Source organism: Schistocerca serialis, chromosome 2, assembly GCF_023864345.2.
Source record: "Schistocerca serialis cubense isolate TAMUIC-IGC-003099 chromosome 2, iqSchSeri2.2, whole genome shotgun sequence".
Lineage (NCBI taxonomy): Eukaryota > Metazoa > Arthropoda > Insecta > Orthoptera > Acrididae > Schistocerca > Schistocerca serialis.
Genome location: NC_064639.1, coordinates 761,724,208 through 761,796,296, shown reverse-complemented (window position 1 = coordinate 761,796,296; position 72,089 = coordinate 761,724,208).

The window sequence follows — 72,089 nt, the reverse complement described above, 5'->3', positions numbered from 1 at the left end:
CAACATCTGTCTTCATTACATTTAGGTCACAGTGAGTAGGGGTTTCCTGAATTACATTCTCAGCTGCTTTTTCCAGTCGGTCTATTAATTTTAAATCGAAACACCGCACGACTTCCTTACATTTAGTTTGCTGAACATGACCCAAATTACTGTAGTCTGAGCGATTCTGCGCCTCCAGACCGGGCATAACATTAGTTACAGCTAAACCACTTTCACCATTATCGTCGGTTTCCTTCTCAAGGGACAACTGGTCACAGCTACTGGGTTCATCGACCCCCAACAGCCTACCCTCTACATTCTCACTTATCTCCTGTCCTAAATCTATTAGTACATTATCAACATCCTGCACAGGCACTTTAGATAAGAGCACATCATCCTCATCGTAAATATAAGCATGAATTTCTTCTGCTTCTTCACCTGACAATTCAATATTTTGTAGCTCACCCCTACTGTTACACTGCTGCGCCTTCTCTTTCTCTTCCCACTTAGAAAGCGTCTCTAACACGGTATCTATCAAATACTGTGAGTGATCTAATATTTCTGTTGTATCCTTAGGTGCTACCGACTCTTCCTCCACATGTTCAGTTTGAGTATTCTGATCTGTCTTACCAACTCCCTTAACTACTGGCTTAGGAAAAATAACCGCCTGGTGAGCGCCAGTGTCCTCATAGACGGGAACTAGTTTTCCTGCCTAGGTCTACTACTGTTTCCTTTATTTTCATTATAGTTAGCTGGCATAGCCTTACTTTCCGTACTGTTGTTTACATGCATATTTCTGTTTGGAACAAAATTATTATCCCTTGGACGCCATTGTTGGTTCTGATAATTATTTCCCCAATTCCTATCTCTCTTAGGATGACGAACACCTACTGTTCTGATGTTTACATTGCCATTTTGCTCGTTCCTAAAATTACTATTATTATTATTGGCATTACGGTTATTACGGGCTTGCTCCTCATTGGCAGCAACACGTTCTACACGTTCCAAATACTCAATGAAACGATCCAGATTGTCCCTAGGGGCTGATATAATTCTAGTTTGCCAGTACCATGGCAGTTTAGCTTCCAGACCTAGTATAATCATTTCTGGTTTTAGCTTTTCCGCCAAATGTGACAAACGTGAAATCCATGACCTAGCAAACTCTTTAATTGATTCCTTGCCTGCATTGAAGCGTTTTCCACTCCAAAATTCTCTCAACACTTCATTTTGCTTATTGCTAGACCAATATTCATTAATAAAAGCTGTTTTAAATTCCGCTAATGTTTTACATTTCAACATAACATCAGCTGACCAACGCATGGCGTCACCTGCTAAATGGCTTCTAATAAACGAGATTTTCTCTCGCTCAGACCAAGTTGGTGGAATCACATCTTCAAAATCGTTCCAGAAATATAGCGGGTGGATATTTTTATCTGGATCGAACCGCAAGAACTGCCGACACCCGATAAAAGCGGCGTTTGCAGCTACAACTTGTTGTACATTACCACTACCAGAAGTTACTGAAGCTACTTTACTCTCAATGTTAGCAATGTTAGTATTGATATTTTCTACTTTCATTTCAACATTATCTATTCTTTGCACAATATGAGTAGTGTCAGTTTTAATTGCATCTACATCTGCTTGACATATGTTTACTTTAATATTAACATCTTTAAATCTATCTGAGCACAGTTCAGATTCCGCCTCGATCTTTTCTGTTAACTTGTGCTCCAGCTTCGCATCTTCCATTCGGAAGTCTTTGCGAACCTCAGCAACTTCGGATTTAACTGTTTTATACATTTCAGAAAACTGTTGAGCAACCTTTTTCTTAATATCTTCATGATTGTAATCAATTTCATAATTCAAACTGTCTAGATCCTCTTTCAACTTATTGCAACCAGCCTTGAAGGTATCGTCCATTACCTCCAATCGTTTATTAAAATTTGTTTGGCTGGCCACAATTTCAGACTTTAATTCAGCATTCATTCTAGCATTACCGGCTGACATTTCAGCATTACTGCTTTTGACCTCAGTTATTTCAGACTTTAATTCAGCATTGCTGGCAGCTATTGCTTGTAATATAACATTTAAATCAACAGCCCCAGCATCTTTGGGTTGCTCACGAGCTGGCTTTTTATCACACTCAGGTGACGAAAAACTAGCTCCAATACCAGAATCATCACAACTACATGAAACTTCTGATTGATTAGTCATATCTAACTGCTCCTTCTTAAACTCTACCATCTCTGATGACTGTTTCCTTTTTAATTCATCAGAGAAACTATCATCCAATAAATTTACCATTTCTACTTTCCGCTTTACTACAGGAGTCTCTATTATTGAATCATTGCCCCTTCCCACACTACTGTCAGGAGACAATACTTCATATTTCACTTTAACATTACTAATTTCATGCATATTTACACTTGAACCGTTGTCTGGATTTACAGTTCCCTCAACAGACATAGGTTCTAATTTAAGTTTAAACTCAGTTTCTTTTGGCGGTTCCATCGCCGACAGTCTTTTAGTGCAGGTTAGTAAAATTTTTAACAGTTTTTCACTTAACTTAGTTCCTTCTGCACGACGTATGGCGTTGCCGGCGCGGCGTACCAGGATTCCTGATGCGACGTGGCACGTTAAACTGCAGACGGCTCTCCGACGGCTGTTGTGTGTTAGCGTGGCCCGCAATTGCAGGCTCTGCGTCGGCTGCTCCAGCGGACGACTGCGGTGCGGCGAGACTGGCTTCTCGCGATGCCGGCAGCACCGCTAGACTCAGTGCCAGCTCCGTCAATCCAGATGCGTTGTTAATCCAATTGCGTCGTCCACATGCACACGTAACACATTCACTGTTCTATACTCAGTTGCGTGTCACATTTCACTCGCGAATCCGAATAGTTAAAAATCACTTTCACTTAGTTGTTTCCCGGCCGATGCACCATATGTGGGGCGGCGGATAAAAGTTTGTAAAAATAATTAATCTAATTGCTGGATAAACGCTTGCGTGTTGAATCAGTTTCTAGCTTTTAGAATGTTGTTAATGCTGTCTTTTGCCGTTCTCAACACTGGCTCTCTATTTACTTCGTGGCCCCCAGAAAGTGATTTAATAAAACTTGGAGCCAGTAAATAGATATCCTAGTGCCCACTTTACCTGAGAATGTTATTATAACTGCAGCTTATAGCTCTGAGGAATTAGGAGATTGTCCGGGATTTCTAATCAAAAACGGTTTTACAAAATAGTTGAGTATATTCTGAAATTCACTGATAAACAACACAAGTATCCCTACAACCTAACTAACAGAACAGTTCAGAGTCTAATGTGCTGATGCAACTATAAATGTCCGAATCAAATGTTAAAAAAGAATGCTCGCCAAAATTTGATGAAAATATTTCATCAAACGCCACGCTAAATATTTGGTAGAATGACTGTCCCGCGACGGCACGTGAAAATACGACAAAACGCAAACTGAAGCTAGATAATGAAAATCATTCCAGAATTAACACTTCACATAAAATGTTTTCATGGTTCCGCATATCTCTAGTAACTTAATACGGCACCCGAGGCTGTTTGTAGCAGATACACTGATGCGACGCGCCTACCGACACAGATGGCGTGTCATTCAGCGTCTGGAGAGAACTGGGGCCTTTCTTCCTCGCGCAGTGTTCTTATATATAAAGCCGCGGTGCGGACGGCTGAGGGAACGCCTGATTAAATCCGCTCTCCCGACTAGCCGCTGGGCTAGTAACGCACCACTTCAAGTTACATAATAATTTATAGCTTCTTTGGCTGATGGCCGAAGAAGCTCTTAATTTAAACGTGCATTCAGCACGCAGGTAAGTATTGATAATAAAATTTTAACGTGGCTAAGTTAAATACTTTGGGCGAGAGAATTAATTAAATTGCCCTGCACGCACTAGATGAGCTCTGAACTGGCCCTGTTGAGATCCGCTATCGCTATAATTTTATAGGTATTAAAAAGAAACTTTACACATTTTCATAATCATAGCGGACCTCCAACCTATTTAAATCTAAACATCCTAGCCTTATTTACTAGCCTACTTAATCTACCTTGCTTCCTTCAGTTTTGAGATGAAAACCAGAAAATCATGAATTTCCACTAAAGTCTTAATTTGTGAAATCCAAAGTACTGTTTTTATTAAATCATTATGAAAGATGAATCTAAATATAAATTTTGAAGTCTCTAGCTCTTTTCTGTTGCGCCAATGATTTTTCCAGAAAAACGTCCAAATCTCGGAAATGGCTGAAGTTATCGAACTGATATTTAACATACATTAATTTAGTATTATTTCTGACATACTAGAAAAGTTTTAGTTCATTTGCTTGATTTTTAAGGTATTGCGCAACATTTATGACGTCAGAGCTAGTTACAGCAGACTGGCTGGCACACGATGGAAACTAATGTGAATTTACTACAGCGTGAGTAGGCTGCTTCCCTACAGTCACTACAGACATTCAGATTTATTTTATGACAAGTTCGATATGCCTACCATCATTGGCGATGATGTGGTGCAGATGAATAGCGAAATTCTGCATGACCCGCTGAAGTATCGATGCTGTCGATGACCTCATGAATGGCTGTTTTCAGCTCTGCAGTGGTTTTGAGGTTATTGCTGTACATCTTGTCTTTAATATAGCCCCACAAAAGGAGTGGCATGTGTTCAGATCCGGAGAATATGGCGACCAGTCGAGGCCCATACCAGTGGCCTTTGGGTTCCCCAGAGCGGTCCCCAAAGTGCTCCTCCAGGACATGAAACACTCTCCTGCTTCGATGAGATCCAGCTCCGTCTTGCATGAACCACATTTTGTCGAAATCAGGGTCACTTTGGATAATGGGGAGGAATGAAACATTTTACTGGAAATTGCACACCACGCAGTCACCCGCCGAGGGTGAAGAGACTTATCGATCGCGAAATAGAGAGTCTCAGTCCTCCAAGCACCAGTTTTTCTTATTGACAAAAACCACCTAAATGCGCATACTAATTCCCATCATGCCACTTAGCCAACCATGCAGTTTGAACGTCCTAAGGCGAACCGTTTAGAAGTTATGACCATTTTATTTCGTATAGTTCAATAATTGTCACCCTGTAACAGTTGAGAGACACGAAATGGAAACTGTAGTTGAGTAGAAATAAAACCTTTAAGTTTTGTCGATGACATTGCAATTCTCTCAGAGACAGCAAAGAACTTGAAATCGCTGTTGATCGGAGTGGATAGCACATTGAGAAAAGATTATAAGGCGAGCATCAGTAAAAAGAAAACAAGGGTATTGGTATGAAATCAAATTAAACGAGGCGTTCATCAAAAGAATTAATTGGGAAATGAGACTAAAAGTAATAGATGAGTTTTACTATTTGGCCAGCAAATTAACTGATGATATAAAATGCAGGCTGACAATAGCAACAAAAGCATCTACGAAAAAGAGGAATTTTTTTAACATTTAATATCGATACAAGTGTAAGCAATTCTTTTCTGAAGATATCCGTCTGGGGCGTAGCGGTGTATGGAAGTGACGCGTGGACAACAAGCAGTTTAGACAAGACAAGAAGCTTTTTAAATGTGGTGTTACAGAAGAATGCTGATCAGATGGGCAGATCCCGTAACTAATAAGGAGTTACTGAATCGAGTTAGGAAAAAAAGAAATTAATGGCAGAACTTAAATAAAAGAAGGGATTGGTCGATAAACATATTCTGAGAAATCAAGGGATCACCAGTCTGGAGTTGGAGGAAAGCGTGGCGGTTGAAAGCTGTAGAGGGAGATCAAGAAATACAGTGAGGAGATTCAAATGGATGCAGCTTGCGGCTGTTAAATAGGGACGAAGAGGCTTGCACGGGATACACTATCAAGGAGAGCTGCGCCAAACTTGTCTACAGACAAAGACGACGACGACAACAACAACAACAATTGACGGAAATCCTAAGGGCGATGATTGAGTCTTTGGTATGTTACAAGCACTCCTTTGTCTTCACTGCACAATAATCGAATGATGTCCTTTCGAGTATACAGCCAATTCCTCGTGTCTTTTTCGTACAGCGCAGTAGAACATCATGCACCAACAGAGCGGGCAAAAAAAGACGAATATTACATTATTAATCATTGCAAAGCAGAGGGCATGTTAAGTGCGATTAGCGACGATAAAATAATGTTGAATGGAACAATTTTCTTTGAATGTTGAGAAGTAGCATCTATGTTTAAGAACTACCACATAATTTGAAGAAACGTCACATAAAGGCAAAGCACTTCAGTGATTTGGGACCTGCCCCTTAGAGGCCTTGCCTAAGTTCGTCTATCGAGTGACTGTATTTTTCAGAAATTTGTATGCGTCGGGCTTTCTGGTAGTGTGTTGCCAAGAGCGCGCATTTAATTTCAGCACCGGGAAACCCCATTTCTGTATGTTGGCACGGGACATGGGCCTGTACTATATTAAGGCTCTTCCAGACCAGCCGGAAGAAACAGTGATCTGGAGACACTACGGAGGCTGAAGGCCGTGCTGCTCCGGAGAAACCAGCGGCAAGTTACCAGCGAGTACCGAGTGCTCCCGTGATTTTAGGTCGGAAAATAAAATACACTTCTGTTCCGTTACAAATAAAATAAATTTCTTTTTTCTAGCGAATTCTGTCTTGTTTGAAGAGTGGCTTAATACATAGTGTACAGAGGAAAGCACGAGGCAAGAAATTTTTATTTCCGCTGTAAATGTTAAAACGAAATTAGGGGAGAACGGGGTTGTTACGATAGGCAGGCAGACTTCTTTGCTTTCAGATGGTTCAAATTGCTCTAAGCACTATGGGACTTTACATCTGAGGTCACCAGTCCAATTCTTTACTTTCTATTTTGTTGATGAGTTCTCTTAACGGTGGTATTCTCATCGCGTTAATTACAGGAACTAATAGAGCGCCTAGTTCCAGCACTGGAGTATAGCTTGCTGTGGGACATCTTGTTTTAACCTCTTTTTCTGTACTTGTTACTTTTTGTTGTGTAATCAGTGTGTACTAGTGGAGTCCTTACTGTGCTTGAGTGTCTCATATTTTCAATTATTTTAAGCTTCTTTATTGTGCTAAACGTACAAAATTTTACAAAATTCAAATTGTTTATCAAAAAACTAGAATATGTCGCTACGTTACCGAGTTATTTATTTATTTCCCGTATGATGACAGAGAAATATAGACAACTATTTACAACAAATACATTACTATACATGTACACACAAACTGAGGTTACCAGCTTGGAAATACAGTCATAAGCTTCTGCAGACAAATTGTGGTCTTCCATTGTCCCTCTGAATGAACAGAGGGAAGATTCAAATGTTATGTAATGTATTGTTTGCTGCTCTTGAGCGCAGTCACATTCAGGGGAGGACTTCGATCCCCATTGGTGCAGCAATGTTTCACACCTGCGCCTGTCAGTTCTGATCCGATTTGGTATGCACCAGTATCATCGAGATAGATGAAAACCTGTTGGTCGCTCCCAGGGAGTTTTGATGTATTGGTGTTGCTTTATGAAAGATTACTCCTGCCGTTGATTGATCCAGGCTTCTTGCATATTGGAGTCAGTGTTCTGCAGGCTGACTGCTATGCACCAAGATGGTTCCCTAGACTTCAGTCGCTGGCGTTCTGATGATAAAATTTCTGAATGAATTGGTTATTCTGGGTCGCTTTTTATGCTTGTCCACACATTCAGCAATGACTGTTATGTTCTTCTGGACGATGGTGAAATATTACCATGTCGCTACAGCCAGTGTGTGTTTGTGGGATGAATACACTCTGTGAGCCGGCCGCAGTGGTCAAGCGGTTCTAGTTGCTTCAGTCTGGAACCGCGCGACCGCTACGGTCGCAGGTTCGAATCCTACCTCGGGCATGGATGTGTGTGATGTCCTTAGGTTAGTTAGGTTTAAGTAGTTCTAAGTTCTAGGGGACTGATGACCTCAGATGTTAAACCCCATAGTGCTCAGAGCCATTTGCACCATTTTTGCCACGTGGAGCAGCAGTATTTGGTGACTTGAGTACGAAAGAGCTAGAATTGACGATCTCATGATTGTTGCAGTGATTTAAACGTACTAAACAATAATAAATGATCTAAAATTTGTAGAAGGCAATTCAATAAGTACAATTAGCAGAATGTTCGAACTACCGGTCAGCAGAAAAACCGAAAACAGACAACCCCCTTAGGCCTAAATGCCACTTTCAGTTGTGAGCAAGAGGCGGTTGTAAGTAAGCTGACAGAATTGTTATGCGACGTATATCACAACATGCACAGGAAGTGTGGAGAGTTACATTTAAATCTGCACAAAGGAAAAACGCTCATCTCAGATGAGAAAAGAAAAAGAAACGCTTGGCAAGTAAAACGTACTTGACATTTCTGAAACGAAAGCCAACACTGAGCCTTGGGTCACCAGAAGCAACAGGCACTAATAGGATTACTGGGCTTAAACGCAAAGATCTTAAACATTTCAACAACCTGGAGGAGATTTTTCTTAATGTGCTTTCACACAAAATAGCATATACAACTCAGATGGAACTGGAATTATAACTGCACAAGGGCCGGGCATAACAGGTGCCACAGAACGAAAGACCCGAGTCCCTTCTGTCACAAGCAACGAAACTTCACCCACATTGCACGTAAAGGTTGCGGCAACAAAGTCTTGCTGATAACATGACTTAAGCACTTCGCTCCTACTTCAAAAGCTGAAAAAGTCATATGCTATTGACTTTAGATAGTGACAACAGACATACCACCTTAAAAAATCATTCGAGTTGTGGAATTTGTATAATGTACATTGCCATTTTCCAAATACACAGTTTCTAAAGAGTTTTTCTTAGTGCAAATGGTGTTTTTTAATAACACTACACATTATACTAATTCTGAATATCTCATCTTACTGTTTCTAGTAAATGGAGAACTGACCTAGCGTCATTACATTGGGTTTGGAAATACCAGTACATCATTGCGTTTGGGGATAACTATCAGTGTAAAATTATGTGGAAAATAAAGAAAAGAGTTGTATGATATTATTGGATGAATGACCACAAGGAAGTTTTTATTCTTAGACACGCAATGGGACCTTTCCTCGCAATGGGTGAAAGTTGTGTCTTAAGTGTATCTGCTGAATATGGTTGGATGTAGTGGGTGTATAGTGTGGTGGCTATCACCTTTGTGTTGTATGCTGATGAGAGAAGGGAGAGGCCGTCTATCAAGAGTGTCACATACCCTCGTTGCATGAGACTCTACGAAAAATCTTAGAATATAACCCAGGACAATGGCGCAGCGCATGACTTGACGCCACCGATTCTCCTCCCCTTGACGGCCAAACACTCGTTATGAGAATTTCTTCTATCAGAAGAACCGTCTACCTCCAAGTGGAGCTCCATCGCACAGGCAGGAATTAGTGACATCTGCTACGGAGTGGTGAACTGCTGTGGCATTAATATGGAACAGAAATTATATTGAGCTGCGGCAGGAAAATTTAGTGGCGTTATTTGCGACGAGTCGTGATACTTTCGAAGATAAGTGTGCTTACCTTATGAACATCACTTATCCTGAAAAAAAGGCACTTCACGAAAGTTTTAACTGCAAATAACTGAAAGCGTAAACATTTAAAAAAAATTCTGTTAATGGGACAATTCTCATATCTCGCTATAGACGAGACCATTCTCTTTTATTGTTCAATCTTAGTAGCACAGTTTTATTTATATGACGTGGTTCGATCACTCTGGATCATCCTCAGATCCAAAACAAAGTAAACCTGAATATGGACCGTCCAATATTTTACAGTAAGTAGAGAAAAGAATTGTACATAAATGTAGAATTTACCTAGTAGTTGCTGCAGCGATCTGTCTTGTCTAGTCCGCAGCTCGTAGTCGTGCGGTAGCGTTCTCGCTTCCCACGCCCGGGTTCCCGGGTTCGATTCCCGGCGGGGTCAGGGATTTTCTCTGCCTCGTGATGACTGGGTGTTGTGTGCTGTCCTTAGGTTAGGTAGGTTTAAGTAGTTCTAAGTTCTAGGAGACTGATGACCATAGATGTTAAGTCCCATAGTGCTCAGAGCCATTTTTGTCTTGTCTATTCAGAGTACTGTGTTTTGCAACTGCGGTCAGTGTCTTCGGTAGGTATCTGTGGGAGGTAGGGTAGAGGGGGGGGGGGGAGGGTAGGGGAAAATGGAGCGAGGTTGATTGGGGGAGGGGAAGGGAAGCAGGGACGGGGTGGTGACGATGTAATGAGTTTAACGAGAGAGGTCTTGCTAAAATTACAGAAAGTATAAATATACAAATAGTGCTGAACAATGAGTCTGTAAAATGTAAACAGCATAAATTAGTAAAATTATAAAATGAAACGAGAGGTCTTTAGACCGGAGAAAGAAGGCAAGAGGAGGGAGGGACGAGTAGTGGCAGGGATGCTATGTGCTTAATAGGAGTCGGTCTTATAACAAAATCGCAGAAAGCCAATTATGTAAAAAGCCTTTTGTTAAAATACTGGAGCGTAAACCAATGGGTACATAAAACTGTAAAAGGGGATAAAATGGTAGATTATAAAAGTGGAAATGAAGTAGCTAAAACTGAATTAGCGTCTAAGATATTAAGAGTGTGAAACTATAAAAAACTATGTAAGTATAAAAAGCTATGGTTTTACTCTGAAAGTATAAAAAATAATCTACTATTTTGTCCCTTTTTAAAGTTTTACACGTCCATTGTCTCTGCTTCTGGTATTTTAACAGAAGGCTTTTTACATAATTGACTTTTTGCAATTTTGATACAAGACAGTCTCTTGTTAAACACGTAGCATCCCTGCCACTACTCGTCCCTCCCTCCTCTCTTGCCCTCTTTCCTCGATCTAAAGACCTCTCATTCCCTTTAATTATCTTACTGTTTTAAGCTGTTTACATTTTACAGACCCATTGTTCAACACTATTAGTAATTTAACTACAGTTTTTACATAACTACACTTTCTTTTAGCAAGTCGTCGCTTGTAAAATCGTGACATCCCCACTATCCTATATGTGCTTCCTTTCCCTCCCAATCCTCTCACGTACTTCCAACAGATACCTATTAAAAACGTTGACTGCAGTTGCAAAACACAGTACTCTGATATGAGGTTCTGAGTAGACAAGACGGGTTGCTGACGCCGGTGCTTAGCTAAATTCTACATTCATTTTTGTACTTATTGTAAACTAGGAGACGGTACATGCTTAGTTTTAATTTTTTTTTAGATCTGAAGATGATCTTGTGTGATCGAAATACGTCATATAATTAAAAATGTGCAACTGAGACTGAACACCAAAATAGAATTATCTTAAAACAATTCCTATATGTATTAAATTTTTGGTACTGACTTTCAAGGACAATAATTACACTGCTGAAAATTTTTCTATGTAGAAAATAAATTATGATCATAAACATTCTGTGCAGTGAGTAGATGGAGTATTGCCGAGGCACTAACAAGGGGAGGCCGCCAGTTGTGAAATTCAGATTCGATTCATACCGCGCATAATAAAAGCTCATGGCCAGAGGTGTAATGTGGCAAAGCACCAAGATGCACTTCTCAGCCGTTGTCGAGAAAATCGACAGTTAAAAGAAACCGTTGCGGTGAAATACTCTCTACGATTAATAATTCTCTACAGCGTCGTGGCGTAGCGGTAAGCGCTCGGGTTCGTAATCCGAAGGTCGCCGGATCGAATCTCGCGCTCTGTAACCTTTTTTTTTAGTATTTGTTTTTTATAATTCAAATATATATATATATATATATAATTCCCGGCAATCAGTTGCAACATTTATGCATATAATAAGTTGTTGAAAGTCGTTTGTCGTGGAAAAACTGGTGACTTCGAACATCATTATGTTTTCCGCAAACAAAGTTGTATTTCACAAATGTTATTAATTGTCTTCATAATGTTAACCACGTATAGTTAACGGAAGACGTAGAAACGATATTCCGAAACGAATACGTATAGCGTAAGTCAAACGATCGAATTAGAATAGAGACCCCACGAACACAAATTTGCCGTGGCAGGTATGAAATATAAACTCCGTTACTCGCTCGTTACACTTGAATGACAGATGTTGAATGGGCCGAAACGAGCTGCCGCATAACAGCGTAGTTGCCTGCTAACTTCGAAAGAAGGTAGATGCGGTCCCTAGCGCAACTTGTAACATTGTCGAAAATCAGTGCGGACGGGAGAGCTTTGGTACACCCTGTTAAAAACAACGGAAAAATGGAGGCGGTACAATTGGAGAGCGATCCGCCTTCACCAAACTTGCATAAGCAATTCATTAATACTTATATATATATATATATATATATATATATATATATATTTGAATTGCAAAAAACTAATAATAAAAAAAAATTGCATGGCGCGAGATTCGAGCCGGCGACCTTAGGATTACGAACCCGAGCGCTTACCGCTGCGCCACGACGCTGTAGCAAATTATTAATCGTCGAGAGTATTTCACCGAACGGTTTCTTTTAACTGTCGATTTTCTCGACAACGGCTGAGAAGTGCATCTTGGTGCTTTGCCACATTACACCTCTGGCCATGAGCTTTTATTATGCGCAGTATGAGTCGAATCTGAATTTCACAATTGGCGGCCTCTCGTTGTAAGATTTTAATTAACGTAGCTAGTTTCTAATTTCGTTGCGGCGTAAGTAACGACGATCATAAACAACCAAAGACGGATACAGTTGCGTAGCAAACATTCTGTTGTTGTAGATGAACGATATGATAGAAAAATTACCATTTTCTGGAAGACTGGAAACTACAGAATAGTTAAAACACATCTGGCTCGGAAAAGTTTATGGCTCTTACGTTAATTTAGCTACCCTGATTACGTATATTTTAAGTTGATGCTCTCTCATTCCGTCGTGCCTGCTCCGCTTTCTAATTGATCACTTTGCTATTTGAGTTGTCACGAAACACAGAAAATACCTTTCGGCAAATTTTATTTAAAATGTTATTAATGTGTTTCTTCGATTCATTTGCGTTACAGAGTGATATACAGGGCTATTACAAATGATTGAAGCGATTTCATAAATTCACTGTAGCTCCATTCATTGACATATGGTCACGACACACTACAGATACGTAGAAAAACTCATAAAGTTTTGTTCGGCTGAAGCCGCACTTCAGGTTTCTGCCTCGAGAGCGCAGTGAGACAAAATGGCGACAGGGGCCGAGAAAGCGTATGTCGTGCTTGAAATGCACTCACATCAGTCAGTCATAACAGTGCAACGACACTTCAGGACGAAGTTCAACAAAGATCCATCAACTGCTAACTCCATTCGGCGATGGTATGCGCAGTTTAAAGCTTCTGGATGCCTCTGTAAGGGGAAATCAACGGGTCGGCCTGCGGTGAGCGAAGAAACGGTTGAACGCATGCTGGCAAGTTTCACGCGTAGCCCGCGGAAGTCGACGAATAAAGCAAGCAGGGAGTTAAACGTACCACAGCCGACGGTTTGAAAAATCTTACGGAAAAGGCTAAAGCAGCAGCCTTACCGTTTACAATTGCTACAAGCCCTGACACCCGATGACAAAGTCAAACGCTTTGAATTTTCGGCGCGGTTGCAACAGCTCATGGAAGAGGATGCGTTCAGTGCGAAACTTGTTTTCAGTGATGAAGCAACATTTTTTCTTAATGGTGAAGTGAACAGACACAATGTGCGAATCTGGGCGGTAGAGAATCCTCACACATTCGTGCAGCAAATTCGCAATTCACCAAAAGTTAACATGTTTTGTGCAATCTCACGGTTTAAAGTTTACGGCCCCTTTTTCTTCTGCGAAAAAAAACGTTACAGGACACGTGTATCTGGACATGCTGGAAAATTGGCTCATGCCACATCTGGAGACCGACAGCGCCGACTTCATCTTTCAATAGGATGGTGCTACACCGCACTTCAATCATGATGTTCGGCATTTCTTAAACAGGAGATTGGAAAACCGATGGATCGGTCGTCGTGGAGATCATGATCAGCAATTCATGTCATGACCTCCACGCTCTCCCGACTTAACCCCTTGCGATTTCTTTCTGTGGGGTTATGTGAAAGATTCAGTGTTTAAACCTCCTCTACCAAGAAACGTGCCAGAAGTGTGAGCTCGCATCAATGATGCTTTCGAACTCATTGATGGGGACATGCTGCGCCGAGTGTGGGAGGAACTTGATTATCGGCTTGATGTCTGCCAAATCACTAAAGGGGCATATATCGAACATTTGTGAATGCCTAAAAAAACTTTTTGAGTTTTTGTATATGTGTGCAAAGCATTGTGAAAATATCTCAAATAATAAAGTTATTGTAGAGCTGTGAAATCGCTTCAATCATTTGTAATAACCACGTACATCTTATCAATTCAAGTCACCATTAATTAAAAACCTAGAAATGTTGAATCAAGGACGCCTCTGAGTCTTCAGTTGCACGCTTCATGCTTGCATATTTGTTCCAAAATTCGCAAGAACGATTTCATTTGCGTTCTTACTATTTCCTCTCTGTCAATTATAGTTTATACTTTTGCAAGATTGCAAGTAGGGAAATATTACGCTGTACACACCTTCATAGATTTAAAACATAGAATTCTTTATGTGAGTTTGTGCCGCACAACTTGCTGCTATAGTCATTGAATCGTAACTAATAAACCATGACAGGATTCCAGCCTTCAGCATGTTAGCTAGTAACAAAATACAGGGTGATTCAAAAAGAATACCACAACTTTAGGAATTTAAAACTCTGCAACGACAAAATGCAGAGCTAAGCACTATCTGTCTGCGAATTAAGGGAGCTATAAAGTTTCATTTAGTTGTACATTTGTTCGCTTGAGGCGCTGTTGACTAGGCGTCAGCGTCAGTTGATGCTAAGATGGCGACCGCTCAACAGAAAGTTTTTGTGTTATTGAGTACGGCAGAAGTGAATCGACGACAGTTGTTCAGCGTGCATTTCGAACGAAGTATGGTGTTAAACCTCCTGATAGGTGGTGTATTAAACGTTGGTATAAACAGTTTACAGAGAATGGGTGTTTGTGCAAAGGGAAAAGTTCTGGACGGCCGAGAACGAGTGATGAAAATGTAGCACGCATCCAGCAAGCATTTGTTCGCAGCCCAGGAAAATCGACTCGCAGAGCTAGCAGAGAGCTGCAAATTCCACAATCAACTGTATGGAGAGTCCTACGAAAAAGATTAGTTATGAAACCTGAACGTCAACTACCCGAGGCGATGGATCGGCCGCCAGGCAGCCCGTGACAGAGCACTTCATCACTGGCCTCCAAGAAGCCCTGATTTTTTCTTATGGGGGTATGTTAAGGATATGGTGTTTCGGCCACCTCTCCCAGCCACCATTGATGATTTGAAACGAGAAATAACAGCAGCTATCCAAACTGTTACGCCTGATATGATACAGAGAGTGTGGAACGAGTTGGAGTATCGGGTTGATATTGCTCTTGTGTCTGGAGGGGGCCATATTGAACATCTATGAACTTGTTTTTGAGTGAAAAAAAACCTTTTTAAATACTCTTTGTAATGATGTATAACAGAAGGTTATATTATGTTTCTTCCATTAAATACACATTTTTAAAGTTGTAGTATTCTTTTTGAATCACCCTGTACTGTAGCGCAGAAAAAGGAGATCGCACAGCCTCTGCTTCATGAGACAGCACAGGACGAGATGGCATAGCAGTAAGTCACTTTAGTTATGTTAGGGAAGACGGTCGTTGGAATCCGGTTTTCCGTGGTTTTACTAAGCTACAAATTGATGATTCCTTTGAAAGCGCACAACCAATTTCCTTACCCGTCCTTCCCCCAAATGAGGCCTGTGTTCCGTCTCTGATGACGGAACATTAGCCCCTAATATTCCTGTGCGAAACCACGGAGACCAACGTTGCAGAGTTGGTATGACAATGATGTAACTGTTTCTAGGAGAACGAGTGAAATTTTAAAACTGCAGTATTTCAGAGAAAATCGATTAAAGTATATCTTTAAACAGACATAGGACGATTCACAGAACTAAAAGAGTCTCTACATTGCAACTAATTGACAAAATTGTGAAGCACTAGCGACCCGCCCCAGGTTCGCATCTACGACCAGAGGACATATCTGACATATCGATGCTGAATTATATACACAAACCCTTCTTGTGAATCAATCTATCTGTTAGTGTAAACAGAATCAAAATCCTGAGATTAGGCTTCTCATACATACAAAAAAATGCGGCAAGGGCCTTTAAATTATATATGTGTGTAGATTATACATGACTGCTTTCTATGCACCCATTTCTCGGATCTGTATTGTATCCCTCGAAAAGAATAGTTATTGTGAAAGAAACTGATTGAAATTCAGTCTTCCGAAAGTTAATAGTTCGGAGTCGGGATACATCACAATCACCCCGACAGGAGTGCAATAAAGAAATATGTGTCATTAAAACTGGATTCATTAACATCAAACCTCCTACTTGGGCAAATCGCCTCTGTTACCTGCCATTATAATTTTTTCTTGGAGTCAGACGACACTGCATCTGACTCCAAGAAAAAATAAAGAAAAGATAAAGCTGAGAATGGGTTCCCAGTAACAGTTACGTATAATGCAGTACACACAAACCAGTAATCGAACTTCGTGACAATAAATTTACATTGCAAGATTCGGCTTACAAAGAATGCAAATATGCATATAATGGCGCACGGCTGGAGTGTAATCGACACGTCAGCAACCCAATCGCTTCTCAACGTTACTAAAATGCTGAAAAATAGGAAATGGATTATTATTACGAATAACATACTTTAGAGGTCGGGCAACAGCAGCCAAACTTGAATGTAGTGAATACAGCACTAGCTGTTGACATACTTTTATAAAAAAGTCAGTGATAAGTTCCTTTATTTTTCTAAACCGTAATGGTGAGGCAAAATAAATGATACGAGCCAATTCCTAACATTCATCATCAAGATTTAAAAAAAAATTGGTATCCGATGATTAAGATGGTTCAAATGGCTCTGAGCACTATGGGACTCAACTGCTGAGGTCATTAGTCCCCTAGAACTTAGAACTAGTTAAACCTAACTAAGGACATCACAAACATCCATGCCCGAGGCAGGATTCGAACCTGCGACCGTAGCGGTCTTGCGGTTCCAGACTGCAGCGCCTTTAACCGATGATTAAGAGGAACGCAACAATAAATATTGGGTTACTAAACTGGAATAATAAATCAGATTACACATTTAACGGAAGAAAACGTTCAAATCACTATGTCATTTCCGATCCAGCGTAACCTTCAAACTCGAGCAGTAGTTCTTGTACGTTAATGACCTAGAACTCTTATGTAAATATCAAATAAATGAGTTGCTACATATCTTCAGCAATGTTAGAAAACCGCTCCAGTGAACCACAAATTCCGTTTTAACACCCCGAGTCAGTTGTCTGATAAAATAGTCATGGCGCGGCAAAGCAAATGCTACGTGCAAATCCTCACCATTCATAGTCAAAATTAGCGTGCTATTGGTTTAATATTGACGATGAACATTGAGAATTGGTTCATAGCCGGCCGGTGTGGCCGTGCGGTTCTAAGCGCTTCAGTTTGGAACCGCGTGACCGCTACGGTCGCAGGTTCGAATCCTGCCTCGGGCATGGATGTATGTGATGTCCTTAGGTTAGTTAGGTTTAAGAAGTTCCAAGTTCTAGGGGACTGATGACCTCAGAAGTTAAGTCCCATAGTGCTCAGAGCCATTTTTGAAGCCAATTGGCTCATAGCATTTACTTTTAACGCTCCATGACTGTTTAAAAAATTCAACTTATCAGCTGAAGATACTTCTCTACTGATGCGAAACTGGTCGTGACATTTTAATAAAAGTATTTTAATAACCAGTGCGGAAGGCTTTACTCACCATGTCTCAGCTTAATTAGTCTTATTACTATTATCATTATTATTATTGTTATTATATTACAGAGAGCAAGAAAAATGACGTGCTTGCATGAAACAAGTCGTTAGAAAAACAGGTGAAGAGCACGTTTCATGCCTCAATTATTTTACAAATTGACATTGACATAACACGTTAAGTACTGCAGCTTCAAATTTACGAGAAATCAATTGATGGCAACGAGCTCATCTTCATCTACTGGATTAATTCATGAGAATTTCCCGAACACCTTTATGTAGATAACTGTTGACGGTAAAAGTCCTCACAGGGCTGGTGAATTATTCATTAAATGTGGATTTCTCATACGCTGAAGCAATTGCCAAACGTAGGTCGCATGGAAGTATCGTAGATAGTGTGATTTACAGAAACTGTACACTTCTCTAGAATTCTGGCAGCAAATCAAAGTATTTCTTCTGGTTGCAAGTGTTCACTCCAGTTTATGTCACTTTTTAGCATTATACAAAGACATCTAGTTGTCCAGTGCTGTAATAGGATACTACTACGTTTCATTGACTTTGTGCACAAGAAATTGTCTTCAATCATACAGTTCAGGCTTTTATCCATGTTTGAAGCGAGGTGTCATTCTCTACGGTATTTATTAACATTGTTTTCTACTTTCTGAATTTCCTTGCAGCTTCCCAGCGATGATAACCGGCAGCACGAACAGCAAATAATCTCACATTCGTGCTCATATATCTTTGGCTAAATGCGTCTCTGACGTCGACATGAGCTGCCGCGAATGCAGACAAATCACTGGTGTGACCGGCAGACGTCGTGATACCCCTACCTCTCACCGATGCTCGTATTTACGGTCCATATTTTCTTTGGCGAAAACTTTGTCGCTGTAGGCGATCGGCCAGGTCCTTCGTCTTCAAGTGCGCTGGCTGCTAGAAACGTGATACGCATCGAAACAGCGGTGCCCGCCAAGAACCTCTCTCGAGTCTCTTCCTGTTTCACTACATGGGGTTAACATCCCTACGACAAAAAAATTTTTCTCTTTCCAAAGGGAGAGAAGGACTGACTTATTGTTGGCAAGGCCCGTCCTTAATGGATGCGAACCCAGCCAGGAGCAGTCCTTGATCTGTCTATGAAACCAACCGGACGTGCACCGATAGTGTACTCGTATTAAGCAGGCACTGGCAACGACAAGCCGAAATAAAAGAGCCAATATTCAAAACTATAGTCTCCCAAATCTCAGATCCTCTTTATCACTGCAGCGTTGTCACACGCGTATTAACTCAGTTTTGTGTGTTGAAAAACTAGATGGGGTTAGAGTCCTTCGAAGTGTGAAATCATAATGTTTGTGAATGGTGCAAGCGACGTGTGTCCCGGAGACGTGGCCCATGCCCGCTTGGGAAAAGTGAGAAATCCTGCTTAAAAATAATCGCGTGTGGGAGCCAGTTTCATCAGACAACTGACTCGGGGTGCTAAAACGGACTTGCGCGTTACTGGAGCGGTTTTCTAACGCTGCTGACGATATGAAGCAACTCATCTATTTGATATTTGCGTAAGAGTTCTAGGTCAGTGGTATCAAGAAATACCGCTCGGGTTTGAAGGTTACACAGGATCGGAAATCTCACAGTGATTTGAACGTTTTGTTCTGTTAAATGTGTAATCTGATTTATAATTCCAGTTTAGTAACATAATATTTATATTATAATAATCGGATCCCAAATTTTTTTTTAATCTTGACGACGAACGTTGGGAATTAGCTCGTAGCATTTATTTTGCAGCGCCATGACTATTTAAAAAAATAAACTTATCACCTGCAGATGCATCTCCACTGATGTGAAACCGGTCGTGACTTTTTAATAAAAGTATTTTAAAATCCAGTGCGGTAGATTTTATTCACCATATACAACTTTGCTGCCGTTGCCCGACCTCTGAAATAAGCATTGCTTCAGCCTCTATCCTTATCGAAGATAAAGTTAGGGATAAGTCTCCAGTCGCGCGTCTCGACGGCTTACTACCAAAAGTTCTCAAGTCTAAATTTTGAAACTTTGGTATGTTTTGGTGACTGAGCTTCACAGAGGCATGTAAAACCTCAAAAGTCGACGTATGAGTGCAAGGACCTCTATCGGACTTAAGTGTAACCTCTATGCCTCTGAACTCTTGTGTTACGAAATCAAAACCTTCTCTGTCTGTGAACATTAAAATATGACATTGTATTCCACTGTTTTTGTTCCTCGTGATCATAGTGATTGTTTATATTACATATGGAAATGGAAAATTTCAGAGTAAATAAGTTAGGGATAAGTGAGTGTGTGTAGTGTATAAAAATTTTACAATGGCTATTATATTTTTATGTTTTTTAATTGAAATAATGACAAAAATAGTTATAGGTTATGTTTTATGCAATGTAATTACTATTAGTTAATACTGTAGCTTTATTTTAATTTCCTTGCTGTAATGAGTTGATTACATTACATGATTTGAGGTACAATATTAGATATGGACTTCCTTTTCCGTAGGCTTATCGTTTCTTTTTCATGTAAACTTCATATCTAGATTTTTTAAAATCCAAAAACAATAATTTAGAGAAGCATGAGAAAATGAATTTTTCGAGTCGCGTTTTGAAGCAGAATAAATCTAAACAAGTTACGTCTGATTTAGGGAAGGAACTTAATGAATCCCTTTATGTTATGTTAAAGGATAATGGAGACTGCAGTTCCCTTAACGACACTACCTTACCAGCTCATATACTAATCGCTGGTGTTATAGAACAGCGTACTGACGAAATTTCACAGCAAAAAGGATGTTGTGCGGTGTCTAATGAAGCTCAAGATCTACATTCCGATTTTTCTGGGAATGAAAGTCGTACAGATGCATCACAAATGAGTGAAGTTGGTAACAAAAGAAATGATATTAATGTACCATGTGTTGCGCCAAATAATTCCTGCGAAGAAGATGAAAACATGAACACTCAGACCTACGAGCCAAATGATGACCCTAGTAACGTAAATTCAGAAGAAAATGATATTTTGGGCGTAGAAAAGAATAAACATCCCATAAGAAACAGTAAACGCAAACCTGACAGAAGCAAATGGACTGGGGAAGAGAAAAGGGCTGCGGTTACAAAGGAATGAGTCGAGAGAAATATGTAAAATGCGTTACAGACGGAGATACGAAAGCTTGTAAGATGATAGGTATCTGTAACTGCAAACAAAATACAAGAGATACAAAAATTAAAGATAGAATATTTACAAAAGAAGACAGACAAAAGATTTATGATAATTTCTGGGGTAATGTGAATTGGTCCTAGAGAAAAGTGTCTGTTGCAAGCCTTCTAGACACCGTTCCTATTGTGGAGGCTATTTATATCAGAACAGGAATGTTATTATCTCCAATGTACTCTTGCATCTGGCAAGTAAGAACATTATCATTACCCAAAAGCACTTAGTGTCAAGGCACACTCAAATGGAGTGTGATAGTATGTGTTCGACAATTGAACGCAAACTAAGGAATGTAGAGATTTATCTCCAGCAGGGTACGTTCCTGCTTACAAGGTGGCAAGAATAAAACCTGACCCATATAAAGTAAAAATATTATGCAACATAATTCTTTAAAGACTTCTCCAAATTGATACACTTTTCTTCGATTCGTCCAAGTTTCCAAACAGATGATCCCACAGCACAATTTCTGTGCTATTCAGTATCAAACTGACAGGACAATTCGTTATAAACTGAGATTTCCAGACGAGTGGAAGTTTCGTGAGAAGAGGTCATGAAGAAGTCAAGAAACTGGCAATATGAAGAAACTATACAAAGAACCCAGGTATATTACAAAAAAGTGATAAAACGTGATTTATGCTTGGTTTCACTTGTTTTATAACACTTTGGCGTACGGAGATAATTAATTTTGGAACATTAGAGGCTCTGTAACCATCTATATCAGCAGAAATGTATGACTGGTTCTGGTTTTCGTTTGTTTAAGACATTTTTGCCCTTAGATGGTGAATGGGTTCATTTTAGCAGAAACTCAAATGTCTTAAATTTCCTTCATTTAACTGTCCAATACCTTATATGCCTTAAAAAAAGTAAATATTTTACATTTTTATAATTGACTATCATTTTGTTTTGACAATTTCAGTTATTACAGCATATCTACATTTTTCATTGTCTCCCAACAAAATGTTTTAGGCCTGTAAAAGCTTGTGTATTAGATTTAGGAGCTTTTGATATTAAGCCAACGACATGCATATTGAAAGTGAGGTCTAGTCGCTCCGATTCGCAATTTCATTCTGAACGACGGTGTCGCCGCTAAGTGTTTTTTGCTGCTTCGATCACAGAAATTTTCAGTCATCACCTAGATGAAATGAGGACCGTTGTCATTACGACCCTGGGAATTGGCTCTTCAGTGGTCATTATTTTAGTCAAAGCTAGGTCGAGGTGCATCGCATATTTGCTGTTGATGGCGGCGCACGAAAACCCCGGCCCAGTACAGATTGCTCGCCAATTACGCACCAATTGTAGGCTGTCAGCTAATGCAAAGATGTATGTTTGCTGGACTGATATTGTCTTCTACATTGCATTAGGTGCTGAAAATGACCTCCTTGTGGTTCAGCGGACTTTGGTGCGCGCTCTAACATGTTAATATACACTTTGCGCAACTCTGCCGCATAATATCTCAGAATTTCATTACGAATATTGTCCTTCAAGTCTTCTAACGTTATGGAGCTATTAGTTTAGAATTACCCAGATAAAAAAGCCAAGGTGGTTAGGTGCGGCGAATGCGGCGGCCGCAGTCCTTTGCCGAAAATCCTTTCTTCTGTGAATCTTTCATGAATTCGTGAGATTGACTCACGTGAAGTGTGACAGGTCGCCCCATCCTGCTGAAAGACAGCATACCTACATTCATGGTGGGTCAAGTGCGCTTAAAATTCCTCAAACATTCTCATATATACGTCAGTGTTTACTATTGTTTCAAAAAATATGGGACCCACAATCCGACTTGCCGACACCGCACACCACACTCAGATTTTTTCACCGTGAAGAAGTTCGTCATTAATCGTATAGGGATTGTTCATTGACCAGAAAGCGGTTTCTGGGAATCCACATGCCCTGTCAGATAGAACCAGGCTTCGTCACTCAGCGGATCCAACATTTCACTCTCAACTGCTTGACTCACAGCTAGCTCACATGTTCTGCCTTACCTTCCTCCTTCAGTTATAGGGCACATGTCGTTTAGTAGGACTTCATCCCTATATGGTGTAAAACACACCGACGAGAGCTTTGCGGAACGTTGACTTGCGACAATTTGCGCGTCGACTTCCTTGGACTCTTGAATCACTCGTGCTCCAGTATCCGGAATCACAGCAGGTGTGCGAACGAACGGTGGAACTCGATTTTTTTGCGTTTGTAACTGACCCTGTAGTAAGCCCATTGTCACTAAATCCTGTATTCTAAGCTTTGCTGACATGGAAACACCAGGAAACTTGTTTGCAAAAGTGCCCCACGTTCCTTGAATGAAATGGTAGACAATTTTCTTGAAGAGGATACATCTCTCTGAGATATATACGTCACATGTCTTAACTAAATCGCAACAGCTTTCGTACTGACAACTCAAAACGTGTTCGCAACACCTTCAAAACAATAGAAAAAGGAAAAGGCAGGAATATTAGCTTTAACGTGCCGTCGACATCGAGGTCATCAGAGGCGGAGCACAAGCTCGGATTGTGTCAGGCATGGGAAGGAAATTGGCCGTGCCCTTTCAAAAGAACCATCCCGGTATTTGCCAGGAACGATGTAGGGAAATCACCGAAAACCTAAATCTGTTTGGCCGGACGCGGGTTTGAACCGTCGTTCTCCAGAATGCGAGTCCAGTATTCGAAACAGTAGACGACAACTGGCGGCCGACAGTGAGCAATCTAATAATCGGGACCGGTTTTTCGTGCGCCACCCTTTATCTTAAAACGAGTTTGTAAGATGAACATCAGAAACAAAAGAAAACTAATGGGGTGTTGTAGAATTAAATCAGACAGTTCTGAATGAATTAAACAAAGCTGTTTTCAACCCGAAGATTGGCTCGAATGCAACTGTGCTGGCTAGGCACGATTCTAAAGGTGGTGGTACGCCTGTGCCTTCAACGACCTTTCACCTGACTTACCCAACCAGCTACACAATTACCTACTTTTTAACGTGGACTCACTGCCATGGTGTAATTTGGCATTTTTCGGGTTAAAAAAGTTTGCCAGAAGTGAAAGAAGCGATAACTTATGGAAAACAGTCTTAGGACCAAATGGGGAATGAGACGTTAAAAGTAGTGCGAGTTTTTCTATTTGGCCAGCAAAATAATTAACAATAGTCCAAGGTAATAGGACAAAATATAGCAAGGCAAAAAGAGAAATTTATTAATACAAATCTGATTTAAATTTAAGGGTTAAGAAGTCTTTTGAACGAATTTATTGGTGGGTTAGTCCTACATGCCAGCGAAACTTCGACGATAAACAGACAGTCAAATTGAGAACAGAAGCTGTGGAATCATAGCGTTACAGAAGGATGTTGAGGATTAGATGAATGGAGGGGATAACTAATGAAGAGAGATGGTGAACTCAAGCAGGGAAGAGGAGTGGGTGATGCGACGCATACTGAGGCACCAATGAATACTAGATTTTGTAATGAAGGGAAGGTTGTGCGAGTTACTACTGTATAGGGATACCAAACACAGACTACCGAAAGCGGGTTCATACGTAAGTAGGATGCAGTAATTACGCAGAGATGAAGACACTTGCACGGGATAGACTAGCGTGAAGTTTTCGGACTGAAGACCAAAACAATGGGCAGTGTTCTGTGTGCGAAACTCCGTCGTGTTTCCACATCTACTCTTACGTTACGTACTACACAGACACATCAGCAGCGCAGAAACGTTTTTCCTATTGGCCGTCATAAGACAAGAACAATTCGTTTCCTGCGTTATCTGGAAGAGAGGCCAGTTCTAGGCAGCGCTGAAGTGCTGCCCGCGTTCGGAGTTGCGCCAGTGTATAAGCTTTGCAGATGACGCTGATGACTTCCAGATCTTCTGCGATCGGCGGGGCAGTACGTTGCGTAAGTAGATGGGGCGTCTGTTACTTCAGCCACTTATTCGTTCTCTCATCTGACGAATGCTGTACGGGGAGACCACGTCTGTCAGATTAAAGAACCATTCGAATGTCTAATGTATGACAAAATGACAAAAATCTTGTGTACCGCGAGCTATTCCGTTACTGTCTGCTGTATTAATAAATGTGAACTTTTTTGGCGGACTGGGCGACTCAAGCACTTGGCTTGAAACTTATGTCTTGACTCCTCGTTTTCATCTCTGTCACACGATATTCTGTGAGCATCATTGTAGGCAACTTAACTGAATTTTCCGTCGGTGCTTGGCAGAACATGTTAATAATATTAAATAGGAAAAACTTCATAATGTTGAGCAGAAATATTTATTTAGTCAGGGACTCACTTTCGGATTCTTAGGCCATCTTCAGGTGACAACTGAATGTCTCAAACACAGCAAAACGACGTATAAAATGTTCTCGGTCTTCTTGTCGCGTCAGTTCAGGGTAAACCCTCAGGAATTCAACTATTACCTTCGTCATATTCGTCAGGAACAAATGGTTCAAATGGCTCTGAGCACTATGGGACTTAACTTCTGAGGTCATCAGTCCCCTATAACTTAGAACTACTTAAACCTAACTAACGTTCCAGACTGTAGCGCCTAGAACCGCTCGGCCACTCTGGCCGACCGAGCGAGGTGGCGCAGTGGTTAGACACTGGACTCGCATTCGGGAGGACGACGGTTCAATCCCGCGTCCGGCCATCCTGATTTAGGTTTTCCGTGATTTCCCTAAATCACTCCAGGCAAATGCCGGGATGGTTCCTCTGAAAGGGCACGGCCGACTTCCTTCCCCATCCTTCCCTAATCCGATGAGACCGATGACCACGCTGTCTGGTCTCCTTCCCCAAAAACAACCAACCAACCACTCTGGCCGGTCGTCAGGAACAATTGACTGCCAAAACTTCTGCTGTGGTGGCCTTACATAGCCCAAAGACGACTTCTGATTGGTCGGCAGATTAACGTCGTGGTGTTGCAGGTGGTGTCAACGTTTGCGCTGGTGGCGCCACCGCTCCAGCTGTACCGTAAACACTGCGACGATTATCTGTGGCTCTTCTCTGCCACGAGAGCTCGCTTTGATGCACCTCTAAGATTATATCCGCCGTCACGGTTGGAGGTTTTTACCCACACTTTCTTATTTCTAGAGCCTATTTAATTATGTAGTCCCGGTATGTGGCTGCCTGAGACAAAACTGCTGTTCCGTCAAACCGTATTGTATGTTTGTGAGGCTGTGCTCAGCAACTGCAGGTTTCTCCAGTTCTCGATTTTTAATATGCTGCTGATGTTCCCCACAGCGGTCGGAAACGGCACAGATGGACTGACTAATGTAATTCCTTCCGCACTCACATGGGGTATTACAAATCCCAGGATTCCTGAGGCTGAGACTGTCCTTCACAGAGCGTAGCATCTGCTTTATCTTCCTAGGACGTCGGAAAATAGGTCTGATACCTCGTCTTCCCTGAGCCCTGTCTATTTTGTTGGTTATAGTGCAGCAGAAGAGAAGGAATTCAAACGGTGGCTCATCACGTGAATGTTCAGCATTTTCACGTTTCCTTTTCTTGGAGAACGCTCACTTGATATCACGTGACCCATAGTCGTTCTTTCGGAACACATACTTCATATGATTTATTTCGGAATCCAAGTGGTTCTCGTCAGAAAAGGTTTTTGCTCTGTGTACTAGTGTATTTAAAGCTTCTGTCCTCCGGACTGGACGATGAACGCTCTGGGCGCTAAGATATAAATCAGTGTGCGTCGGCATGCGGTACACTGAGTGGCCGACACGTCCCTCCGCCTCTCTTTCTACTAGAATGTCTAAAAACAGCAGCCTACCCTCTTTCTCTGTCTCGACGGTGAGCTGGATGCTTGGGTGCACGCTGTTCATATGTTTCTGGAAGTGCTCAAGACCTTCTTACGCCCTGTGACCAGAGTACAAACATGCCGTCAACATAACGATACAATGAAGATGGACGAAGGGGAATCGAATTTAATGCACGTCCTCAAAATGTTCCATAAAAAGTTGGCTATTGCCGGAGACAACGGCGAACCCATTGCCATATCGTCTGTCATTTCATAAAATTTACCGCCGTACAAGAAGTAGATGGCCGTCATAACATGTCAGAATACCGTTATCGTTTCAGGAGGAAAATGCTCTCCCAACAGTTTCAATGTGTCCTCTACAGGAATTTTTCTAAGTAGAGAGACCACATCCAAGCTGACTAAAATATCGTTTCAGTGAACTCTAATTCGTTTAATTTTATCAGTGAACATCTGAAAATTTTTGAAGCGATGGTCATCGTGGCAAACTATTGCAGTCATCAACTTAGTTAAATATTTGGTCAGCCAGTAAGTAGGCACTAACACTTGGTCTCAATGGAATATCTTCCTTGTGGAATTTAGGTAATCCGTACAGCTTAAGAGCTCTAGGATCTCGCTCTCCAAGATACTTGATGACATCCTTTGGTGGAGCAGAATTCTTCAGGAGCTCCACTGTTTTTGTGTTATATGACAGAGCTGGGTCCTTTTTTAGGCACTTGTACCTGATACCTTACAACAACGAGGCCACTTTGCTGTGGCATTCAGTAGTATTAAGAACAACCGTGGCATTTACCTTGTCAGCATGAAGTAACACAATATCTTAGTCTTTCCGCAATGCACGGAGCCCATCTCTCTCTGCTCTGCTGAGATTTCGACTGCTTCGCTGAGGCTAAAAACGACTGGTGGTAAGCCTTACATCGTCGGTGTCGTCTCGTGAGGGATGCCGCGCCGGCAGTTCCACTCCACTAATGAACTCCACGACAGGTACAGTGCGTGGCATAGAAGCGAAATGCAATCTTTTATTAAGGGCCAGAATGGCTGCTTCTTCCAGGTCCTTGTATGACAGGTTGATGAAAGTGCGTACCGTTCCAAGACATGACTCCGATCTTTGCGTGGTTGCAAGCCGCTCACATTTCTTTGTCTGTTTCGTCGTTGTATTGCCATGGTGAGCTCTTTGATGACCTGTCGTCGACATATCGACCCACTCTCAGACGAGAAATGACAGGATCGCATATGCCAAGCGATGGGAATTGTATAAACTGATGTACTTTGTATGTCGTGTCTTTCCTTTGACGATGGACAGGCTGGTCCTCCGTAAAATATTATTCACTCGTGCCGATCTTATGTCATGCTTTACGACGGTAAACTTGGACACGATATCCTTATCCCGACAGCGTCGCAGAAATGCCAAATTACTACGCATGTGCGCGTATTGCGCGCAGCTTCTCCAGTTGACGAACCTGTCGCACCATGTCCTCCCCGTAGAGAAAAGTTATATGAGAAAGAAATCTTTCGCAACGGCACTGTTGTATGAAATATTCTCTGTCTTCTTGCGGCAAGAAACAAATAAACATAAAAGGTGGTTTGGCCAAACGAAAGTTTTGTCGCAGGTTCCCACATACTGGGACTCTATGATTAAAGAGGCTGTAGAAATAAGAACGTGTAGGAAAACCTTCAACCGTGACGGCGGGTATAATCTTAGCGGTACACGGAAGCGAGCTCTCGATGCAGAGAAGAGCCACAGAGAATCGTCGCAATATTTACACTACGGCGGAAGCAGTGGCGCCACCAGCGCAGACGTTGACACCAAATGCGACAGCATGACGTAACTACTGACCAATCAAAAGTCGTCTTTAGGCTATATAAGGCTACCACAGCAGACGATGGTGGAAACCTTGGAAAGTTCGAGGTTTTACTGTGCATTGACGCGCCAAGAAGTCCGAGGATGTTTCATACGACAGTGGCTTCCGAAAGACTTCGTTTTCACCGTAAAATGATGTGCGACTTACACAGAAGATAACAAAAATGATGACATGTGGAGTGTTTGCCTATGAAAGTATTAGTTTTTTCATGCAGAAATATTTACATTAACTAAAAGGGAAACAAAGGTTTTTACATGGAGATGCTTTTAACGACTGATGAAAAAATAAAGTTGAAGTTATAATTTCAATCTAACATTTATAACTGAAACGTACAGTAACAGAGGGAAAAGGGAAAACATTATTTAAATAATTATTCATTATCCTTCTTCCCCTCTGTTAAATTAAATTTTAATTAAAATAATGGATCTGAGCACTATGGGACTTAACTTCTGAGGTCATCAGTCCCCTAGAACTTAGAACTACTTAAACCTAACTAACCTAAGGACATCACACACACACCCATGCCCGAGGCAGGATTCGAATCTGCGACTGTAGCGGTCGCGCGGTTCCAGACTGTAGCGCCTAGAACCGCTCGGCCACTCATGCCGGCAAAATTTTAATTATAAATACTAAATTGAATTTGTAAATTCAACTTTATTTTTTCATCTGTTTTTATACGTATCTCCACATAAAAACCTAGTTTCGTTTTTTAGTTAATTAACTATTTCTGTACGAAAAGATAATACTCTCCTACGTAATCACTACATGTGATCATTTTTGTTCTCTCCACGTACAGAGTGTGAACAAACTTGGTGAGTGCGTGCTGACAAATCAGCAAGACTAAATGGCCAGGGGTTCCAGGCGTTTCCTCCTATCAGAAAACAGTAGAGGATGCGCCTCGTTCCTTCGGCCTAAAACTTTCCATTTGTTCTGTCGAACGTTTCTAAATTTGAAGACGGCGTCCCCATGCAGGAATTCGAAGGGCCCAAATGCGTGACCACACATCTAGAGACGTGCAGCCGAGTGTGGCGACAGTGTGAAGACAGTCTGTCACCTCCATAGATTACGTTCAACTGTCTTCCCCAGGCTGCTACTACAAAGCTAAACCAAGACATTTCCACATGAATTTACTCAGTTGCATGCATTTGTAATTACACCCAAATTCATTCAGTCCGAGGTTTCATCCATCTTCAGGACAGATGGCTATCAGTTGTAATTAAGACGACAATAAACACACTCAGTTTAGCTTCACGGGGTGACATTCTACCCTGGCTTGGAAATTCAAAAGCGGGCAGAGGCAAGATACTCTGCCAAACTTGATTAAACAAAACCTTACAGATGTGCAGAAATTTCTTCCTCAAATTAAGGCCTATGTTTGATACTAGCAGACTCCTCATGGGCGGGAATACTCTTTCTGCAAGTGTTTGTCTGCTTTTGATGTCCTCCTTGCTCCATCCATTATGGCTCATTTTGGTGCGTAGATATCAGAATTCCTTAACTTCATTTACCTCGTGATTACTAATCTGATGTTAAGTTTCTCGCCGTTCTCATTTCTGCTACTTCTCATTACTTTCGATTTACTTGTATTCATTTGGCGTTCATACCGTTCGACAGATCCTGCAATTCTTCTTCACTTTCACTGATGGTAGCAATGTCATCAGCGGATCTCATCATTGATATCCTTTCACCTTGAATTTTAATCTCACTCTTGAACCTTTATTTTATTTCTGTCATTGCTTCTTCGATCTATAGACTGAACAGTAGCGGCGAAAGATTGCATCCCTGTCTTGCACCCTTTTTAATCCGAGTGCTTCTTTCTTGGTCTCCCACTCTTGTTCCCTCTTGGTTCTTCTCTTTACTTTCATCTTACTCCTATTTATCTCAGAATTTTCTTGCACCACTGTACACTGTCGACAGCTTTTTCCAGTTCGACTAATCTTATGAACATGTCTTGAATTTTCTTTAGTCTTGCTTCCATTATCAACCGCAACGTTACAGCTGCCTTTCTGGTGGTTCTACCTTTCCCAAAGCCAAACTGATCGTCATGTAACAGATCTTCAATTTTCTTTTCCATTCTTCTGTATATTATTCTTATAGGGAAATTGGATGCATGAGCTGTTAAGATGACTGTGTGTTAATGGTCACATTTGTCGGCTCTTGCAATTTTCGGAAATGCGTGAATGATGGTAATCGCCAGTCTCAGACATTCTATGTACCAATGTGAACATTCGTTTTGTTGCCACTTTCCATAATGATTTTAGGAATTCTGATGGAATGTTATCTCTCCCTTCTGCCTTATCTGATTTTAAGTCTTCCAAAACTCTTTTCAATTCTGACGCTAATACTGGATCCCCTACCTCTTCCCTATCGACTTCTGTTTCCACTTCTATCTCATCAGACAATTCCTCCTACTCATAGAAGGCTTCAAAGTACTCTTTCCAGTTATCCGCTCTCTCCTCTGCATTTAACAGTGGAATCCTAATTGCACTCTTTATGTTACCGATCTTTGTTTTAGTTTCACCGAAGCTGTTTTGACTTTCCTATACGCTGAGTCAGTCCTTCTACAATCAATTCTCTTTCCAAAAATTATAAAGAATGTAGCAACCAGTCGCAGAAACATAATTTATTTATCTTGTTGCAAATCAGTCATCATCGGTGGTAAAATAAAATACAAGAGACAGGGCATAAAGAACAACTGCTTTAACAAACGAAAAAAATTGACAACAAAACATAGTTACATCAATTACAACATATAGAGATGTCTGAAATTAAAATTCCAAGTCATAACATGCCATTTTTCTAACCGATACATGCTATAACTAGAAGTACTGTCCTTGGCAGATTCCTATCATGAAGTGACACATCATAGGTCAACACTACAACAAGACAACATGAGGTGGCGCCACGTTGCAATAAGCACCCTCTTCGGAAAATAGAGAAGTAATGTAAAATACAAGCAATAAGCAATATATCACATTACAATACATTATACAGTGATGGTAACTGATAATATCAATTTAAATAATTACAACAAGTGACAATGTCTGAACATTGTTTGTCAAATGATAATAATAAATTGAATATATACGTCAAAACTGCGATCGTGAAAATTGTAAGAAGAGATAAACTCGCTAAAAATATGATTCCATTCACACAAATTTAGGAAATGAAAATTATTTGTCATAATGACGAAACCGAATAGTGGTATCAATGGCCATCTGCCGTTCTACATACGAACTACAAGTGCATCAAAAGGCACATTTGTTACTTCCAATAGACGACGACATGTTTCTGAATGCGCAAATCCAAAGTTGACAGAGTTCAGGTAAAAGTTACAGTACTAGATAAACAATCGTATTACTTAAATAATGCGATTAACAAAGTGTTGCGCATCTAAAGAACCATATATGTGGATAACTACTTTAGATCTACTGTGCGAACTATAGCGTCATGAACAAATGTACCATGCACCCTTATATTTCTCATGAGTATGGTGGTAACCGATACAAGGATTGCCATATCACTGCCAACCACCGGCGATAAAATAGGTGCTCAAAAGTAAATCACAAAAAAACAAGAGCAGCACGCTCAAAATATGTAAAACCAAATCTAAACACCGAAAACCAATTACAACCACTTTTTGAATAAGAATGGCTCAGTTTAGGTACGAAAATTGGCAATTGCATCAGATTTCACAAAATACATATTTTCTTTAAGAGCGAATACATATAAGGAGATACAAAACCATTTATAAAACCAAAAGTTAAAATTGTAGAATAAATAGACGTCACTCGATGTAAGGTGACATAAATAATCATCAGGAAGAGAACACAACATACTGTGTTACATAATTCTAATGTGAACAAGTATGAACAATCTTGTGATCACAGATCATCTGCTCTAATGGTCTAAAATATTCGTTGAAACAACGATTAGCTATGTAAGTTTGCCCAAAAAATGTAAAGGCCGCCATATCTCCAGTAAAGTGTTGCTGATAACGACATGACAACCATTAGAAAATGGAAAAACAGTAACGACATAACCTGTTAATCTACTCCTTCAGCGAACTAGATCGAACCACTGAGGCCATCTACAGGGAAAAAGCATAGTTACTGATGAGCACACATAGTTGGGTCATTAATTTTCTTGATTTATGCATAAGGAATATCGAATGAAGACATCGCCTCAGCATATTTCTAAAAAAGACATATACTAACTGCATTATTAATTATAAATTGGGCCACCATAATCAGCATAAAGCAGCATTTTTAGGTTTGATTTTAATCGTGTATTTAGTGTCCCGCTTTCGGAAAGAGACCGTAAAACCGAATTGGAAATTATTTACTTCATAGCTGAAACCAATGATTATCCTTTGTCTTATATTCAAACCATCCAGGCAGCCATGCGCTGTTGCCACTTTTCGGGATGCACTCAGCCTCGTGATGCCAATTGCAGAGCTACTCGACCGAATAGTATCGGCTTCGGTCAAGAATACCATCATAACGACCGGGAGAGCGGTGTGCTGACCCCACGCCCCTCCTATCCGCATCCTCCACGGAGGATGACACGGCGGTCGGATGGTCCCGGTAGGCCACTCGAGGCCTGAAGACGGAGTGCTTTTTTTTTCTTATATTCAAAAAATTTATGAGAAAATTGCCAATAAACATACAGATATGGGGTGAACGAACCGAGAGCAGAGTATAACAAAAATAAGACAATTAAATACATTTCCTTACCATGCTATGGGACAGTTAGCCCTAATGTGGCGGGATTGTAGAGACTATGTGACCGGTCCTTACTTCAGCGAAGAAATCTTTCCAGGTAAAAGGTATGCACAATTACTTCCCGAAGTGCTACGGCTCTCCTAGAGCAAGACACCTTGAAATACCTAGAAGCATGTGATGGCAGCACAGTGAGTACTGATCTCTCTACTAGCCTGGGGCTAGGAAAGCACTACCTGTTTCCAGGTGGTTGGATACGTCAACGTGTAGTCAGCTGCCCAGCACGCTCGCCTGATTAGATGCCATTTGACTTTTTTTCTCTCGGGTAAACCCAAAGACGAATGCTATGCGCAAGTTCCGACGACTCAAGAGGATTTAAAACATCGCATTGTCGCAGCATGTACAACGATATCGAAGGAATCTCTTCAGCCTATGAAGAAGTTCCTGCACCGGCGATTGCAAAAGCGTATTGCAGCAGATGCTGGGCGTCTTGAACACTTCATGGGATAACTGGAAATGTCTACGATCACGTCATTTTGTGAATTCCTGTTTGTTGTTGTTGGTCAGGTAATTCTGCAATTTTGTTCTGTGTCTTGACGAACTCATGACGTGAAATTATTATTGAACAAGTGTTATGTTTCAGTTCCCAGCTTTACAGACCCATTCAATTTTTGAGGTGCATGTTTGTTTCAGAGCTCTAACAGAAACAAGAGCAAGACTGTTACCATTGTCAACTGGTGAATCAACATAAGATGCCTCCTCCTTTGCTTTGCGCTTAGTGTGCCTGCCCAGCCATATGTAATCGAGTGAGATTAGCGTTGGTTTTAAATTAAACTTGTCTCCACTCTTCCGTTTTTGCAAGTAGACTCTCTAGATACGTCAGAGTGGAATGCCACATCAGCCTGACGCTACAGTTCCATATAAGAACATGAAATTCGTCTGTTTTAGAACTGCAGTACTCAGAGCAGAAATTAGGCCTACTATAGTTCCAGAGAAGTTGATAGCGCTCTGTAATTAATACAGTCATGAAAAGAGACAATGCCGCCCGGGTTAGCTGAGCGGTCTTAGGCGCTGCAGTCATGAACTGTGCGGCTGGTCCCGGCGGAGGTTCGAGTCCTCCCTCAGGCATGGGTGTGTGTGTGTGTGTCCTTAGGATAATTTAGGTTAAGTAATGTGTAAGCTTAGGGACTGATGACCTTAGCAGTTAAGTCCCATAAGATTTCACACACATTTAAAAAAAAAGAGATAATACGTCATTTTCTGAGGACTTTATCACAGTTCATTTGGGCGAAAATAGAATTACGATGTCTTAAACGGTTCAGGAAATATCTGAGGTGAACAGCATAGCTGCATCAGCCTATATTTATTGCCACAAAATTTACGGACACTGTGTGTGAATGTCATACAGAGAACAGAAGCAGCTGACGAGGAGCTGTTGTAAGTTGGTCACTGCACGCGCAGTGATACGTACGCACGAGATATGGGAGCAGCTGCAATGTGAGGACATTTACTTCACTCACTCTGTTCTATGAGAGGAGTCAAAAAAGGTTAGAAGCGGAGTAGAGCACGCTAAGATACTTCAGATATTATAAAATAAAGCCCATAGAAACTGCAAGATACACGAAACAGTGTTGGCGTGAACCTTTGAGATTACATTATTTTAAAGGGCTGTAAAATTTATCCAACCAAGAGGAAAATGCCAAGTTTCCAAGAATTTATCGTTGCTAAGTCTGGCACAGTGTTACTAGTTTTCCCAACAAGATTTTTGTAGTTCTCACACAGGCCTGTGGAAAATATTTGCGACTTACTTTCGTTTACACATTTGAGAAATATGTGAAATGGTGAGCGTTTCTCTACCCGCGAATAACTTGGGTATCATTGCTTTGTTACTTTAATTCGTACATAATAAATATGGCAGGGGCTCTGAGCACTATGCGACTTAACTTCTGAGATCATCAGTCGCCTAGAACTTAGAACTAATTAAACCTAACTAACCTAAAGACATCACACACATCCCTGCCCGAGGCAGGATTCGAACCTGCGGCCGTAGCGGTCGCTCGGTTCCAGACTGCAGCGCATAGAACCACACGGCCACTCCGACCGACTAATAAATATGTTTTTGTAATGATCCATAATAAGCTTTTTAAGTTGTAGACCATTGCGCTCGTTCTAACCTGCATGGAATGGTGAGAATTAGACATAAAAATGCAGTCACTGCCATGAAACATTCCGACGAAGAAAGATCCAGTTGACATATATAATGATTAGAATGCGATAAATTACTCTTATGCTTCATTTTTGCTAGATGATATGAAGAAGAAACAAGGGAAGCGTGCGAGGACCATTGGATGAGCGTTTAGTGGCTATACCATTATGAACTGAGTAGTCTGTATTAATAGCCCATAAACAATTCTTGGTTGTGTAAGAATGCGCTGGTATGATGAAAGACATTTTTATTTGTATGTACGGGATCGTGCTAAAAGTCATGCCTCCGAATTTGTTATGTGAAAACTGCTAAAAATTTTCAAATAAAACGTTATTAGCAGTCAACAACTTTATTCTTCAAGTCTACATATTTATTTTTCCACATAGTAGCATTGCTCCCAATGAGAGACTAGTTTGGCGGTACCATCACTGTGGAATGTTTGACTTTGTTGTGGAACTGCAACCCCACCTCTGCTTTCCCCACTTCATCGCCATCAAAGTGAAGTCCTCGAAGGTTTGCTTCAAGTTTTAGAAACAGAAGAAAGTCGAAAATGGTTCAAATGGCTCTAAGCACTATGGGACTTAACATCTGAGGTCATCAGTCCCCTAGACATAGAACTACTTAAACCTAACTAACCTAAGGACATACACACATCCATGCCCGAGGCAGGATTCGAACCTGCGACCGTAGCAGCATCGCGGCTCGGGACTGATGCACCTAGAACCGCTCGGCCACAACGGCCGACAGAAGAAAGTAAGATGGTGCCAAGTCGGGGCTGTATGGAGGATGATCGACGACAGTGAACTCAAGACATTGGATTGTTGCAGATGTCGCAGCGCAGGTGTATGGTCTGACATTGTCATGCTGAAGCAGAGGGTGTTCCATGTGTAGACTAACTCTTCGATTACGGAACTCTGTTAGAGCAACACTGTTTTTCACCCACCGACGTAGTAACAGAATACACCGCCGTGTAAGGTGTCAGGCAAATCCAACACCTTCCATGAAAACCCTGACATGATAACAAATCCAGTAGTATGTCACATAGCTCCAAATAAATCGTGACATTAAATTAACCAAGGTAATACGAGTAACGAGTGAGCAAATGGAATACCACAGACTAACACAAGAATGCCTAAATGCATGTCATACCTTCCCGCTGTGAGACAGACGCAGTTCCGAGAGCAGAAACGAGAACAGAAGCTGAGAGCAGAACCGTGTTAAGCTAGAAGGCCCTACGATAAGGGGCGGACACCCACGTAGCCAGCTAACCGCTAGGACCACCCCCCCCCCCCCCCCCCCCGCCCATGTTAAAAGCTAGAGCCCTCCAGAAGAACAGTATAGATCTTACGATAACACTAAAAGAACCACCCCAGCCGCAAGTTTTAGCGTGAGACTTTTTCGCGTCTCTGTTACGTCAGGACCAACCCCCAGCCCATGTTGAAAGGTAGAGCCCTCCAGAAGAACAGTATAGATCTTACGATAACACTAAAAGAACCACCCCAGCTGCAAGTTTTAGCGTGAGACTTTTTCGCGTCTCTGTTACGTTGCAAACTTTAAAAACATTGCCCCACCACGAAAAGTATAACGTTTTTCATTCGATAGACAGAATTTTTGTAGGCGGAGCTTAAGGTTAACAATGAGACCCTGATTGGTCAGATGAAAACACAGCCAAATTGTTTTTTTAAATCAACTTCGGTAAATTGTAGTAAGGAGAAGTTAGGGAGGAGTTGCTTCCGAGACGGCGAGGTGAGCAGAGCTGTGCTGCCCGCCGCCCCCTGACGAACACCGACAAGGTAATGAACGCACGCGATGCCGCATAACAGCGCATAAAGGTTCACTCAGAACTGCAGAAGTCTCATCTGTTACACCCCCTTTTTGCGTAATACTAGTGTCGATCGTCAATTAAAGCTCATGGTGTTCACATTTGCCACTTGAAGTAAAAATCTGAAACGCGATGATTTTTCTGTTATATAGTTATTGAGAAGCCACATCAGCCACTGTAATTGACGACAAGTTAGATAAGTAATTAAAGATAACTGAGGATCACTGTAGACCATTTTGGTAGTTGTCTCTCTTGCGAAACTTAATTTAAACCTAGATTATAGATGTGATATGGCATAGGTCATCCTTCGATCCGTTGTAGAACTTGGAAACCTATTCAGGGAATATTCGTTCACATTTTTGTTGAACGCAGTTGGTTTTTACCATCCTGAATAAAAACATTTCCTTTTATCAATAGTGCAATTTATAAACGATGTTTTGTGAGTAGAATAAAATTTCCAATGGTAAACTTAACTGCTTTTTCGACGTTATTTTACCAGCTAACTAAAAATAGGAAAGCCTTGAACCCCTTCCACTAAATTTAGTTAGTATTACGATTCTTTTACAGGGAGTGCAGTGGAGCTGATGCTGAAATCATTATGTATTTGGTTATATCATGGCTAGTCTCACAGAACTCTTCTGAACTCTACATGTCATGTGTGGTCTGACGTCTCCTTACCAGCAACAGGTCCCAGGTTCAAACTAGTCAATTCCCTAAAAAACATGCTCAGAATGTCATTGCGCGAAAGTGGTAGGGAGACACGATATAGAACAACAGACGCTATGCAGAATGTTAGAAAATGGCGACCCTGCCAGGATGGTAAAATACCATGATTGAAGGTCGACCACATGCCTAAGTAGGTCAGAAAAATATCGTGTTAAAAAATTTTCGTAATAAAAAAAAATTTTTTTGAAAGGCATAAATAGTTGAAAACAGTAGCTGCAGCGATAGATAGTGAGACATTCTAGCAGTGACAATAGCATAATTAAGTTATGAATTTTAAGAATTGTTAGAATTAAGTTTTCTCCTCAATGCAAGCGCACAGGTGGCGAATACATCGTTGACAAGTTGGTTCTGACCCAACAAGTAAGTAAATGGATTGTCAGTCTTGGGTATAATAAGTGTCACGTCGTGTGAACAGAAAGTTTATGAAACGCGTGAGATCGTATGAGCGCATGTTGACTCGAAGTAGGGCGCGTGAATTGCTTTTAAAACAGAAAATAAGGGATTCTGAAAGATTAGCAATGGCAGATCGAGACCTTGACCGAATTGAGGTAGAGACCCAGCATGAAAATGGACAGAGAATAGAGGACAGTACAACAGACGATGCAGTATCGCGAGGAATAGGACATATAACGCACCATAACGAAGATAAGGTACGTCAAGGCATAGAAAACGTAAGTCAGCTTACGACAGAGGAGCAGGAAAGTAGAGAGACAGTCGATGAGGATTCTAAGTTGTGTCTTGAATACGTAGAACCCATAGTACAAGTAATCAGAGCTCCCTCGTCACAGAGTACAAGGAATGCGAGTAGAATCGTGTCACAGCACAGTTCAATGCAATCGGTTGCGAAACTACACTTGAGCGTAGGACGTCGGAAGAAAACGCAATAGGACCCACCAATCTCACAGAATTATTACAACAATTTACGGAAACCATGACAAGGCAAAATAAAGACATAGCGAACCAAATTCAAATTCAGAATGCAGAAACCACGAGACAAATGCGTGCGATTAAAGAACAAAACTAAAAAAAATTCAGTTACACCTAAGTCATATTGAAGACGAGGCAAAAGAATCTCGAGAAGTGATAGGAAACTTAATAACAGGTCACAATCAATTGAGAACAGACATTGACAAGGTACAAGCGGAGGTACAAACATTGCGTAATGACATTCAAGACGAGATCAAAACATTACGTAACAACACCCTGGGAGAAGTCAAGAAACTAGAGAAACAAATAAACGTAATTACTAGACAAGCAGCAGGTACAGCGTGTGAAATTGTTGAAAACAGTGTGTTACACAAACGTATCACAAAAGCAGCGCTGAAAAGATATGATAACCGCATAGTCAAAATAGAAGCGCAAACGAAGCGACAATTTCAAAAATTGCGAGCAGAGTTGTTGCAAACCATTGAAGAGCGTAGTGAACAGGATCGAACAAACACAGAGTCTGCAACCACATCCGTATCTGTAACAGCACCGGAAAAACAAGCAATTAACGAAGATATTACGCATTTGCGATTTCAATCACAGGCGGAAAGTAACATACGTGAAATCAGACAGCCTGCACAGCAACAAACACGTTTCGAAATTCTTGATGAACAAACGTCATCACAAACACATGCGGAACCACAAATGAATGTTTCAAGACAGTTTGGATCGTGCAATGAAGCAGCAAAGTTAGCCAGACAAGATACCGAACCAATCCCTGACAATGGAAAGCCAGGTCGCGAAGAGTACAGTGCAATGCATTCAGCTACACGTTCACAACCGATGGAAGAAAATTATTGCGTACCACTCCAACGACACTACGCAAGGGTAGGCGAAAGTTACAGTGGACAATATCCAATGGATCTACCACAACCGGAAAGAACGACGGGAGAAATGATCAGAAACAAAAGTGGCGAAGAATCGCGAATTTCATATGGAACTATGACGAAGTACGACAACGATCATTTCCTCACAGTCAGAAAATTTCAACACTTTCGAGAAGGAAACTCATTACATCCACGAGCTTTTATTGATCAATTCCGAGTAGGATTACCAGAACACTGGACGCTAGCACACAAATTAGACTTTATATGTGCACACATGTCAGGAACAGTCGCAGAAACCATGCAGAATGTTGCAGCGACATGCCGATCGTACAAAGATTTCAGAGAAAAGTTTCTCTCACGATATTGGTCCAGCGAAGCACAGAACAGAGTGAAGTACGAATTATTACAGAACCCAAATTTTGAAAATTCAGGAGAGAAGAGTCCCGAGAATTTTTTCTGATTAATGGCAAAGAAAAATCAATGCTTAGATGTATCATACAGTGACGGAGAGTTGGTTGTTTAAATTATGCGCGATGAAGCTACCATTGAAGTACCAGCAATCATTAGTAGGTCGCGGAGGCAATGACGTTGAAGCATTTAAAGGTATTCTAAGGGAACTAGAGTTCATATTTTCGGAAGATGACGCAAGAAAAAGACGAAGCGCACGTGAAAACGAAAGCAAAAAGCAGTGGAATCCACAAGAGACAGTACGAAGAAACAATAATTACGAACCATGTGATAACTTCGCACCAAGAAACGACAATAGATTTCAACAAAGAACCGGTTATGGATTTAGAAGAGCATATGGCAATAACTGTAATTCACCCAGGAACGGCAACAACTATTACAGAGGGAGTAACGACAACCGGAACGGGTACTGGAGAACCAATAGACCGACAAATTATCAACAAAGAAACCACTATCAACAAGCTGAACAAGAAAAGAGAATACAGATAGAAGAGGTGGAGGTAAGACCACCAAACCCCAGTAAACGTTCGAATTGACAGCTAAGCGCCCATGCCAAAGAGAATGACGCACCGACCCAGGACAGTTGCAGCACCTTAGACAGAGAAGTAAAATTCTTATCACGAGAAGAGAAGAAGGAAGAAACAAATCCGCAGGGACCAGATGAAAACGAAGACAAGAAAATAACAATATCGTGTTGGGACGAAATTAATTGGGAGAATACTGACGAGGAAGATGAATTACCAGAGGCGTGCACAACGAATGTAGGAAGAAAGGACGAAGTAATGAGTATTGCAGAGCTATTTGAGATGGAAACCAGGGAAAGCGAATTCAATGAGGATAATGCGCAGTCGACAGAAGTCGAAAATAAGTTACGAGTGGGCACACAACCCAACGTATATAATGAAGTAAGTCATGAAGCGATAATTAGAACATTTAGATGCGATTATGTGGAAGTAGCGACGAAGAAGGAGAAGATAGACGAGGATGAGGAAAAAGTAGAGGATGTTGAAGAAAGCGTAAATGGAGGAAGAAATAGAGAAGAGGAAATAAAAGAGAGAGAAGTAGCAGTCAAAGTTTATCCCACAGAAAATTCGAATTCACAAGGGAAATTCCTAAAAAGACTCATGTATGAATCAGTGGAGGATTCGTTGAAGCAAGAAGAGGAAGAACAGAACCAACCCTTTCAAATTTAACCAATTGTGAAGGCCATGGTAAAGCATATCCCAGTCAATATTGTAATTGATAGCGGAAGTGAACTGACTGCGATCTCAGAAAATTTATTCATGCAGTGTAATGCCAATGAGGAATTGGCAGTTCTGAAAACACGTAAGTTTAAAGTAAAAGGTCCTATTAGAAAGAATGCTGCGGAAGTTACGAGACAAACAAGGTTATCTCTTTCGTGTCAAGGTCAAAAGATCGAAGCCAACTTCGTGATTATACCTAAACTAACTGTAGATTTGATTATAGGTGCAGATTTTTTAAATGAGAGATGAGCGATAATAGATATGGGGAAAGGTAGCGTAACATTCGGCAATGTTACACTTCTCTTTGAGCAAAAGCTAAAATTATAAGAAATACCAGTTATAAACAAACAATTAAGAACGACCCGAGATAAAGAGGAAGAAGAATTAGAATGGTATGCACAAAAGGGGGAATCACCTCAACTCATGTTAGAAGTCCATAAAGAAATCGACGAAAAATTGCATGAAGTTCAAGCTATTTCCGAACACAGTAAAAGAGAATTAGAGGGTATTTTACGAGATAAAGCAGAGGTATTTTTGCCTAAGACTGGCAGTATTAAGCACTTTCAGTTCCAGTTTGAAGTAAAACACCACAAACCATTTAGAGTGCCACCCTATACAATCCCATTAAGCTACAGGAATAAAGTATTCCAGGACATATCTAAAATGTTAGATGACGATATTATTGAACCAGCTACCTCCACATATAACAACACGCTCCATATTGTACTAAAACGAGATGGGAGCATCAGGTTAGTGCTTGATTCCAGACAGATCAACACAATCATAATCACTGAGATAGATCGTCCAGAAAAATTAGAGGAATTGATACAAAACTTCCACGGTGCTAAGATATTTTCATCCATTGATTTACGGAGTAGTTTCTGGCAAATAGAATTGGCCCCAGAATGTAGAAAATTTACAGCATTTATCGAATTCGGTAGATGTTACCAGTTTAAACGATTGCCATTTGGTTTAAACATATCATCAGCTTCGTTTATTAAGGGATTTAATACTATACTCAGTCCTGAAATTTTACAAAACATTACTTGTTATGTTGATGATGTGATTATAGCAGAACCCTCTTGGGAACATCACAACGACACATTAAATCAGTTTTTACAGATCATGAAAGAGCATGGGGTCACAGTAAATATAACAAAATCCAAATTTGGACGGCGATAGGTCAAATTTCTAGGACACATAATTTCCGAGAAAGGGGTAATCCCCGACCCAGAAATACTAACGGCAATCAAAGAATTCTGTACTCCATATAATAAGAATACTCTCAGAGGATTTCTAGGTCTCACCGGACTCTATAAAAAATTTATTTGGATCGACTCTCTCGCAACACCACGCCTATGTGCATTGACTGGAAGAAACACGCCATGGGTATGGGATCAACAAGCCAATGAAGAATTTTTAAAAGTGAAATACGCACTAATAACAGCACCGAATTTAGCACATCCTGATCTAACACAAAATTTTTGTATGTCCACTAATAGCGCGAAAACAGGTTTAGGCGTTGTTTTATTCCAAGAATACGAACAGGCAGGGCTAAGATCATATAGAACAATTGCATTTGCCAGTCGGGTACTCACAAAAAGCGAGAAAAACTATTTAGTCACGGAGCTGGAAGCATTGGTCATTGTATGGGGCTTCCAACGTTTTCGATACTTCCTATTCGGAAGAAAAACAAAAGTATACTCTAACCACAAAGCATTAGAATTTCTGTTATCCGCCAAACTAACTCACGGGAGGTTATCCAGATGGATGTTAATACTACAAGAATTTGACTTCACTATTACACACATACCAGGACCAGCGAATGTATTAGCAGATGCTTTATCACGATGTCCACAGGGTGCATCCAATAACATAGGTTTGGAAGCAACAGAAGACCAGTTTACAATGTACTGTATGAAACAAGTACCTTTCGAAAACTACATTACGACAGCATTGAAAAACATAAGCAAAGAACAGGACAAGGATCCCGAAATACTAGGAATCAAGTAGAGAAGTAAGGATTTTCCAGACGTTTGACAGCACTATCTCGTAAAAAAACAATGTTTTATTTTTTAGACGAAATGTTGCAACGAATGAATGGTTAATTTATAACCCAGATGAACTAATTAATAAGTACATATGGTATACACATCTAAGTAATGGCCACTTTGGACCAAAGAAATGTTTTTTAAAAATAAAACAAACAAGCCATTTTGCTAATATGGAAAGACGAATTAGAACAGTATTAGTCAAATGCAAAATATGTATGAGGGCTAAACACGTCACTTTCCAAACCAAACCACCTATGTTACCAATAATCCCTAAAAGATTAAAATAAATAGCTGCAAAAGATTTGATGGGGACCCTCCCACGCACAAAAAATGGATATATTTTCATATTTGTCATTTTGGAACTTACTTCTAAATATGTTACCTTGACACCATTAAAACGGGCAACAGGTGTTACTATAAGTAAAGCATTTAGACAAGATTTTCTCAGACAAGTAGGTCGAGTGGAACAAATAATTTCGGACAATGGCCCACAATACAAATCAGTGCAATGGCAGAACACGTTAAAACAACACAAAATAAAACCCATCTACATATCTAAGTACAAACCTAGCGTAAATCCAGCAGACAATCTGTGAAGGACATAGGCACTTTATGCCGATTATATGCAGGCAAAAGACACAACACTTGGGATATATACCTTAAAGATTTTCAAGAAGTAATAAATGAAATGCCACATAGCACTACACTACTACCTCCAGTTACTGTACTTAAAAATATTGAACCCCCAAACATAACCAGAGAAAATGTTAGATTTCCTATTGTACCAAGTAGACAGCACAAACAAGTCATAGCAACAGCACTCTCCAACATCAGAAAGGCAGCCATTAAAAGAAAAGAAAGAGGAGATAGAACAGCAATTAAAAGAACATTCTCAGTATGCCAGAAAGTATTTGTAAAAACACACCATCTCTCCAGCAAACAGAAACACAAAATACATAAGTTTTACACTGCATACAAAGGACCTGTCATAATTAGCCGAATTGCTCATGATAATGATGTGGAACTAATGAAACCAAAAACAGGCAAAACCTTAGTACTTCACCATGTGAGCCATATCAAAAAGTTTGAAGATTAATTTTATTACTGGTAAATAATCAGCACAATATTTCAAGATTATATTGCAGATAAGATCATCAGGAGAAAGAAGAATGAAGAGAGAGGAAGGTGGGAAAAAGAAAGTAGTTTCAATAAAAACAAAAACAAAAATAACACCAGTAGTCCCATAGATTAAGGTGAAGGGATAAAGCATAGATAGTCTAACAGCATGAAATACTAAAATGCTATACACCACGACACTACACAAAAACAAAAAACGAATTTGAGGATTCTTGTAGACGTTAAGACCCAAAATATCTTAGAATTGTAACATGGAAAGGGCGGCGAAATTTGTAAAGCTTTTAAGAAGGTGTACAACAATGTAGTTACTAGACATATGTTAGATGATTATAAGTAAAACATATTGTAAGAACCATTGTAAAAACTCCGGCAAGGACGAGATGCAACAACCCACAAGTTGCAACACGAGAAGTATCAAGAAAGGAAAGGACGTAATTAGCAAGACACAATTCCTACAAGGCAGAAGCGTCGAGAGAAGGGCAAGGACAGCGAGACCAACAGAAGGCCCTTGTAGCCGAAGTGGGCAGTAAATAAATCTGCTGCCAAGCTGAACCACAGGGTGGCGCAACCCTGCTGGGACAGAACACGGAACCACACAGTGGCGGAACACTACAGAGACACGACAGGACACCGAACGCCAGAAGGGTCTCTGAATGCCCCGACTCAGCGGAGTGTGCAAAAAAACGGCTCGACAAGAAGACTGCTTGGGCAAGCCAACACTGGCAAAAAAATATGTGTAAAAGTCACACTACTGCTATTAAACAGCACGCTGATGCACGAAACTTCCACAAAGTAAGAATGACATGCCCAAACAATTTATCAAACTGTTACTAAGAGGAGAACTTCAAAGCGACTAGTTATTAATAAATACACTCCTGGAAATTGAAATAAGAACACCGTGAATTCATTGTTCCAGGAAGGGGAAACTTTATTGACACATTCCTGGGGTCAGATACATCACATGATCACACTTACAGAACCACAGGCACATAGACACAGGCAACAGAGCATGCACAATGTCGGCACTAGTACAGTGTATATCCACCTTTCGCAGCAATGCAGGCTGCTATTCTCCCATGGAGACGATCGTAGAGATGCTGGATGTAGTCCTGTGGAACGGCTTGCCATGCCATTTCCACCTGGCGCCTCAGTTGGACCAGCGTTCGTGCTGGACGTGCAGACCGCGTGAGACGACGCTTCATCCAGTCCCAAACATGCTCAATGGGGGACAGATCCGGAGATCTTGCTGCCCAGGGTAGTTGACTTACACCTTCTAGAGCACGTTGGGTGGCATGGGATACATGCGGACGTGCATTGTCCTGTTGGAACAGCAAGTTCCCTTGCCGGTCTAGGAATGGTAGAACGATGGGTTCGATGACGGTTTGGATGTACCGTGCACTATTCAGTGTCCCCTCGACGATCACCAGTGGTGTACGGCCAGTGTAGGAGATCGCTCCCCACACCATGATGCCGGGTGTTGGCCCTGTGTGCCTCGGTCGTATGCAGTCCTGATTGTGGCGCTCACCTGCACGGCGCCAAACACGCATACGACCATCATTGGTACCAAGACAGAAGCGACTCTCATCGCTGAAGACGACACGTCTCCATTCGTCCCTCCATTCACGCCTGTCGCGACACCACTGGAGGCTGGCTGCATGATGTTGGGGCGTGAGCGGAAGACGGCCTAACGGTGTGCGGGACCGTAGCCCAGCTTCACGGAGACGGTTGCGAATGGTCCTCGCCGATACCCCAGGAGCAACAGTGTCCCTAATTTGCTGGGAAGTGGCGGTGCGGTCCCCTACGGCACTGCGTAGGATCCTACGGTCTTGGCGTGCATCCGTGCGTCGCTGCGGTCCGGTCCCAGGTCGACGGGCACGTGCACCTTCCGCCGACCACTGGCGACAACATCGATGTACTGTGGAGACCTCACGCCCCACGTGTTGAGCAATTCGGTGGTACGTCCACCCGGCCTCCCGCATGCCCACTATACGCCCTCGCTCAAAGTCCGTCAACAGCACATACGGTTCACGTCCACGCTGTCGCGGCATGCTACCAGTGTTAAAGACTGCGATGGAGCTCCGTATGCCACGGCAAACTGGCTGACACTGACGGCGGCGGTGCACAAATGCTGAGCAGCTAGCGCCATTCGACGGCCAACACCGCGGTTCCTGGTGTGTCCTCTGTGCCGTGCGTGTGATCATTGCTTGTACAGCCCTCTCGCAGTGTCCGGAGCAAGTATGGTGGGTCTGACACACCGGTGTCAATGTGTTCTTTTTTCCATTTCCAGGAGTGTATTTCCATATCCTGCCCAGAGAAGAACCAAGAAGCAAGTAAGAAGCAGAGAAAAAGCGACTAGTTATCAATAAATATTTCCATATCCTGCCCAGAGAAGAACCAAGAAGCAAGTAAGAAGCAGAGAAAAAGCAGGAAGAACAGAGTTGAAGATTCGCAAAACTGAGACCAAGAAAGAAGATGGGTGAAGAATAGACGACATACCTTCCCAAATCCCTATCCTATTGTAAACTAGTCGTCTGTGAAGTATTACAACGAAAAACGACCGCTTTCAGCGACACATAACGATGACTTTCACGCATACAAAGCCAGTAAACCACGAGATTCTGCACTCACAGCTCCATTCCATTATGGGACCTCAACAACAGCAACACACACTTGCAAAGCCAACAAGGAACGGCGAACGAAGCTGTACATCAAATACTTGCCCACATCCATCTTGCTCAAGTCCATCACCTTCGTCCAAAAAACATTCACCAACCTCATGCTTAAACATTCATAGGATTGTGTGAATGTGTGAAATCAAATTATGTGATGTAGGAATTGTGCAAAAGAAACGTGTGAAAAACTAAATAAGTTAAGCACACCAGACAGCTAATAACTACAAAATAACAGTCATTGACTATGGACTTAAGTAAAAAATAGACTATCGATGAAAATAAGTCATTAGTTCTGAAATGGACAGTATATAAAGAACAAAAGTAAGGCATAATAAACACTAAAACTATATGCCACTTATTTTCTCCTCATAAAAATAAACGAAAACTATATTTTACTTATTTTCTCCTTATAAAAACAAAGAATAAAAAATTATCTTGTTGGATGTTTTCCCTTTTTTTAAACATTTGTACCATTTGTTAGGATAATATCTCAATACTTGTGTATGTATATTTCTTTGTCAAAGCAATTCTTGGAAATAATTCTCATTTGTTAGTGTAACAATGGCGTCCTCTTGGGTAAAATATTCCGGAGGGAAAATAGTCCCCCATTCGGATCTCCGGGAGGGGACTACTCAAGAGGACGTCGTTATCAGGAGAAAGAAAACTGGCATTTTATGGATGGGAGCGTGGAATGTCAGATCCCTTAATCGGGCAGGTAGGTTAGAAAATTTAAAAAGGGAAATGGAGAGGTTAAAGTTAGATATAGTGCGAATTAGTGAAGTTCGGTGGCAGGAGGAACAAGACTTTTGGTCAGGTGATTACAGGGTTATAAATACAAAATCAAATATGGGTAATTCAGGAGTAGGTTTAATAATGAATAAAAAAGTAGGAGTGCGGGTTAGCTACTACAAACAGCATACTGAACGCATTATTGTGGCCAAGATAGACACAAAGCCCATGCCTACTACAGTAGTACAAGTTTATATGCCAACTAGCTCTGCAGATGATGAAGAAATTGGTGAAATGTATGACGAGATAAAAGAAATTATTCAGGTAGTGAAGGGAGACGAAAATTTAATAGTCATGGGTGACTGGAATTCGTCAGTAGGAAAAGGGAGAGAAGGAAACATAGTAGGTGAATATGGATTGGGGGGAAGAAATGAAAGAGGAAGCCGCCTTGTAGAATTTTGCACAGAGCATAACTTAATCATAGCTAACACTTGGTTCAAGAATCATGAAAGAAGGTTGTATACCTGCAAGAATCCTGGAGATACTAAAAGGTATCAGATAGATTACATAATGGTAAGACAGAGATTTAGGAACCAGGTTTTAAATTGTAAGACATTTGCAGGGGCAGATGTGGATTCTGACCACAATCTATTGGTTATGAACTGCAGATTGAAACTGAAGAAACTGCAAAAAGGTGGGAATTTAAGGAGATGGGACCTGGATAAACTGAAAGAACCAGAGGTTGTACAGAGTTTCAGGGAGAGCATAAGGGAACAATTGACAGGAATGGGGGAAAGAAATACAGTAGAAGAAGAATGGGTAGCTCTGAGGGATGAAGTAGTGAAGGCAGCAGAGGATCAAGTAGGTAAAAAGACGAGGGCTAATAGAAATCCTTGGGTAACAGAAGAAATATTGAATTTAATTGATGAAAGGAGAAAATATAAAAATGCAGTAAATGAAGCAGGCAAAAAGGAATACAAACGTCTCAAAAATGAGATCGACAGGAAGTGCAAAATGGCTAAGCAGGGATGGCTAGAGGACAAATGTAAGGATGTAGAGGCTTGTCTCACTAGGGGTTAGATAGATACTGCCTACAGGAAAATTAAAGAGACCTTTGGAGAGAAGAGAACCACTTGTATGAATATCAAGAGCTCAGATGGCAACCCAGTTCTAAGCAAAGAAGGGAAGGCAGAAAGATGGAAGGAGTATATAGTGGGTTTATACAAGGGCGATGTACTTGAGGACAATATTATGGAAATGGAAGAGGATGTAGATGAAGATGAAATGGGAGATATGATACTGCGTGAAGAGTTTGACAGAGCACTGAAAGACCTGAGTCGAAACAAGACCCCGGGAGTAGACAACATTCCATTAGAACAACTGATGGTCTTGGGACAGCCAGTCATAACAATACTCTACCATCTGGTGAGCAATATGTACGAGACAGGCAAAATACCCACAGACTTCAAGAAGAATATAATAATTCCAATCCCAAAGAAAGCAGGTGTTGACAGATGTGAAAATTACCGAACTATCAGTTTAATAAGTCACAGCTGCAAAATACTAACACGAATTCTTTACAGACGAATCGAAAAACTGGTAGAAGCGGACCTCGGGGAAGATCAGTTTGGATTCCGTAGAAATGTTGGAACACGTGAGGCAATACTAACCTTACGACTTATCTTAGAAGAAAGATTAAGAAAAGGCAAACCTACGTTTCTAGCGTTTGTAGACTTAGAGAAAGCTTTTGACAACGTTAACTGGAATACTCTCTTTCACTTTCTGAAGGTGGCAGGGGTAAAATACAGAGAGCGAAAGGCTATTTACGATTTGTACAGAAACCAGATGGCAATTATAAGAGTCGAGGGGCATGAAAGGGAAGCAGTGGTTGGGAAAGGAGTGAGACAGGGTTGTAGCCTCTCCCCGATGTTATTCAATCTGTATATTGAGCAAGCAGTAAAGGAAACAAAAGAAAAATTCGGAGTAGGTATTAAAATCCATGGAGAAGAAATAAAAACTTTGAGGTTCGCCGATGACATTGTAATTCTGTCAGAGACAGCAAAGGACTTGGAAGAGCAGTTGAACGGAATGGACAGTGTCTTGAAAGGAGGATATAAGATGAACATCAACAAAAGCAAAACGAGGATAATGGAATGTAGTCAAATTAAATTGGGTGATGCTGAGGGGATTAGATTAGGAAATGGGACACTTACAGTACGGTAGTAAAGAAGTTTTGCTATTTAGGGAGTAAAATAACTGATGATGGTCGAAGTAGAGAGGATATAAAATGTAGACTGGCAAAGGCAAGGAAATCGTTTCTGAAGAAGAGAAATTTGTTAATATCGAGTATAGATTTAAGTGTCAGGAAGTCGTTTCCGAAAGTATTTGTATGGAGTGTAGCCATGTATGGAAGTGAAACATGGACGATAACCAGTTTGGACAAGAAGAGAATAGAAGCTTTCGAAATGTGGTGTTACAGAAGAATGCTGAAGATAAGTTGGGTAGAACTAATGAGGAGGTATTGAATAGGATTGGGGAGAAGAGAAGTTTGTTTCACAACTTGACTAGAAGAAGGGATCGGTTGGTAGGACATGTTTTGAGGCATCAAGGGATCACAAATTTAGCATTTGAGGGCAGCGTGGAGGGTAAAAATCGTAGAGGGAGACCAAGAGATGAATACACTAAGCAGATTCAGAAGGATGTAGGTTGCAGTAGGTACTGGGAGATGAAGAAGCTTGCACAGGATAGAGTAGCATGGAGAGCTGCATCAAACCAGTCTCAGGACTGAAGACCACAACAACAACAACAGTGCAAGAATGTTGAAATGAGTGTCTAGAAACAAAAACATTTTACTTGTACATGACATTTAGAAAATGTGTTAGGAATAAATATTACTTAATTACTACATTTATAAAAACAATATTTCTAAGAAAATCGATGTGAAAGACTCCTCACTTTCGATAACAAACTTCTTAAAAAACAAACTTCACAATTAAATAAAGAAAGAAAATAATTAAAAAAATAATAATTATAATAGAATAAAAATATTCTTCCCTTGTCGATATAAAAATATTTTTCATAATAATGTGGAAGAATACAAAAAAATAAATTAGTAATACAAACTAGCATAGAACAGAATAACGTGGCTGAACAGTAGGCTACAAAATTTAGGTTACGGAATAATTTTTGACTGACTTAGACAACGATTCAATCATTGCCTAACTTCAGTGCCAAAATTAAGCTCGAAGGGTGGTGATATGTAAGGTGTCAGGCAAATCCAACACCTACCATGAAAACCCTGACATGATAAGCAAATCCAGTAGTATGTCACATAGCTCCAAATAAATCGTGACATTAAATTAACCAAAGTAATACGAGTAACGAGTGAGCAAATGGAATACCACAGACTAACAAAAGAATGCCTAAATGCATGTCATACCTTCCCACCGTGAGACAGACACAGTTCCGAGGGGAGAAACGAGAACAGAAGCCGAGAGCAGAACCGTGTTAAGCTAGAAGGCACTACGATAAGGGGCGGATACCCACGTCGCCAGCTAACCGCTAGGACCACCCCTCAGCCCATGTTAAAAGCTAGAGCCCTCCAGAAGAACAGTATAGATCTTACGATAACGCTAAAAGGGCCACCCCAGCCGCAAGTTTTAGCGTGAAATTTTTTTGCGTCTCTGTTAGGTCAGGACCACCCCCTAGCCCATGTTAAAGGCTAGAGCCCTCCAGAAGAACAGTATAGATCTTACGATAACACTAAAAGGACCACACCAGCTGCAAGTTTTAGCGTGAGACTTTTTCTCGTCTCTGTTACGTTGCAAACTTTAAAAACATTGCCCCACCACAAAAAGTATAACGTTTCTCATTGGATAGACAGAACTTTTGTAGATGGATCTTAAGGTTAACATTGAGACCCTGATTGGTCAGATGAAAACACAGCCAGATGGTTTTTTTAAACCAACTTCGGTAAATTGTAGTAAGGAGAAGTTAGGGAGGAGTTGCTTCCGAGACGGCGAGGTGAACGGAGCTGTGCTGCCCGCCGCCCCCTGACGAACACCGACAAGGTAATGAACGCATGCGATGCCGCATAACAGCGCATAAAGCTTCACTCAGAACTGCAGAAGTCTCATCTGTTACACCCCCTTCTTGCGTAATACTAGTGTCGATCGTCAATTAAAGCTCATGGTGTTCACATTTGCCACTTGAAGTAAAAATCTGAAACGCGATGATTTTTCTGTTATATAGTTATTGAGAAGCCACATCAGCCACTGTAATTGACGACAAGTTAGATAAGTAATTAAAGATAATTGAGGATCACTGTAGACCGTTTTGATAGTTTTCTCTCTTGTGAAACTTAATTTAAACCTAGATTATAGATGTGATATGGCATAGGTCATCCTTCGATCCATTGTAGAACTTGGAAACCCATTCAGGGAATATTCGTCACATTTTTGTTGAACGCAGTTACTTTTTACCATCCTGTATTAAAACATTTCCTTTTATCAATAGTGCAATTTATAAACAATGTTTTGTGAGTAGAACAAAATTTGCAATGGTAAACTTAACTGCGTTTTCGACGTTATTTTACCAGCTAACTAAAAATAGGAAAGCCTTGAATCCCTTCCACTAAATTTAGTTAGTATTAAGATTCTTTTACAGGGAGTGCAGTGGAGCTGATGCTGAAATCATTAAGTATTTGGTTATATCATCGCTAGTCTCACCGAACTCTTCTGAACTCTACATGTCATGTGTGGTCTGACGTCTCCTTACCAGCAACAGGTCCCAGGTTTAAACTAGTCAATTCCCTAAAAAACACGCTCAGAGCGTCGTTGCGTCAAAGTGGCAGGGAGACACGATATAGAACAACAGACACCACGCAGAATGTTAGAGCCGTTTTATACGCTATAATTCGAATCCCTCTAGCGGCATGCTCTTTCTCAGTGGTCCTATAGAAGATAAATAAAAATAATACGTAATAAACGCTAAGTAATTAAGAGAGAACAACATGCATTGTTTTACCATATTGAGTACAAATATCAGACAAAATTCGGAACACCCTACTCAAAACAAATCTAAAAATTGTATTCAGATCAGATAACACAGTAAAAATACGAACATACTATATTCTGGAGTAACAAACAAAAATTTCCGGACCTGGAGTTTATAAATATAAATGTAAAGACTGAAAAAATATGCATGCGTGAAACAGGGAGGAATTTTAACACGAGATTCCGAGAACACATGAACAGCAGTGAAAACTATATGTCAGCATTCAGTACACATCTGAGAGAGTAAAATCACGAAACGAAATATCACAGTGCATGTCAGCTCTACACTGCTAATGAGGGCTTATCTTAACGTTCTGAAGGAAATAGAAATTTTTAGGCGCATGAAAAAAGATCCGAGTAGTACTTCTTAAGGAACATACATTTTATTGAATATTTTACAAATGTCTTCGTGCAAAGATGAAGCAACCTTTTAAACGCAACATAAGAGACTTTATACTTTTAATGTTCACACATTTTACTTTTATGTGAATTGTATTTTTATTAATTTATTAGCAATGGGCGAGAGAAACATAGAGGTCCCACACATTATCAAAACCAAAGAAATGCACGAGATGCTGTGTATTTCACATCTTTGCTATCTTTGACAGTGAAATATGCCACAGAATTTCAAAGTACTATTGCTTCGTTTATGACCATTGCGCTAATGTGTTAGAAAGTATATAAAATTAATAGAACATCTGAAAATATTGTATGACTGCTAAAGTAAAATATAAGTAAATTCTGAACAGTTCAACACAAAATACACGTAATTATAAACGCATTCCAATTTCCATAACATATAGCCCATAGCGTTTATTACGGTATGTTTTATTTTATGCACCTTTTGTAGGACCGCTGATCATGAGCATGTGCTCGATACGGTCCGATAAATTAAAAAAAAAAAAAAAATAAGACACAGGCAACCTTGTGTTATTACTAAAGTTTAAAAAAACTTTCGAAGCGACGTAGATGACGCTGAGACAAGTACTTTGATATAGACTCAGGAGGCCGAAAATGTCGTGAAATACCCCGAAAAAGGAATGCAAGTGTTGAACATATTACGTCACCAGATGACGTAGCTCACCGCATGTGCAGCGCTTGAATCTACCTGTATCGCAGCTGATCATCCTAAACCAAACCAAGTATTTCCAGAATGAGATTTTCACTCTGCAGCGGAGTGTGCGCTGATATGAAACTTCCTGGCAGATTAAAACTGTGTGCCCGACCGAGACTCGAACTCGGGACCTTTGGCTCCTGCAGGAGAGCTTCTGTAAAGTTTGGAAGGTAGGAGACGAGATACTGGCAGAAGTAAAGCTGTGAGTACCGGCCGTGAGTCGTGCTTCGGTAGCTCAGATGGTAGAGCACTTGCCCACGAAAGGCAAAGGCCCTGAGTTCGAGTCTCGGTCGGGCACACAGTTTTAATATGCCAGGAAGTTTCAAACCAAGTATTATTCACTTCGGTGACAGCTCCGCGTCTACGCACGCGACTTGATCGCGTGGGTCGAGTCATGAGTCTAGCAGGAAGTATTTTTTTTTCATTGTACAAGATAGTTACGTTTTTACATTGAGGTATTAGTTTATTCACCGATCCCGCGGTCTCCACTGTTTTATGCAAAGTATAGTGCAACGAAAACCTACCGTATTGCGTCACAGTCATTTGAGTAGCCTTTAAGTTTCCAAACTGAGTCATTACCAGTAAATGAACTATGTTTACTTTACCAAACAATGTCTGTAAAGAAAATAAGAGGGAAGAAAAGGAAAGAAACACAAAATAAGAACAGCTTTTCTTAGGTTACATCGAGGACAATAGTTTTGCAGCTTCTACATTTACAGCGGGTCATATTTACGTTAGATGAAAGAAATTTGGGCCGTTCTCTTGAATGCAATTATTGCATAGCACAATCATCCTCTAAATGCGCTATCTGGAAAAAAACCCTCCGTATTTTGGATGTGACGTCACATGATCAACATTTGTCATTCAGTTCTGGGATATTTCCCGAAATTTGCGACCCCATGTATTTTAAATTAATTGTCTCAGCTTCATCAATGTCGCTACGGTTTTTTTTAAAGTTGATAAGAATCACTCTGTACAGAGATAAAAATGCCGTTCATCAACCTCATGACGGCTGCAACTCACCTTGAATGCAAGATGTGCTACGAGTCAACATTGTTATGAGGCACGTACCAGAAAAGTCCACTGGTGGGAGGCACATGAAAATGTTGATTCCTAGCATGCTCTAACGGAGCCTTGGGCTAAGAAATGTTTATGGGCTATTAATAAAGACTTGTCAGTTGAAACTGGTATACCCATTAAACGACTAATATAAACTTTATAGTTAAAAGTAATGTGCCCACTGTGCACTTTGTCAATAACATAGCAAATATCAACAAACTGGACGACTAGCAGTCCATTCATGTGCCCGGGCATAACTTCTGACATTGCACCTTATGATGGAATCAGTATAAGATCATGGTTTTTGTGGACCCAGGGAGTAAGTACACAAAGTGTAATGGAGCAAAAAGCGAATGAGGGTGTAGTCTAACGAGTTTTTGCAGTCAGTAAGGTCAATAAGGCAATCAAGGTCATTAAGTCATTAAGAGTTGAAGAACTAACTCGACTAGACACCGTTGATGGAAGGAATAACTTCTGGTCTTGTTGGAACATACAGATGTTCAGGAGTGAGTTATGGAAACAGCGGCGGACCTACAGAGGGGTAAGCGTACAGATTTGTACGCTTCTGTTCTCGGAGACGAATCATGACCTTAAACATGGAGCCACGTTGGGTACTGAAAATAATGCTTTAACTCCTCAAGAGAAATAATGTGTTCAGCGGATCAATTGTGTAAAGTAACCTCAAAGCTTAGTGACAGTGCTATAAATAGAAAAATTAAAAACCCCAAACTTACGTTAAGAGAAGATATCAGTTTGCATCCATTGCCGTTGAACTTGTATTGTGAAGAGACTATGAAAGAAATCTAATTACAGTGTTCCAACCTTTCGAGAACTGACAGACGGAGTTCCACACTGCGCAACAATATTTCAATATCGTTTAATGCAGCAAAAACAAACAAGTCATTGTTTAGTATTGCTAGCTAAGACAGTGATTGCGAATATACAGAGTTTGTGTCGGGTAACAATATTTCATTAAAGTTTAATAAAGCTAAAAAACAACCCAGATGTTTTTTAGTATTGCTAGTTAAGACAGTGAGTTCATATGTAATTGACGAATAATAACTTCTTCTTTACATTTAAAGACACGACTGAGACACAGGAGAAGTAATTGAAATTTGATTTAAAGAAGGGAGAGAACTAGGAGGAAATAAAAGAGTAACAGCAATCACTATAGGAACGATGTAATGCGAACAAGAGAGGAAGAGTAGGGTTCCACATCCCATCGATGATGAGCTCATTAGAAACAGAACAAACACTCGGATAGGACAAGAGTGTGGAAGACAATCAGCCTAGTCCTTTGCAAAGAGCCTTCCAAGCATTAACCTTAAGAGATTTAGGAAATATCTGGTCTCGATATTGACCCTTGTTCGTCACGGATATGCTTCCAGTGTCTTAACCATTGTGTGACATCGTTTGCTAATGGCGAGATTGCTTGGGAATGGACTGCGCTTGTGTAAGACAAGTTTTCAGTTTCAACGTGGACCTCTAGAAGTTAATAATTTAGTATCGTTTTTTACGTTTCTTGTTAAGATTTTAGGTTCTGTACCCACTCTGACTGACGGGCGCCTCCCCGGGTGGCGGATAGGGGAACGCTCACCAGATATGGTGGGTACCGGGGAAATAAAATACCCAGGGTGGACCAAAACTAGCAAGCCCCTGCCCCTCTAACAAGGGAAGAGGGTTGGCGGCAGGAAGGGCATCCGGCTGTAAAAACATTGCCAAAACAAGAGGAATGATGGATGCTTCTCAAGATAAATGTTCCGGAGTAATAGCCTCCCATTCGGACCTCCGGGGGAGGCGCTTTGCGAAGGATCCAAAGGTGTTCAAGATAAGAGTAGGAACTCTAAACGTGGGAACGATGACGGGAAAGGGAAGAGAGATAATAGACATGATGCAGAGGAGGAGGATAAAGGCTTTGTGTGTGCAAGAGACAAGATGGAAGGGCAATAAGGCAAAGATCTTAGCTGAAGGCTGTAAGCTACTTTATAGTAGTGCAAGCCCGGAATCAAGAAATGGAGTTGGAGTTATTCTGCACAGAGAGCTTCAAGAAGAGGTATGTGAAGTCAGCAGAGTAAATGATAGGATCATGTATGTTAAGGCGATGTTTGGCGGGGAAATGGTAACAGTGCTGACAGCCTATGCACCCCAAGCGGGATGTTCGGAGGATGAGAAGGAAAAATTTTGGAGAGATTTGGATGGAGTAATGGTCTGAATACCAGAGACTGAAAGAGTGATAGTCGGAGGGGATCTAAATGGTTATGTTGGCCGTAGGAAAGGTGGGTAAGAGAGGTGGCATGGAGGATGGGGGTACGGCGAGAGAAATGAGGAAGGAAAAAAATATAGTGGAGTTTGCAGTGGCTTTTGACCTAGTGATTACGAATACCTACTTCCAAAGAAAGAGAGAAAAACTAATAACATACAGGAGTGGTGAAAATAAAAGCCAAATTGATTACATATTATGTAGAAGGAAAAATAGTGGGGAGGTGCGAAATACTAAGGTCATATATGGTGAAGAAATAGCAACACAACATAAGCTGATTGTAGCGGATTGTGAGATGAAAGTATGTAAAAGACAGAGGCACATAAATCAATGTGAAAGGAAAATTAAGTGGTGGAAATTTAAGGATAAAAATTTGAGAGAGTAGTTTAGTGAAAAAGTACTGGGAAAGGTAAAATAGGCAGAGAGTGTGCAGGAGTGGTGGAAAATAAATAGTGCTGTTATAAGGAAGACCGGGGAGGAAGTGTTTGGGTTAACATCTGGGAGAGGGGTGCCAGAGATAAGGAAGCATGATGGTGGAACGAAGAGGTGCAGAAGGTTGTCAAGGAAAAGAAAGACGTTAAGAGGAAGTGGGATATGTCCGGAAGTGCTGAGGACGGGTAAGCATACAAAAGTGCAAAGAAGGAGGCAAAACGAGCCGTGGCTAAAGCTAAAGCTGAATCAGTAAGGGAGGCATACGAACAACTACAGAAAAATCAGGATATGAGACAACTGATACGGATAGGCAAATCAAGAGATAAAGCTTCTAAGGATCTAACAGCAATAAAACAAATGAAAGATGAAACAGGAATAATTCTGCATGACCATGGAAAAATAATCCAAAGGTTGTTGAAATATTTTGAGAAATAGAATGAATGAAGATAATGTAAGAGTGAAAACTGAGGAAGGAGGGGCAAACGAAGGATTGAATATGGATATAAGTAGAGATGAAGTCGAACGGGCAGTTGAAAAGATGAAAAACGAGAAGGCAGATCCCCGTTGAGGTATGGAAGTGTCTCAGTAAAAAGGGAATTGAGCTCCTTTGGGATTTAATGAAGAAGATTTGGTGACAGGAGGAGATGCCAGACGAGTGGAGAACTAGTGTAGTGATCCCAATATTTAAGGGGAAAGGTGATGTGCAGGACTGCAGTAACTATAGAGGTATTAAACTGGTTGCACACAAAATGAAAATTTGGGAAAGAGTTATAGAAGCAAGATTACGCAAGGAGACTGCGGTCTGTGAAGAACAGTTTGGTTTCATGCCTGGAAGAGGAACGACTGATGCAATACATGCTTTAAGGCGGATAGTGGAGAGACATGGGGAGCTACAAGCCGATCTACATATGGCTTTCATTGATTTGGAGAAAGCATAGGACAGGGTCCCAAGGGATGAAATATGGAGAAGCATGAGAGAGCAGTGCGTGCCAGAGAAGTATGTGATGTTAGTGAAGGAAAGGTACAGAGGAGCAATGACACAGGTGAGAAGTAGTGTGGGCATGACAAAGGAGTTTCCACTAAAAGTAGGGATACATCAAGGGTCTGCGCTTAGTCCCTACCTCTTTGACCTGATTATGGATGTGCTGGTGAAAGATGTGAAGAAGGAAGCACCGTGGAATATGATGTTTGCGGATGATGCGGTTCTTTGTGAGCAGAGCGTCGACAGACTTGAGGAAAATCTGAAGGATTGGAGGAAGGCACTAGAAGAAAGAGGGATGAAAATTAGCAGGACAAAGTCAGAATATTTAGCACTGAAGGATGTGCATATGAGGTCTTGCAAGATCTAGGATGATGAGCTGAAATCGGTTTGCAAATTTACATACCTGGGATCGTGCATACAGAGGGATGGAGGACTGGAAAGCGAGATACAACACCGGATAAATTGCGGTTGGAACAACTGGAGGAAAATGAGTGGAGTGTTGTGTGACAAGAAGGATACCATTGGGTTGAAAGGGAAAGTGTACAAGTCGGTGGTAAGGCCAGCTATGATATACGGGGCAGAGACATGGCCAATCACAGTAGCCCAGGAAAGTAAGATGGAAGTGGCGGAAATGAGGATGCTGAGGTGGATGTGTGGGGTAACAAGAAAGGACAAAATTAGAAATGAATTTGTTAGAGGAGCTGTGAAAGTGGGAGCCATGGGGAAAAAGATACAAGAGAGCAGACTTTGGTGGTACGGACACTTACAGAGAAAAGGGGAAGAGTATATCGGAAACAGAGTTGAAGATATAAAGATTGAAGGAGCGAGAAGGAGAGGAAGACCTAAGATGAGGTGGAAGGATAAGATATCCGGGGACCTAAGGGGGAAAGGATGGAAGAAGAAAGAGGCAATGGATAGAGAACTGTGGAGGAGAAGGGCAACGCCGACCCTACGTGACGTGGGAAAGGCGACGATAAAGAAAGAAAGAAAGAACCTACTTTGACTGACATAAAAAGTAACGCACCAGAGGACATGGCGGTGTCTCAATCTATCTTCGTACACGTGTACACCATCTGCAGGTATGTAAATGATTAGGGCTGCAATTCTCTGCGGTAGGTATTTCGGCCACCAGAGTGCACTGGCGCTGTTCGTGTTTAGTGTTGTTACCAATCCTGGTAAGCTATATAAGGGGCGTGAACAGTCGGATGTCGAGTTATCACTATGAATGACTCGGAGATGCCGTGAACTTGTGTTAAACGGCGTTATCTGCACGTGAAAGAATTCGAAAGTGGCCTTATCTTAGGTATCTATTAGGATGGTTGGTCAAATCGCGCAGTATGCGTATTTGTGGGACATTCGGATGTGACATGGCCCGATGTTGGACTGTATAGAACGTGAAGGCAGGCATTTTCGTCTTCAACGTTCCAGTCTAACACGTCTCACCATCACAACTGAGGATCGCTATATTGTGCACTGAACACACCATAAGCCCTTCACGTCTACGTCTGCCATCCGAAAATAAGGAGTTTCCGCAAACATTCTGTGTTGTACTGCACCACTGTTCGGAGACTAGCAGCAGCCGGGCTTGGCAATTACCGTTCCCTGCTTAGGCAGTCGTTAACGTCACAACACAAACGGCTGCATTTGGAGTTTCATGGACTGCGACGAATGGTGTGGCATTGTCTTCAGCGATGAATCGCGGCCCTGCTCTATCCCAGATGATCAACGTCGGCAAGTGTGGCAGCTGCGTGTGGAGAAGTACTATTCTTCCGATGTTTGGACACGCTCAGCTGTGTTACTCCTAGTGTCTTGGTGTGATCAGCCAACGGGTATGACGTAAGATCACAGCTGGTAGTGACTGAAAGAACCCTAATGGCACAATGGTTCATCACGGACCTGCCGTGTCTTCTTGCGTTCCCTCTCATGTGACAATATCGTGGTGCCATTTTTGGAACAGGACGGTGCTCGTCCACGATTGCACGGCGTCTTTGAACAGTCTACATGGCCAGCCAGAGCTCCAGATATGCCCCGATAGAACGTGTCTGTGGGACCAGCTCGGGCGTCAACTCCATCCCATCCCCGGTATCCACGACGCCACAACACTTGTGTGCCTGGGGAAAGAATACAACTGCTTTATTACACGATTTCCAATCGATTAAGTGCATGCATCGAGGGCAGAGAAGGTGCAAAGTCATACTGATAAGAGGTCTCATGCTGCCTAGGTCTTTGTAAATTTGACTATTTAGTAATCACCGAAATAACATCACATATTCTCTCAATGCATGGAATTTCATATCGTTTCCTCCTCCCTGCCTGGCTGCTTCACCTTTTTTTTTTCAGGGAGTGTAGTTGTAGCATGGCAGACGCACTGCTACATGAGAGCTGGAACGATGGTCCAAAGTCCAAGGGCAGTACAGAGTAAGTTCGAAGATGCAGAATAGCTCAACATTCTTTCAGTAACCAGTCAGAGTGGAAGAGTGGCAGAGAACTCATGGGACTATTTCCCGTATTTGCCTATACAGAGAAGCTTTTAAATAATTCTCTCTCTCCTGTTTTAAGTGTGCTGACCAGTCTGGTGTTTCGGTCCTGCTACAAGACGGACAGTTTCAGCCGTATGCCTGTGCCTAGCCCTTCTAAGACAAGCACCGAGAGAGGCGACGCAGTAGTTAGCACGTCGGACTCGCATTCAGAAGGACAGCGTTTCTAATTACCGCTTGGCCATCCTGATCCGGTTTCTGGTGATTCCCCTAAATCTCTCCGGGCATATGTCAAGATGGTATTTCCTTCTCCATCCTCTCGAGATCTGAGCTCATGCTCCGTCTCCAACGACCGTGCTGTTGACGGGACGTTAACTGTAATCTTCCTAGTTTCTAAGCATTTGTTGCTTCATTTTAAATTTTGCCATCCATTCCGGTCACTCACGAAACTGGCCTTTGTACGAAAGGTGTCAGTGTGAACTGACTACTTTTTTGATTCTATTTTCGCCCCTCATTCGCGTGTAACACAACCACATGAAGATAAGGCTGAGCATGTGACGTGGTAGAACTCCGGGGCTGTCAGTGTCCGTGTCAATGTCAACGTCTTGCAGTTCAAAGTGGTCAATGACACTACAACAAGTATTTGACGAACAGGTACTGATGTTGAGATTTTCAGATGACATTTCCATACTAGATCATGGATTGTAACTGTTTCTGCCCTCCAATTCCTGAGGTAGTTACAAATAAACTAAAAAAATCCCAAATCCTGTAGAGAAAAAGTATGTTCATACTAAGTCTGCACGTTAGATACATATAGTTTGTTACCTTATTTATGTTACTGTCATATATTTTGCAAGGTTATACTTTTAACAAGATGATGTAATGAAAGAAATAATTTTATAGTTGCTATATGTATCTCTGATTCACAATATAAACTAACTATGAATGATCTCTGAGGCAAAGTATCATGTATTTACATCGCTACAATCTTTGGTTTATTTATATCAGTGGTTTGTGTTTCTGGCTGAAAAATTAAGTAAAAGTGTTCATTTATGACGAATTGCAGTATTCTATACACTAAAACAGAATGTAAGTAACTCCATCACCATTTCAAATTATAATCTTAGTGCCACATAACGACAACAAGAGCCTGTTATACTTTTTGTACCAAAATGAAACCAAAACAGACAACTAGCTGCATCCAGCTGGTACAGATGTAATACGATATCGCTGTTTTCCACCGGAAGATAAGAGTATAAATTCTCGAAACGCGTCATGGCAGAAAATAAGAAGTGACTGACACAGATAAATCATTTTTATTTGAACTTTTATTTCCAGTTTGAGTGAAAATACGAGAAAATTAGGTTTTCTAAATGAACTTGGTTCAAAATTTCTGCTTAAGGATAAGTGATACAAATGCAAAATTAACAAACAAAATTTATCTTGTCAACCAAATGAGAAAATTCTGACATCTGGGTAACAAAAAATGTTGGTCAACATTTGAATGCGGATTTTCTCCGAAAAAGAAAATATGCCAAATTATGTAAAATCTAGAAAACAAGCAGCACAAAACTGAACAACGTTAGGAAGAAATAAAAAGCAGTTTGGCACTGCCGAAGAGAGTTTTCTTCATCAAGCAAATCTATTTCTCTGCTTCCTTCCCAGCATAAAAAATTTGCTAAGGCTCTCGGGCGTATGTGCATATTTTTGAAGCGTTAAATGAAAGACGTGTGGCAGAGAAGCTCAAGTAACGTTTAGAATGTCTGACACACAAAATTTGAACCAGGAGATCTAGTTAACATCAAAAGTCTTTTTTTTTCTACTGTCTTCTGACTGACTGCAGCCCACTACGGCTTATTATTCGTGCCAGTCTCATATCACATCACAAGATCTGAGTTGCGTAATGAAATAAACGAAATAATATTTCAAGACATTATATACACCGATGGAAAAAAATCCCAACACCAAAAAATAATGAACGTACAGTAATGAAATTTCTGGAATATATTTGTCTAGGTAACTTACTTCAGTGATGACCGCCCCCGGTAGCTGAGTGGTCAGCGCGACTGAATGTCAATCCTAAGGGTTCGATTCCCGACTGGGTAGGAGATTTTCTCCGCTCAGGGACTGGGTATTGCGTTGTCCTAATCATCACCATATCATCCCCATCGACGCGCAAGTCGACGAAGTGGCGTCAGATCGAAGGACTTGCACCCGGCGAACGGTCTACCCGACGGGAGGCCCTAGTCACACGACATTTACATTTTTTATTTTAGTAATTAACACTGCATGATCACAGGTTAATGTAAGCACGGGGTAAGCCATTGCAAATGTAAAATGGTGGTACATTAATAACCGGTGTAACCAACGTATGCATGCAGACAAACGTGCATGGAATGTGCTATACAGGTGTCGGATGTCAGCTTGGATGGAGTTGCGTGCCTGTTCAACCTCGTCTTAATACAGTGACGGTTAATGCTGTTTGTGGATGACACTAGAGTTGTCGTCCGATGATGACCCATATGTGTTCGACTAGAGAAAGGTCTGGTGACCGGCAAGGCAACATGTCGACACTCTATAGAGCATATTGGGTTACAACAGCGGTCCGTGGGTGAGGGTTATCCTGTTGGATAACACCTCCTGGACTGCTGTTCATGAATGGCAGCACAACACATCGAATCACCAGACTGGCGTACGAATTTGCAGTTAGGGTGAGATAATCAAGAGAGTGCTCCAGTTGTCATATGAAATCTGACCCCAAACCATAACTGCAGATGTAAGTCCAGTGTGTCTATCACGCAGAAAGGTTCATCTACATCTACATCTATGTGATTACTCTGCTATTCACAATAAAGTGCCTGGCAGAGGGTTCAATGAACCACCTTTAAGCTGTCTCTGTACCGTTTCACTCTCGAACGGCAAGCGGGAAAAACGAGCACTTAATTTTTTCTGTGCGAGCCCTGATTTCTCTTATTTTATCGTGACGATCATTTCTCCCTATGTAGGTGGGCGCGAACAGAATGTTTTCGCAATCGGAGGAGAAAACTGGTGATTGAAATTTCATGAGAAGATCCCGTCGCAACGAAAAACGCCTTTGTTTTAATGATTGCCACTCCAATTCACGTATCATGTCTGTGACACTATCTCCCCTATTTCGCGATAATACAAAACGAGTTGCCCTTCTTTGCACTTTTTCGATGTCATCCGCCAGTCCCACCTGATACGGATCCCACACCGCACAGCAATACTGCAGAATAGGGGGGACAAGCGTGGTGTAAGCAGTCTCTTTAGTTGACCTGTTGCACCTTCTAAGTGTTCTACCAATGAATCGCAGTCTTTGGTGTGCTCTACCCACAATATTATCTATGTGATCGTTCCAATTTAGGTTATTTGTAATTGTAATCCCTAAGTATTTAGTTGAATTTACAGCCTTCAGATTTGTGTAACTTATCGCGTAATCTAAATGTAGCTGATTTCTTTTAGTACTCATGTGAATAAATTCACACTTTTCTTTATTCAGGGTCAATTGCCACTTTTCGCACCATACAGATATCTTATCTAAATGATTTTGCAAGTCGTTTTTATCATCAGATGACTTTACAAGACAGTAAATAACAGCATCATCTGCAAATAATCTAAGAGGGCTACTCAGATTGTCTCCTAATGGCGTTAATCTAGATCAGGAACAATAAAGAGCCCATATCACTTCCTTGGGGAACGCCGGATATTACTTCTGGCTTACTCGATGACTTCCCGTCTATTACTACGAACTGTGACCTTTCTGACAGGAAATCATAAATCCAGTCGCACAACTGAGACGATTGGTTAGAAGACGCTTGTGAGGAACGGTGTCGAAAGCTTCCTGGAAATCTAAAAATATGGAATAAATTCGACATCCCCTGTCGATAGCACTTATTACTTCATGAGTATAAAGAGCTAGTTGTGTTTCACAAGAACGATATTTTCTGAAACCGTGCTATGTTGGTTGCAGGCCCTCAACTAGCTTCCTTCTAATCAACACACGGCCATCATTGGCGCCGGGGCACAACCAGCTCTTATTAGAAAACACAACAGATCTCCACCCTGCCGTCCAATGAGCTCTCGCGTGACACCACTGAAGTCGCAAATGGCGGTGGTTTGGGGTCGGTGGCATCTGCCTCGGAGCTATCCTTCAAGCAACCGATTTTCAACAGTTCGTTGTCTCACTGTGGTTTTAACTGCTGCTCAAATTGCTGCTGCAGACGCAGTATGATTCGCCAAACACGATGGTCTTTCAGAATGAGAATTTCACTTTGCTGCGGAGTGTGCGCTGATATGAAACTTCCCGGCAGATTAAAACTGTGTGCCGGACCTAGACTCGCAGAAGAGCTTCTGTGATGTTTGGAAGGTAGGAGACGAGGTACTGGCAGAAATGAAGCTGTGAGCACGGGTCGTGTGTCGTGTTTGGGTAGCTCATTGGTAGAGCACTTGCCCGCGGAAGGCAAAGGTCCCGAGTTTGAGTCTCGGTCCGGTACACAGTTTTAATCTGCCAGGAAGTTTCACGATACTCTTTCCTCGCGGTAATGCCATGTTGCCTTCCAGAGCCCGGTCTCGTTGCGACCGTATATTCTCATGACCATCGCTGCCAGCATTCATGCACAGTGACTACATTTCTGCCAAGTCTTTCGGTAATACCGCAGAAGGAACATTCATCTTCTGATAGCCGTATTACACGACCTCGTTCTAAGATGTCGATAATGCTGTCTTTGTCGCCCTAAAGGCGGTCTTGGCTAATACCAACTCACCACGTCCAGTCTCAAAGGTAAGTAACGCATGCGACCGTTACAGCGCGTACTTAAAGCAAATCTGATTTGCATCCTCATAGTGGCGCTACTAGTGCCAATCTCGCTTGACTGCCTCGAAATTTTAACAGACATCATATTTCAGGAGTAGAAACACGCCAATCGACTTTGCTTATGTCGCGCAAGCCCTGCTTGGTGCTGCGATTTTTTCCGTCAACATATAATGAAACAAACGAAATAATATTTCAACATACACTAAAGCGCCAGAGAAACTGTTATAGGCATGCGTATTCAAATACAGAGGTACGTAAACAGGCAGAATACGGCGCTGCGGGTAGCAAACGCCTAGATAAACGTTGCTGACCGCAGCGCCGTATTCTGCCTATTTACGCAGACACAGTTCTTACATCGGTTACTGCTGCTACAATGGCAGGTTATGAAGATTTAAGTGAATTTGGACGTGGTGTCATAGTCGGCGCACGAGCGGTGGGACACTGTATCTCCGAGGCAGCGATGAAGTGAGGATTTTCCCGTACGACCATTTCACGAGTATACCATGAATATCAGGAATACGCTAAAACAACAAATCTCCGACATCGCTGCGGCCGGAAAAAGATCGTGCAAGAATGGGACCAATGACGACTGAAGAGAATCTTCAGTGTGACAGAAATGCAAATCTTTCGAAAATTACTGCAGATTTCAATGCTGGGCCATCAACAAGTGTCAGCGTGCGAACCATTCAACGAAGGGCTTTCGGAGTCTAAAGCCCACTCGTGTAGCCTTGATGACTGAACGACACCAAGCTTTACGCCTAGCCTAGGCCCGTCAGCACCGACATTGGACTGTTGATGACTGGAAACATGTTGCCTGGTCGGACGAGTCTCGTTTCAAATTGTATCGAGCGAATGAACGTGTACGGGTATGGAGACAACCTCATGAATCCATAGACCCTGCATGTCAGCAGGGGACTGTTGAAGCCTGTAGATGGTCTGAAATGGTGTGGGGCATGTGGAGTTGCAGTGATATGGGACCCCTGGTACGTCTAGATACGACTCTGACAGGTGAGACGTACGTAAGCATCATGTCCGATCACCTGCATCCATTCATGTCCATTGTGCATTCCGACGGACTTGGGCAATTCCAGCAGGACAATGCGACATCACAAACGTTCAGAATTGTTACAGAGTGGCTCCATTAACACTGTTCTGAGTTTAAACGCTTCCTCTGTCCACCAAACTCCCCAGACGCTAACATTATGGAGCATATCTGGGATGCCTTGCAACATCTTGTTCAGAAGAAATCTCCACCTCCTCGTACTCTTACGGATTTATGGACAGCTCTACAGGATTCATGGTGTCAGTTCCCTTCAGACATTAATCGAGTCCACGACACGTCGTGTTGCGGCACTTCTGTGTGTTCGCTTCCGCCCTACACGATATTAGGCAGGTGAACCAGTTTCTTTGTCTCTTCAGTCTGTTTTACTTGAAGGTGATTTACAGTTTAAATAGTCGTTAGTATCACTGCTGATTGGTTACCCTGTCCTAGATTCAAGAAAATGTCTATGGCACACGCAATGAAACCGATGCGAAATTGTGTAAACAACCTGAGGTTGTATATTAGCAAAGATATGTACTCATTGCACAAAGGTATCACGAAGTGACTCCGATCGGAAAATAAGAAAAATTAGACTTCGAACAGAGTACTGCTAGTAATTCTGCCCGGTCGCTATTCGTCAATCTAACTGAAAAAAAGGGTGTGGGTGGAGGTTCCCGCCCCCCCACCCCCCCCCCTCCCCTCCCCCTCCGACAGCATAATAGAAGGTGGCTTTCGGAGTGTAGCTGTGTATGGAGAAATAAAGCATTTCTTGACCTGATAATAGCAATGCATAATGAAACAGCATCAGCAATGTGGACATCACTATCAGCCGGGATGGTCGCTTCTGCTCAAGAATGACGTGTTCGAGAACTGTTAACTGCATTCTACCGGCACCACGGCGAGCGCGGATTGTGGAGAGCTCATTTAGTATTACCGTAACATTCTTTATTCTGCAGGACGTCCGTACAGAGTCTGTTCTCGGCGTCTCAATGGTGTGTGTGGACATCTAGCCAGCGGGTTGCTATCTCAGCATAACTGCTAGCATTGTGCTTCGCGCCGCAGCAGTGTGTGTGCGTGTCTGCACGCTAAGTAGCGGGTGCTGCCTCAGCAGAAGTGGAAGTTCTGTGGCCGGTGACGCGACCGTGCTGACGCAGGACAGGCGTCCCCGGCAGCCAGCATGCTTACGCGGCATTAGCCGTGAACAGGAGGCCAGGCGCAGTGATTCATCTAAGCCAAGTCGAGGACCCTCGGAATCGCCTGGAGTGCCACACGAAATCTGTAACTAGAACTTTAAGTTATAACTGCATAACAGAAAATCAGAAAGTGCCAGAACTGTTTATAAACTGTACATGGTAAATCACGTCAAATTTGCACCGCAAATATTGCGGAAATTGAAAGTGCTGTTGATGTGCGGTTTTCTCAGAATGGATTCGTAGTCAGGAGCTCGTATTGTTAACCAACTGACAGATTATAGTAATACCTAGAAGGTGTATTTTTTGTGTAAACATACATTTTTTAAATGCAACAACGCCTACTGACACTAAAAAACTAAAAATAGGGTGAAACACAATCTCAGTGGTGTTTGTTGCAGGAGTCTAGTGCGAGTCGTTTGTACGAAACATCGTATTTTGAAAAGTTTCCGCATCGACACTTGTTTCTGCCATTCAACCTGCATAGTTGCTGCGTACGATGTTGTTATGTTTGCTTACTGTATGCTTGTGTGCCTTAAGTGCATTGCGACTCTCTGGTCAGTTAGTGTGTGGCAGTCCAAGCATTAGATCGTGAGTGGACGACAGAATTTACCAAAGCAGAAAAATCCGACACGCTCATGGCGTATGGAGGATGTAGGAAGAATGCAGTTCGTTCTTGTATGGTGTATGCGGCAAGATATCCCAATAGATGTAAACAATCTCGGAAATTTAATCATCAGCTTCTTCAACCAGTTACGCGAAAGTTGTAGTGGAACACTTAGACAGTGAAAAATAAGGAAATTAGTGACGACAGAAGAGGGGGAAATTAATGTTCTTACTGCTTTTGCAGTTGATCCACAAGTTAGCTCCTGCGCAATCGCACGAGGAAGTGGCATGAGTCAGGCAAGTGTCCTACGCATTTTCCATCGACATAGGTTCTATCCCTATAACATCTCTCTCCATCAATAGCTGCTTCGAAACGATTATGAGAATCGTGGTAACTTCTGTACATGGCCATTAAGACAATATGTTCCAGATGTATCATGTGTCTTGTTCAGAGATGAAGCCACATATACTAGTTATGGTCAGGTAAACCACACTATTGGTCTGTTGACAATCCTCGTTGGCTTCGACAGCTAGAACGTCAGCGTCGATTGAGTGTATGCGTGTGGTGTGGCATAGTGAGTCACCAGCTCCTAGGCTCTTCTTTCAGAGACGGAACACTCAAAGCGCACAAGGATCGCAGCCTCCTAACAGACCATCTTCAACAGATGTTAGAAGACTGCAGACTAGGAGGAACCTCTGGTACCAACATGATGGCTGTCCAGCCGTAGCACACAAAGTACTACAGCACGTCTTCCCGATTTTTTTTACAAATCGTTGGATTCGATGCAGAGGACCTGTACTTTGGCCGGCCCGTTCCACAGTCTTGGCGCCTTTAGACTTCTTTTGCAACGACGTATTACTGCAGCCTGCTTGGACGTCTCAGCTGAAATTTTAGCACGTGTGCGGCAGTCGCTCCATACCAGACTGGAAGTGTGGTCATTTTGAACACAACCTGGGAGAATCAATTGTCTCATTACTTGTCAGAATCGACATAACTAGTGTATGCACTTGCGTTGTTCTTTAGTGTATGTTATCATAGGTACTGTATAAATGTCGGTGTGGAAACTTTTCGAAGAACGATATCTCGTAAACGACTCGCACTATAAGGCTGCAACGAACACCGATGGCAATCTATTTTATCCTGCTTTTAGTTTATTTAGGTCAATAGAATGCATTTAAAAAGTGTATGTTTGAACAAAAATAGACTTCCTAAGTATTACTAAAATCTGTTGACTGGCCAACAATACGAGCCCCTGACTACCAACAGTTTCTGTGAAAACCGCACGTCAATACCACTATCCATTTTCGCAGTGTTTCCGGTATAAGTTTTAGGTGATCCAACCTGTATACACAACATCGTAAATGGAAACTAAATAGTATAAACAAATATATGTTCATATTCCAGGCCACTGAAGATGCCTTGCAAAGAATAAGGCGAAACGCGTATGGCAAAAATATTATGTTGTAATTAGAGGGTCCTAAAATAAAAATTATCAATATACCGTAATATTTTACGTAGCTGAAGATGGCAGAACTACAGAAGTTGAAAATGTGACCGCAGAGAGGGTCTTTACACGGTGCCAGTGGCTCGAGATTCAGAACCATCGAGGGTAGCGGCGGCTTGTGGACCAGAGGGCAGCTGATGCGCCGCCAGGTGAAGCGGAAGCTGCTTTGCCACACATGGGCCGACGGCTGCCGTAGAGACTGTCTTGGGGTCAGCTGCAGTCGAAAGTACGGGAACCAAACGTAGCACCAATACAGGTGCTGCTAAGGACTTAGCAGTAACTCTTTACAGTTACTCTAACCAGCTATGTTGCAACAGTTACTCCCCTGTGCTCACGCAGGTGAATATCTGCAGCTACATAATACTCCGCAAGCCACCTAATGGTGTGTGGTGGAGAGTAGTTTTCGAACCACTAATTGAGCCCTCTAACCCTGTTCCATTTGCGAAAAGCGCGTGGAAATAATGATTGTTGGTAAGCCTCTGTATTGGCTCTTAATTTCTCCAATTTTCTCCTCGTGGTCATTACGCGAGACGTATGTGGGAGGAGTAATATGTTGTCCAACTCTTCCCGGAGAGTGCTCTCTCGAAACTTCAATAACGCGGCCGAATTCGTTCCCTAATTCCAGCCGGCCGGTGTGGCCGAGCGGTTTTGGTGCTTCAGTCTGGAACCGCGCGACCGCTCTGGTCGCAGGTTCGAATCCTGCCTCGGGCATGGATGTGTGTGATGTCCTTAGGTTGATTAGGTTTAAGTAGTTCTAAGTTTTAGGGGACTGATGACCTCAGCTGTTAAGTCCCATAGTGCTCAGAGCCATTTGAACCATTTGAACCCTAATTCGATGGGACATCGCTGTTTGGTCCCTCCCCGAAACCAACCAACCAACCAACCTGCACCATTCATCAATTCTCTGGAGGTCATTCTGCAAATCGTTACTATCTTCTGGCGTTGCTACTTTGTTATAGACAGCCGCATCATTTGCGAACAGCCTTAAAGAGCATCCGACGCTTTCTACTAGATCATTTGTGGTCCCATCACACTTCCTTGGGGTCCTCCGAAAATTATCTTTACGTCTGTAGATTTTGTTCCGTTAAGAGTGACCTGTTGAGTTCTATCTGCAAGGAAGTCTTGAATCCAGTCGCAAATCTACTCCGATGCTTGATAAGTTCGTATTTTTTCACTGAACGGCAGGGCAGGACGTTGTCAAATGTCTTCCTGAAGTCAAGGAACACGGAAGAGTACTGTTGTGTCACGTCACGTGGCGGAAGAATACTGTTGCGCAACCTAGATTGTGTTATTGCAGCATGCCGTGT